This window comes from Tiliqua scincoides, chromosome 3 (genome assembly GCF_035046505.1).
Source record: "Tiliqua scincoides isolate rTilSci1 chromosome 3, rTilSci1.hap2, whole genome shotgun sequence".
In the NCBI taxonomy this organism is placed as follows: domain Eukaryota; kingdom Metazoa; phylum Chordata; class Lepidosauria; order Squamata; family Scincidae; genus Tiliqua; species Tiliqua scincoides.
The window spans coordinates 225302286-225374374 of record NC_089823.1 but is presented as its reverse complement, the minus strand read 5'-3'; the positions used below and the strand labels follow the sequence as shown (position 1 = coordinate 225374374).

The 72089-nt window shown below is 44.6% G+C and overlaps 1 protein-coding gene across 1 annotated transcript; it reads left to right on the top strand.

The window, feature by feature from the left end:
• The first annotated feature begins 24647 nt into the window (after nucleotides 1–24647).
• On the top strand, nucleotides 24648–65352 carry SLC7A14 (solute carrier family 7 member 14). Its single transcript, XM_066620230.1, has 7 exons — nucleotides 24648–24951; nucleotides 42931–43167; nucleotides 44492–44709; nucleotides 48946–49092; nucleotides 58052–58260; nucleotides 59752–60629; nucleotides 65033–65352. The coding sequence occupies exons 1-7, from the start codon at nucleotides 24648–24650 to the stop codon at nucleotides 65350–65352; spliced, it is 2313 nt and encodes a 770-aa protein (XP_066476327.1).
• Nucleotides 65353–72089: the final 6737 nt, after the last annotated feature.

The following is a 72089-nucleotide window of genomic DNA, read 5'->3' as shown; positions in this document are numbered from 1 at the left end:
AGGAGAGTGCTGTTGCCTTCATATCTTCCTTGTCAGCTTTCCAGAGGCGGCATCTTGGCCATAGTCAGAAGCAGATTGCTGGTCTAGACGGATCTTTGACTAGACCTGTCAAGAGTCTTTATGTTGCATATGATCCTAATAACTTTGTTGCTGAAATTTCTCAGTTTTTTGATTTGCAGTTCCTCCCGATATTACTGTGGTTCTCTCACTGCAGTGCATTCTGTTATCTCTAAGGGCAACTTGATCAGAGGTATCAGAATACTGGTATCTTTCAAGATGTCAACAAGTGAATCTTGAATCATGAAGTAGCATGGCAGTTTGATGCTAACTATTCACTGTCTGTAAAAGCAGGAGGAAAGGGAAATATAGTACAATTTTCTGTCTTGGCATGTACAGCAAAGTCTGTTTGCAACTGAAAATGAGTAATCACCCTGATTGTAAAAATCTGGAAAATCACAAGTGAAGCTCCACGGAATTGTATCTTCTGCCTTGCATGCACACACCAATTTAACATACTCTATAAGGAGTATATTTTGCAGATTGTGTTTTCAACATTCTATAGAAGTAAAACAGGATGTTAACCTTCAATAGCTTTGATTTAATTCTTCCAAAAGTAATACCACAACCTGGTTTTATATTGACATTCAGGATTATAGGTAGGAGTCTGCACATGACCCATAAGTAAGCTCCACTGAACACAGTGGGACTCACTTTGGAGTAAGCATGTATAGGATTGTGCTGTTCGTGGGCTTTAGCCTTGAGAGGTAAAACCCATGCTTTCTTGCTCATGGGTGATGTGGAGATTCCTACCCATACTATCTCACAGCCAGCATAACACAGGAATCTCCCTTTTCGTTGCCATCTTGATTTACACTGGTGGAGCCCCAATGGGGGCACCTCCTATTTTTTTGTTTATATGCCTGAGATCCTTAAGACACCCAGCCACCCATGTTGCATTGCTCACCTCTTTTGATCTGCCTATCACTGGATAACAGTCAGTGCCACTTTCTTTGATTTTGGCTGCTATCCTATTTCCTGGGAGTAAGCTTCATTGGACACTATGGGACTTGCTTCTGAGTAGACATGTATAGGATTGCGCTGTCTGTTTCACCTGGAGAGTCCCCCAAAGGTTGTGCTGATCTGTTTGACTTACAGCTGTTTCCCCTATTACTTTTTCCTTATCGTGTTAATCAAAAATGCTGAGGAGATTGCTGGAAAATGTCCAGAGTATTATAGCCTTCTTGGGGCAGGGGCCTGTGGTTTTTGTTACATGAAGGATCTGCGATAAGTATATGTGCACGAGGGAGTGGGCAATCTATTCAAGCTCCCTGAGAGAATGTTTGCATTTTCAAGATGAATGGGTGCTGTCCTCGGTGCTGAAGCTTTTATTTTCACACCGGTTCCAAACAGCAAAAACTGTATATCAATCTTGCATAGACTGTTTCTAATACTGGGTGTTTAGGATGAGCACACAAAGAACAGGATAGTAACTGAGAGCGCAGTCCTAACTTAGATTTGACCTGGCGCAGCCATCCCTGTGCCACCTCAGAATGTCACAAATGTGCCATAAGGTACATTTGTGACTACTCATGAACCAGCAGTGCCAGCCCAATGACCTGTGCTGGCCTACTGGCACTGCATCCAAGAGAAGCACTGGCCGGAGCAGATAGGCTTGTGGTGGGTGGTGCAGGGACTGGGAGAGGTTGGGGAGAAAACTTTTGGAGGGAGGGAAGGAGTGTTTGCGGGCAGGGGGAGGGCAGAACAGGGTGGAACAGGCCCGGCAGGGAGTAAGTTCAGCGGAGGCCTCCTCTGCCATAGTCTAACCTTCCTTCCCATGTTGGACAGCCCTATATGGGGCTTCCTGGATTTGTACCAGATCTGAGAAGCCCCATAGGGATGGTTGGGGCTTTATTTGGGATAAGGAGAAATATATCCCCTTGACCCAAGGAGATCTCAAACTGCCTCCTGAGCTGCACTGAATCCATTACAGGCCATGTGGCCCCACTTCACCTGCACAGCTTAGGATTGTACTGTGAGTGGAGTTTGCCACTGTTCATTCCCAGTTTCTGGCAGTCAAATTTTAGACTCTGATGTGGGTGTGTTTGTGCTAGAGTTTTTTCTCTGTATCGCAAGCTATTCTCCTGCTCTGCTTGACCTGGGCAAAGATCTGCCAGTCAGTCTTAGCTGAAGTGTGAACAAGGATACACAGGGGCACTTGATACTCAAGCAGCTTCCCAGAAGGACCCATCTGAGAGTGCTGTGTTCCTTCTGCACCTACTTAGTTCATTCCTGGGGCACTCCCTGATGTAGGTGAAGAGGAAGCTGTACTGTTTGATCTTATAATAAACATACGGAATTCACTGCTAGACGATGTGTTGATGGCAGCTGGCTTAGAAGGCTTTGAAAGAAGCTATAGAAATTCATAGGATCATTCTTTCAAAAGCTATTAGGCATGATAGCTATACAGAAGGTCCTTGACTTACAGAAAGCCTCAACTTAAATAATTTCAAACTTATGCAAAGAATTTCTTAAGCCATAACAGTAGCACATGGCCACCTGTCTTCTCTTCGCTCAGCTCTTTCCCTGTTCATCCCAAACCCTTTCATGAAACTGCACATGCACAGAAAGAGATCTGACTTAAAATACCTAAACTTGACTTAAGTCAGGGTGGCCAGAACAAAACCCTTACACAAATGGGGGGGGGGCCCTGTATGGAACTTCTGTGTTCAAAGGCAAATGTATGGAAGGAGCCATACTGTGGGTTTCTAACACACATTCTGGAGTTTCTGGCACAAACAGACTGGCACAGAAAGAAGACATGTAGCAGGTAGTATAATTACTGATGGCAGTTCTCATGCTGTCAACATCATGGTAGTTCTCATGATGTGCCACAAAGGGACCCTAAAGGTCAAATGCCCATAGCAACACCAGAGATGAACCAAGGGTCAAAAGTGAGGGAAATCTGGTGGTTAAACATCATGTTGGCAACCTTCAGTCTCAAAAGACTATGGTATCGTGCTCTGAAAGGTGGTTCTAGAACAGCATCTAGTGTGGCTGAAAAGGCCAATTTGGGAGTGACAATCCCTTCCACACTGGGAGCAAGTGCAGTCTGTCCCTGGTCTGTCTCCCCGGCTACGGGCCTTCCTTCTTTGCCTCTTTGCCTCAGACTGTTGGCCAAGTGTCTCTTCAAACTGTGAAAGGCCATGCTGCACAGCCTGCCTCCAAGCAGACCGCTCAGAGGCCAGGGTTTCCCACTTGTTGAGGTCCACTCCTAAGGCCTTCAGATCCCTCTTGCAGATGTATCGCAGCTGTGGTCTACCTGTAGGGCACTTTCCTTGCACGAGTTCTCCATAGAGGAGATCCTTTGGGATCCGGCCATCATCCATTCTCACAACATGACCGAGCCAATGCAGGTGTCTCTGTTTCAGCATTGCATCCATGCTAGGGATTCCAGCACGTTCCAGGACTGTGTTGTTTGGAACTTTGTCCTGCCAGGTAATGCCGAGAATGCGTCAGAGGCAGCACATGTGGAAAGCGTTCAGTTTCCTCTCCTGTTGTGAGCGAAGAGGTTAAACAAAGCAGAAGGAATTAAACAAAGGTGGTTAAACAAAGCAGAAGGAATTAAAACTTGGACCTGATACCAGAAGAGGGGTCAGAGTTAGGAAGAGGTGCTAAGGTCACAGCCAACCTAGCAGCAACAAATCAGGAAAGACAAATTGCCCCAGCAAAAAACAAGAAGCTTTAAAAGGCAGACCAGATATCAATCAACCAACCGCTGCATCAGTTGATGTGCCTGTCAAAGTAGTGGTATTGCCTAGGTAACAAGCATTGTCTAAAGGTCAGGATTGTTTCTATATTCTGGAGCAAGGCTCTCTCCAGAACTATATGACGATTGGTCTGAAACTGATATTGCACAACAGGCTTTCACTCTGAAGTTTAATGAAACTTATTTAGATATATAACCCCAAGCTCTCTGGGGAACAACATAAATATTAACAGCATTGCATTAAAGAGGAAACCAAATAGATCTCAAAGGACTTGCAATCTAAGATCTGCTTCCATTACTCCCTTTCATTGCCATGTTTCGTCAAACCTGTGTATTTAAATGCATATCAACTTCACTTCCAACAGGTATATGTCTGGGAGAGAAACCGATGTGAAATTGTCGTAATTGTAAGCATTTTAAAATAGCCTATCCTTTGGTGTCATCCTAATTTGACCCATAGATAAACAGTCTTGCCTGCTCTGAACTTTTCCCACTCTTCTACATACAAGAAAGCAACCTATGCATTCTATACCACAAGCAGTGAGTTCATCAGCCACAAAAGATACAAGCAAAAGCATAGCTCTGGAAGACTCAGCAAATGACCCACATCATATTTTGTGGCAGAAATGACCCATTTCTTTGACCAGCTTCTTAGGCCAGCTGGGATTTGTCTCTTCCTAGCCAGGCTGTTTATGGTGTGAAGAATGCCCAACCTGCCATGATGTCACCAAAAGAGTTAACTTGGAATGTGTCCATAGACACCATGCTATGTTTGGACATTCTATAATTTAGCACAGGGCTGGTGGCCAACTTGTAAGTAGGGAATAAAGCAGGAGCTGTGCAGAATTGGGGTAGTAGCTGTTATATCTTATCCACAGGTTGTCACTGCTCTAGGGACCAGAGTTGCTAGCAAGCCACAAATATATGCTCTATCAGATCCTTGATGATGGTGAAACCCTCTTACTGTCATACTACATACATACAACATACAACAAACCTTTATTAGGCATATAGTTTTACAACTAATAATAATAATAATAACTTTATTTTTACCCCGCCTTTCTCCCCGAAGGGACTCAAGGCGGCTTACAACATATTAAAAACATAATTTAAAAACAAATAAAAACATATTAACACATCATAAAAAAACAGCAGTCAGAGTAAAAAAAAAATAGGTAAAAAGAGCATAGAGCAGCAGCAAGTCATAAAAGAAACAGGCCTGTAAAAAATATTAAAAGATGTTAAAAAGATGTTAAAAGGCCGAGAACTCAGAAGGCCTGTTTACACAGAAGGGTCTTCAGGCCTTGCCGAAAGGTCTCAAGAGAGGGAGCCATTCTTAAGTCAAGGGGAAGGGAGTTCCATAGCGTTGGTGGCACTACTGAGAAGGCCCTATTTCTTGCAGCCGCCCCACGTACCTCCCTAGGCGGCGGCACTTGTAAAAAGGCCTTCTCTGATGACCTAAGAGGACGAGCCGGATTGTACGGGAGCAGGCGATCTCTAAGATACCCTGGTCCAGAGCAGTATAGGGCTTTAAAGGTCAATACCAGCACCTTGAATTGGGCCCGGAAACGAATCGGCAGCCAGTGCAGCCACTGGAGAAGCGGACTGACAGAGTCAAACCGCCTACCTCCAGTAACCACACGGGCCGCCGCATTCTGCACTAGTTGCAGTTTCCGAACCATCTTCAAGGGCAGCCCCACATAGAGCGCGTTACAGTAATCTAACCTCGATGTCACCGAGGCATGGATCACCGTGGCCAGGTCTGCACGATCCAAGTACGGCCGCAGCTGGCGCACCAGCCGAAGCTGAGCGAAGGCCCCCCTTGCCACAGCCGCCACCTGGGAATCCAGGAGCAGCTGCGAGACCAGGTGGACCCCCAAGCTGCAGACCTGCTCCTTCAGAGGGAGTGCAACCCCATTCAGAGCAAGCCAATAGTCCAGCACCTGCATCGAGGATTTCCGAACCAGGAGAGCCTCTGTCTTATCCGGATTTAATTTCAGCTTGTTAGCCCCCATCCAGATCCTCACTGCCTCCAGACAGCGCTCCAGGCCCTCAACTGCCACCCTGGAGTCTGGAGGAAAGAGATAGAGCTGGGTGTCATCAGCTCTAATATCTCCAAACAGTCATGTATGAAGGTATATGTTAAAAGAGAGATAAGGAATAAGGGTTAAAACACAACCATTTGCTTACACAGTCAGAACCAGCAGCTTAGCCCATTTCATGTTGCTCAAATGTAAAAATTTAGCAACTGGAAGGGTCACGAATTTGAATTCACTCGCCAGCAAAAGTTGTAAAGAGGTACTGTCATACTAAATAATAAACTGCCACTACCCCAGATCAGATGTGATAAAAACAATGAGAGAGGCATGGTTCTCACATGGAACTTTCTAGGTTTAGTCCTTAGCATCTCCAGGCAAAAAGTGTACCATGTGCTGGGAAAGATCCTTGGGAAAGCCACCACAAGGAAGAGCAGAAGTAAGTCCCATTGAGTCCAATGAAGCTTACTCCCAGGAAATAGGATTGCAGCCAAAATCAAAGCAAGTGGCACTGACTGTTATCCAGTGATAGGCAGATCAAAAGAGATAGGCAGATGGCACTGGACTGCATGGACCAATGGTGATGGTCTGATGCATCATAAAGCAATGTCATATGTTCACAAAGGCTACAATTCAATGAATAATGAAGTCCACTCAAGCTCTTACTTAAGTATATGTAAGTCTGTGCTGAGCTGTGGTCCTACTGAGTGCATAAAGCTGTCATTGACTTTTGTGTGTGTTCTTTGGAACACTTTCAGTGGCAGAATTACAGCCCAATCCTATCCACACTTACATGGGAGTAAGCCCCATTGACTCTGATGGGACTTACTTGTGAGTAGACTTTCAATGGCAGAATTAGCCTGGAATCAGGCACAAGTGCTTTCTGCTGGTGCATGAGGTGTCTGCCTATAATCAAGCCTATAATTTACTCATCATCAAGTGAAATATAATAAATTGAACAGAACACATGCTTCTACAATTTCCAATTATGCATCCTTATTTATATGCAGGCTACATTAGAGTACTGGCAATATTTGTGAGTGTGTTCTGTCTGCAGAACTGTTTTTATTCTAGGAAGCAATATCTTTTTACAAATTCTTAAAGAAATGACTCTCATAACATTTCTATCAAGCATTCACTACATACAGTTTCTATGATACAATGAGGTGTCTGCTGCATCCTCTTGCTTAAGCCTCAGTCAACACTGACCTATTCTATACATGTTGCAGAATGTGGTCAGAGAATCCTGAGGTGCAGGCTGGACAATGCCACTTAAGATTGCAGATGGGCTCTGTTGTAATTGATTGCCCTTCCCATGTTTAAAAAAAAAAAAAAAAAGCTTTTCTATGTGTCTTTAAAGCAAACTAGCACATGAAGAAGAAAGGTTTTGGCTCACCACCTCAAATGAATATAGGAAGCCTGCCTTATACTGAGTCAGGTTATTAGTTCATCTGTATCAGTGAATGGCAGTGACACTCAGCCATGGATCTGCTCCAGCCCTGCTTGGAGATGCCAAGGATTTAGCCTCTCTGCTGTAGCCCCACCCCTCAAGGGGCTGCCATTTTCTTTTCCCACACATGTAGACCAGTGTTTCTCACACACGTTTTCCCCCATTGTACCACTTCACATGGTACACCTATTGGAAGTATTACTGGTAGTACATAAGAACATAAGAACAGCCCCACTGGATCAGGCCATAGGCCCATCTAGTCCAGCTTCCTGTATCTCACAGTGGCCCACCAAATGCCCCAGGGAACACACCAGATCACAAGAGACCTCATCCTGGTGCCCTCCCTTGCAACTGGCATTCTGACATAACCCATTTCTAAAATCAGGAGGTTGCGCATACACATCATGGCTTGTACCCCGTAATGGATTTTTCCTCCAGAAACTTGTCCAATCCCCTTTTAAAGGCATCTAGGGTAGACGCCAGCACCACATCCTGTGGTAAGGAGTTCCACAGACTGACCACACGCTGAGTAAAGAAATATTTTCTTTTGTCTGTCCTAACCCGCCCGACACTCAATTTTAGTGAATGTCCCCTGGTTCTGGTATTATGTGAGAGTGTAAAGAGCATCTCCCTATCCACTCTGTCCATCCCCTGCATAATTTTGTATGTCTCAATCATGTCCCCCCTCAGGCGTCTCTTTTCTAGGCTGAAGAGGCCCAAACGCCGTAGCCTTTCCTCATAAGGAAGGTGCCCCAGCGCCGTAATCATCTTAGTCGCTCTCTTTTGCACCTTTTCCATTTCCACTATGTCTTTTTTGAGATGCGGCGACCAGAACTGGACACAATACTCCAGGTGTGGCCTTACCATAGATTTGTACAACGGCATTATAATACTAGCCGTTTTGTTCTCAATACCCTTCCTAATGATCCCAAGCATAGAATTGGCCTTCTTCACTGCCGCCGCGCATTGGGTCGACACTTTCATCGACCTGTCCACCACCACCCCAAGATCTCTCTCCTGATCTGTCACAGACAGCTCAGAACCCATCAGCCTATATCTAAAGTTTTGATTTTTTGCCCCAATGTGCATGACTTTACACTTACTGACATTGAAGCGCATCTGCCATTTTGTTGCCCATTCTGCCAGTCTGGAGAGATCCTTCTGGAGCTCCTCACAATCACTTCTGGTCTTCACCACTCGGAAAAGTTTGGTGTCGTCTGCAAACTTAGCCACTTCACTGCTCAACCCTGTCTCCAGGTCATTTATGAAGAGGTTGAAAAGCACCGGTCCCAGGACAGATCCTTGGGGCACACTGCTTTTCATCTCTCTCCGTTGTGAAAATTGCCCATTGACACCCACTCTCTGCTTCCTGGCCTCCAACCATTTCTCAATCCATGATGTCATTGACAGTTACTTCTGGATTGGGAGGCCAGATGCAACGTGACAAATGTCAGTAAGAGGCTTAGGGCAGACAGGAGGGCTTTTTCAAGCACATGAAAAGTACACACTGGAGCCAAAACTCATACTGCTGCTTGATGTATTGCATTGCTGCTATCATTGCCAGGGGACAGGGATCTTGGGAGTCCTGTGAGTACCACTGGACACCACTTTATGCAGCACCAGTGATATGAGTATCACTGGCTGAGAGAAACGGATGTAGACCAACCCTCTCCTGCAGTCAATGTAAGCCGGGAGGAAAAGAGATCCCTTTTGCTTCTGTTGCTTCTTCTGACTTCAGGTATGAGATCAAATGTTTAAATGTTCCCACTTTTTTAAAAAGACTACAACTTAGTATATTCGCTAATGATGCCTACACTAGACCCCTTTTCCTAGTTTTGTATGTACAGGGTATATTGATCTACCTTTAAATCTGGACACATAAAGAGCACTGAAGCATTAAAACATGCAATCCCGTATGACCTGGGACATCCCAGCCACAGATACTTTACAAAAGTGTTCTGATTATTTTATTCTAAATAATTGTTTCAGCAGAATTTACTACCATTTCACACCACCATAACTGAGAGGAGGAAAAAACACATTCGTGCTGTAAATGCTGCCGCTTCATAAATGATTACTAATTAATAAAGACCGAGGCAAAACCAAGTCATGGCTAACTGCTCAGCAACCTGCTGCTATTACATTGCATTTCACCACAATTTTCTGGCCCCTTCCATCTCCTGCTGCTGCTCACGGATGATTACTTTTGCCCATGGGCTGCATGGTTATTGGTTCAATTCACAAGCTAGGATGTTTGGGAGTTCTTGCAGTCTTTTCCTCCCTTTTCCTTTGTGCTATGGAATGTTATTGGAATAGAGTCTTACATGTTATGTACATATTTTTCCTCCTGCCATAAAACTGTTGTGCTGAAAACCCAGGCATTTATAGAAAATAAAAACAGTGAGTAGCAAATATTGCTGGAAGGGATCTAAGTGAATCACATGACTCCTATTTCCCTCTGCTTTTGTGCTCCTGTATCAATAATTTATGAGGTCTGTAATACTACAAATTAAGTCTACAGGGTAGGTTGTCAAATGGAACAGGGCTTATTACACCGTGACTCACAAGAGTTTGTTTGTTTGTTTTTAAGTTCTTTTACATTTATAAAATTACAGAACCAGGGAGGGTTTTTCCAGTCTTACCAGGAAGGTAAAGGATTGCAGAATAAAAGGGATCATGGTATTAATATATCAGAGGGGGGGACAGGGGCATGTGTTTGTGTATGTGTGGAAGGACAGTGTGGTCATATGAAAATCTTGGCAGAAATGTATGAAATGGGGATAATAGATTTGCAAAGATATTGAAGTAGATTAAGTGCCGATAGGGGATCTGGAATTCTGCTCTGAAAATTCAAATCTGCAGTTAGTACTGTATAATATAACAAAAATTAGTTTTTTAACAGTGTGTTTAATTGACATATTTTATCCTGTAGATAGGATTACAAAGCTAGAATAACATGGTGGCTAGGGATGTATCATGACTCAGGACCTGCTGGAGTTGGAACCAGAAACCTACACATCTATGAGCTACTGGGCTGTGTGATGAGCCACTAGGTTACAGTCAGCCCAAACCAGAGTGTGCCAAGTTCTTTTGCTATATTTTACAAGACCTCGGAGAAGCATCCCATCATAAGTGCTACTTTTAGTCAGATGTTTCTGCATGAGAAAGTCATGGCTCTTCCCAGTTCCTATGATATACAGTACTGTTTATTCTTAGGGCTGTCGACTTCCCCATCCTATACAGAGTGGCTTTGAGAGAGCTCTGTACCTGACCACTGGTAATATTTCTGTTGGGACTACTGCAATATCTTAAGGTGGTAGAAAAGCTTTTAAATTTTCCAGAACCAGTAACGTCTCTAGGGAGGTGCATGGGGTGCAGGCCACACTGAATGACGCGCATGGGAGTGTGTGACGCCACTACTGGCCAAAACATTTAAAATCTTGGTATTTTTGAATAATACCATCACGTTATATATCATTCGTTGTGTGATTTCATGCCGAATGTAGTGAAACAAACTGCATTGAAATATCTCTATTCTATCAAATGTTATAGCCAAAAAAATCCATTGGGGTAATGGTGCATCACCACGCCAACCAGGGCATTGCCCCACCCACTGCATGGGAAGAGGTCCATCAGGGGGGTGGCATGCTGACCTCTCACCAGATGACACAAACCCTAGTGATACCACTGTCCAGAACTCTTCATCAGGCTGGATGGTAAGAAAAACAAACCAGGGAGACAAATTTGGGCATGATGGAAAAGACTTCAGGTTGTAATAATCTTAAATTTATATGGTTTTATATGGTTTTTACCTGCTAGAGGTAGCTGGAAGACAAATTTCAGTTTCACCAAAGGCTGTTGATACAATAATAGATGTTTCCCAATCTTTCTGAAAATCCAGCAGTTTGTCAGATTTGTCTCCAGTACAAACTGAAATACTAGACAGGCAGCAAAAGTAAAGAGAAATACAGTAGTCTTTATGTCAGTAAAATTAGAGATTAATTGTAGGTGGCATGAGTAAAAGACCTGCCCCTCGCCGTGCCCCAGGGCAAAGGTCCACAATGACACCCCCCCCACACACACACACACTTAGCCAGCACAAAGGAGCCTCGCACAATGCTAGGAATGACTGGGAAAGCCTTCTGAGATTTCCCCACTTTCTTAAACAGTACTTCCGGAAAGTACTGGAAAACAGGAAGTACTACTTAAGATCGCATTGGAAGCCTCAGAAGGCTTCCCATGCAGTCTGGAGTGCTGTGCGCATGCAGCATCATGGCATCCCCCCCCCCCCGGCTGGCCACTTGGAGAAGTATCAATAAAAGTCAAATTTTGTAATATTTCCTAGTTGCTGGAGGTCAAATATTATCTTCAGTTTTGAAAACCTTCCCATGGATGGCTGCATTTGGTATAAAAGTGGACATGCCTTGCTGATTCTTTATTGAAAAAAATTGTCCTTTGCAATGCTGTACTTGTCGTAAGAGGCGACTAAACAGCCACTGGGTAGATGGGACTTGTTAGCCTGGGAAGGCAGCTCATCTGAGAGAAGGAAAACTCTGATCCCAAACCTCCACTGTCTTGTGGCTACATCCAGTTATGGAAAAGGCTTCAGGAGCCAACCTCGAGGCAAAATCTGGAGCTGGAGTCCCTGAGGCAGTTCATGGCTGAACACAGTCCCGTTCTGGCAACTCCTGTGACGCTGCTGGAGCCAACCATATTGCCTTTCCATTGGACCATTTCAGCGACGTGGAGAGGGGGGATTTGCTGCATGGGAAACAGTCTATCCTCCATATCTACTTTACCCAGGCTTTGTGCACTGGAGAGGACACTCTGTTCCAGACCCACCATTTAGAGTGCGATACCATAGTCTTCCGAGACTGAAGGATGCCAACTATCCCCTTCAAGTGTCACATCACCTTCCACGTATTCATCTAGCACCTTCTCTAATAAAAATTGAACCTCTCTTGATTTTGAGGGGCATAAGTACACCCAACAGATTGTGTTATTTTGGCTTACAGGATTTGCGTCTTTCTGTGTTTCCTTGCTTTCATCAGTTGGCCAACAAAAACACAGCAGTACAGTGATGAGGCATAATCATTCAAAGGCATAATCATTCATCAGTTATATAACTGATGGCAGACCTTGGTAACATTAATCAAACCACGCAAACACACGCACAGGCATAAGTGTTGTATTGCAAGACTGAGAGCCTTTGAGAGACAAGTGTGTTCACAGCTCAGGGGCTTTCTCTTATACATTGCACTGCATGAAATTTTAGGAAATGTTGAGAGGTTATTGAAAGGGAGAGCTTTTATTAAGGAAAGAGGGAAGCAAACCTCTTTTCTGTGTAACCAAAAATGAGCAGCCCGGGGACCCCAGCCTGCCCTTGCTGGAAACAAATAATTCTTAGCATTTTGTACTGAACAAGGATCATGATAAAAGTGCTGTTTGGGGGAAGGGATATGACTCAGGGGTGTACAAAATGTCCCAGTTTCAAGCTGCAGTTAGAGTGGGAGTAAAAGTGACCTCTGTCAGAGATTGAGAAGAGCAGCTGTTAAAAAATGAAGTGATTCTCAAACTTTTAGCACTGGGACCCATTTTTCAGAATGAGAATCTGTCCAAACCCACCAATAGTGATGTCATGACTGGAAATGACAAAATCAAGCAGGAAAATTTTTAACAATCCTAGATTGCAATCCTACCCAAGTTTACCCAGGAGCAGTCCCATTTACTATCATTGTTAAAAGCATATACATAATAGCCTGTTAAAAGTACAGATCTGTAACATTTCCCCAAATGCAGTCACATACTATGGTAGTATCAAGTCTAACATAGTATTAAAAATAAAATATTGAAATGAATGGGGACCCACCTGAAGTTGGCTTGCAATCCATCTAGTGGGTCCCAACCCACAGAGAAACGATGGAGTAGACCAGGGGTCTCCAAACCCCAGATGCAACCTGGGGGCCAGATGCAACCTGCAGCGAGTCTCTATCTGGCTGTGGCCAGTCTCTGATCCCCTGAGAGCCTTTGGCCCAGCTGACCAAACACAACTAGAAGTGTGGAGGGGGAATGGGGGTCCATTTAAGTGTGTGCTTTATTTTTGGCGCTGTGTTTGTGCTTGGCGAAATCCTGGACATTTGAGCCTATTTATTTATTCATTCATCCAAGTTCCATCTCTATGTATTTAAATTTTATATTTAATTTTTTTCCTTGCCCTCGACACAGTGCCAGATATTTGATGTGGCCCTTCAGCCAAAAAGTTTAGAGACCCCTGGAGTAGACAATAGTAGGCTGGGTTGGCCAAGGTCCAGACTCACTAAAAAACAGTTCACATCAAAATGCAAGAAGAGACCAAGAGTCCAACAAGGCCAGCATCAGGCTAGCCCATCCATAAGGCCTACAACTGAAGCAGTCACCTCAGGCAGCAGATGGGAGGTGACCATCTCTGTCTGCCTACTTACCTCTACTGCTCCTTCTTCTTCTACTCCCTGGATTGGAAAAGGGGAAGAGAAAATGTGGTGTGCTGAGCTAAAACATTGGAGAGTAGGGGGAGCAGAGGCTGGCACATCATTGGGTCGGGGAGGGGCGGCATTTGACATGCCGTCTCAGACATCAAGTGGTCTTGGGCCAGCCTTGTTCAGGCGCCAGCCCTGTTTTGCAAGATAGCCAACCAGGTACCTCTGGGAAGCTGAAGGCAGAAGCAGAAGGCAAATTCTCCACTCCCACCATTGCTCCCATGAAACTGGCATTCAGCGGCACTGTCTCTTAATCTGGAGGTAGCATATAACTATCATAACTAGTAGCCATTGATAGACCATGAATGTCTCTTAATCCCCTTTTAAAGCCATCTGGATTAGAGATCCATCACTGATTAGTGATGCATGTCTAGTGGGAGCTAATTCCATGAGTTTATAATGTACTGTTCTAGTGTTGAAAGAGACAGAGAAAAACTCTCTGGACATTTTCTCCACAGCGTGCATAATTTTGTAAATCTCAATCAATCATCAACCTCTTTTTTTCTAAATTGAAAAGCTCCAAATGTTATAGGCTTTCCTCATAAGGAAGATGCTCCAGCCTGCTGGTCTTTTTGACTGCCCTTTTCTTTTTGATTAAGAACATAAGGACATGAACCGCCCCATTGGATCAGGCCATAGGCCCATCTAGTCCAGTTTCCTGTATCTCACAGCGGCCCACCAAATGCCCCAGGGAGCACACCAGATCACAAGAGACCTCATCCTGGTGCCCTCCCTTGCATCTGGCATTCTGACATAGCCCACCTCCAAAATCAGGAGGTTGCGCACGCACATCATGGCTTGTACCCCGTAATGGATTTTCCTCCAGAAACTTGTCCAATCCCAAAAAAAGTCTTGGTGCTCCCATTATGTTAAAGAGAGATCACCTTGAATTTTCTGTCTTCATCTCAGCACCCTTATAATGGTGTCATTTGCTCTATGCCAGGGGTGCCCAAATCCCGGCCCTGGGGCCTCTTGCGGCCCTCAAGGCCTCTCAATGCGGCCCTCAGGGAGCCCCTAGTCTAAAATGAGCCTCGTGATTGCCTCATGATAAAATGATTGCCCCCTTCTGTACCTTTTCCAGCCCTATAATATCCTTTTTGAAACAAGGTGACCAGAACTGTGAACACTGTTCCGAGTGTGGTCACAGGTACGTATACAGGTTGAGTCTCATTATTCTTGTGGGTTCCGTTCCAAGCACTTAGGTGGATGGCAAAAAACGCACTATAGCAAATCAATTTAAAAAACAAAGTTTCTTTGCTCTGGTTATTTAAAAACAACCTTGCTGACCCTTGCGATGTAAGATCAGAGTCATTAAGAAGACAATCCATCCCTCAGTCTCCTCCAAACACTTCACTCAGCCCCTCCCTTCACCAATGCAAACCTTTCTTTCACTGCTCAGGGGGAAGAGAGGGGTCGCCTGGAGAGAGAAGGATTGATGGATTGTCAACCAGCTGTGAGCTCTCTCTCTCTCTCTCTCTGTCTCTCTCTCCCTCTCTCATTAAGGAGGCTATTGTTAAAGGACTGTCCAGTTTTTTAAACTGATTTTAAAGGGATGCATTTTTCCCCTTCTCCAGGGAACAGCACATTCCTTCTCATTTGCAGGGGCCATTCCTGTCGAGTCAAGTCCGTGTATAAATAGGCTGGACCTGTATTCACCCCAGGCTTTGAATATAGTGGGTTTCTTGTAAGGAGCTAAGAAAAATGTAACTTAGAATGTCAAACTCAAACTACATGATAAATGGATGATTGTCCTACAGAGAAGACATTCCATGTTGTCTCCAGACTCTGGTAGCTGAAGTCTCATGTAATGTTATTTGTACACATATTGAGTTACCTATGGGTTGTCCTGACTCTCCCTGCATTAGGAAAGCTAATCAAATAGAAAAAGTAGAAATTGCATTCAAAAGGTAGGATCTGATCTCTGATCAAAAGCAGGAGAAACTCATCGATGGAATTACCTCATTAATAAGAATTAATACAATTCCCAAGGCTATGGTGGTGGCAAAAAGGAGAATGCAGTGGTGGGTACAGCCTGTGAGCTGTATGTTCTTGCCAAACACACCTTAGAGAAGCAGGCTGTGTAAAGGCTGTTTTAATCCTGAAGTCATGAAGCCCCCAGGTTTCCCCTGGCCAGTGACAGAGAGAGGAGCAGCTATCCCTCAGAGCACAAGAGACAAATCTTTAATGCTGTGATTATTTTCTCCCTGCCGTGTAATTCCCCTTTGCAAGACCATGACGTGTCTCAGTTCAGGGATGGGTCTTTAGCAGTGACCAGCCTCCGCTGTGCCTTAACACAAGACCATCTGCTCCCATCTAGCCGAGGGTCAGCTGTCAGCATTGCAATAGATTAAAATAGCCCTACATCCCTGACATGGTTTTTCTCTCTTTTCCTCCCCAGCCTTTTGCATGAGTAGATCCTTTCATTCTGTTTATTACTTGTTCTTCCTTTCTGTAGATACTCTCTGGCACACCTTCCTCCCCCATGAATGATGATGGGAAGACAGCGTTTGTTTAAAAGTCAGGCTTTTCACATTACAGGGCACACTTCTCTTATTCGGAGGGGGGAAAACTAGTGATGGTGGCTGCCATGACATTTCAACATTTCCCTGTATTTGAGAGACATTATTTCCTATGGGATAATGTGATTGGAACTGATGGTGAGCTCAGTCCTTCCAAAACTTTCCTGCACTGATACAGCTGCACCAGCACAGCTATAGCTGCATCCCGGGGGCGGGGGGTGGGGGGAGATTAGAAGGCAGAATGTCTCCTTGGATAAGAAGACATTCATCCCCTTGCCCTGGAGTAAGCTCCAGCCTGTGCAGTTAACATAAGAACATAAGAAGAGCCCTGCTGGATCACTCCAAAAGGCCCATCTAGTCCAGCTTCCTGTATCCCACAGTGACCCACCAAATGCCCCAGGGAGCACACAAGACAATAAGTCCTGTGATGGACTTTTTCTTCCAGAAATTTATCCAATCCCCTTTTAAAGGCATTTAGGCCAGATGCCATCACCACATTCTGTGACAAGGAGTTCCACAAACTAACTACATGCTGAGTAAAGAAATATTTTCTTTTGGCTGTCCTAACTCTCTCAATTTTAAGGGATGTCCCATGGTTCTGGTGTTGTGTGAGAGGGAAAAGAGCATCTCTCTATTCACTCTATCCTTCCCATGTATAATTTTGTATGTCTCAATCATGTCCCCACTTAGGCAGACTTTTTTCCAGACTGAAGGTACCCCAGGCCAGTAGTCGCTCTCTTTTGCACCTTTTCTATTTCCACTACGTCCTTCTTATCCCCACTTCCCCTGGGGGCTGGGGATAAGAATAGGCCCTCAGTTTGGCTGTACTTGTCGTAAAAGGCGACTAAACAGCCACCGGGTAGATGGGGCTCGTCAGCCTGGGAAGGCAACTCATCTGAGAGAAGGAAAACTCTGATCCCAAACCTCCACTGCCTTGTGGCTACATCCAGTTATGGAAAAGGCTTCAGGAGTCAACCTCGAGGCAAAATCCGGAGCTGGAGTCCCTGAGGCAGTTCATGGCTGAACACAGTCACATTCTGGCAACTCCTGGAACCAACCGTATTGGCCTCTGCCTTTCCATTGGATCATTTCAGTGACGTGGAGAGGGGGGATTTGCTGCATGGGTAACAGCCTATCCTCCATACCTACTTTACCCAGGCTTTGCGCACTGGAGAGGACACTCTGTTCCAGAACCACCATTCAGAGCGTGACACCATAGTCTTCCGAGACTGAAGGATGCCAACTCACGTCCTTTTTGAGATGTGGCGACCAGAACTGGGCGCAATAGTCCAGCTGTGTCCTTACCATTGATTTGTAAACTGCATTATAATATTAGCCGTTTTATTCTCAGTACCTTTTCTGATTATCCCAAGCATAGAATTGGCCTTCTTCACTGCTGCCACACATTTCATCAAGCTGTCCACCAGCACCCAAGATCCCTCTCCTGTCTCAGACAGCTCAGATCCCATTAGCCTCTATGTGAAGTTTTGAATTTTTGCCCCAATGTGCATTACTTTACACTTACTTATAGTGGGTCAGCTTGGACCTGCGCCAGCTATGTAGCTAGCACAAGTCCATAGTGATGCATGTTGGCGGATTAGGCCACAGAAGGGGGATAGTATACAGCATGCGCTGGCACCACTGATTCTGTCCCCCTCCTGGACTCGATCAGCCCACCCCCTCTCCCAATACACTTCCTCCCTGCCCTCTGCATATTCCCTGCACTGCATAGTGGATCTTACCTGCTCCAACAGGCATCCACCACTGTGCCAGGGCCAGCAGCAAGGTGTCAGTCTTCCCACTGGTGCTGTGTACAGGTGCACTGCCATAGTGTGCTTTACTGCAGTCTTTGCTGACAGAGTTGTATTGTGCCAGTAGTAAGGTTTGCTTTACGACACATTTGTGACAGTCTGTGCTGGTGGAGTGCATGCTCTACCGGTACAGAGGCTGTATAGGGTTGGGCCAGTAATGAGGTTTGCTATTATGAGATTGCAAACCTATAAACACTTATGTGACACTTTTAACATTTGTGTTTAAAAAAAACCTCTAAAAGCACAAGCGCCTGTAAGCTTCACATTTGCAAAATCCCACCGTCTTTTGTCTTCTTTCCCGGATTTTGCATAATGTCACTATGTGTAAGTGTGTGTACAGCTCTCCAGTTGCAGAGAAAAGGGCACCTCATCAGTCACTCTGTAGCTTGGACATCTTCACAAAGCTGAAATGACTTCGAGAAAGTTCGTAAAGAAAACCTTGATCAGGTCCTTGCACCCTATAACCAACCTGCTTTTCAGCAGGCTGAACAAAAGCTGTGGGTGGAAAGAAGGTAGGGAGCAGGAATCAGCCAGGCAGCCCCTGGTTTGCAGGCTGAACTCTTTAATATGTTCCAGGCTAAGTCCCATGAATCCTACAGAACCAGTGACTTCTAGAATTAGAGCAAGAAGTCGTTTAAGTGCAGCCGTCGCAACAAACTGAAACTCCCAAGGCTATGAATAATGCAGAAAATGTCTCCATTGCTTGCAAGATGATTTGTGCCTGTAAACATCCAGCTCTACATACCTGCAATATGATTGCTGTTTTAGTTAATTTTCTCTAATGAAGAATGGTGTTGTAGTACAAACAGCACTTGGTAATAATGAGCATGCCATCCTGGCAGTAGGCGGTAAATTTTTGATTAACGGCAGGGAGAATGGAAAATCCATTAGAATTCAGAACATGATGGTGCTCCTTTGAGGGCCAGACAATCCAGTTGCCTCCAGCTACTGGATTTTCCATTGATACACTGTGGTGTGGATAGAAAGAACAATGGACTGCATCCCACCTAAGCCTTTAGACCAGTGGTTCCCAAACTTTTTATCCTGGCGGTTCCATTGATCTACTGGGCCATTGTCTGTGACTCCCCTTTAGGGGCTACAATCCTATACATTGTATAGAGTGGCAGGTTTTTCAGGAGAATTCCACAGCTCCCCTGGCTGGTTTCCATGGCTTCCCTCACAATTTGGGAAACACAGCCTCAGATTTGTTCAGTGTATGTTTGGATGTGTGTAGGGGGCTGATCATAAGAACTAAAGGCCCCTGCTGAATCAGACAAATGAGCCACCATAAAGATTCAAAGGTTGTGTGACTGTGTACCCTATAGATGTAAACAGCCATCCTGCTTCCCTCATTAGCCAAGTGGATGCCTAGTAAGCCCCTAAGCAGGGCATATTCTCTGTATCATATTTTCAATGACCTACTGCTCTGAGTATGAACATCCATTTAGCTATCAGAACTACTAGCCGATAAACCTGACCCCACCCTAAATTTATCTAATCCCCTTATTAGAGCTTTGAAGTCATGCCAGGTGCTCCCAACCTCCCTGTGTTCAAGGGTCCTGTTTTCAGGGATCTTCTTGTTGGCAACCTTCAGTCTCGAAAGACTATGATATCACGCTCTGAATGTTCTGGAACAGCATCTAGTGTGGCTGAAAAGGCCGATTCGGGAGTGACAATCCCTTCCACACTGGGAGCAAGTGCATTCTGTCCCTGGTCTGTCTCCCAGGCTATGGGCCTTCGTTCTTTGCCTCTTAGCCTCAGACTGTTGGCCAAGTGTCTCTTCAAACTGGGAAAGGCCATGCTGCACAGCCTGCCTCCAAGCGGGCCGTCGTATATTACTGAGTGTGCATAAGGTCCTGCATCTATGATCCAGTACCTCAGTACCTGGGATTCTGTGTAAATATATGCTTGGTTGTACATGTATACACTTGGTGCAGATGTGACCCTAAAACTGTGGAGGTCAGGGAGGAAGTCCATGGGCTCCTTCCATGTCTTTGAATTAACACCTGAATCTTTTGAGGTTGCCACATTTCCCAAAAGCTTCCCCTGAATAGCCCTTCCCCTCAGCCCTTGTGTGGGTGTATCTACACTACAGATATAAACTGATTTGACAGCCATTCTCTCTTCCAGGAACCTTGGGGAGAAGGCTATAGCCCCCCCCCCCTTACAGATCCAAACAGTGCCCTCACCAATAAAAATTCCCAGAATTCTTTGAAGGATGCCATGATAGTTGCACTGGTATACCACCCATATACATTAACCCCTGCTAATTGGGTAAGAGGCACTTTTTCAAGTGGGTGCTCCTTTTTTTTTAGCAGGGGGAGAGTAACTGGCCCATCTCACCCCAGCAGTGTCTGTTTTAGTGGCTGTCTGCTGGTATTCTTTTTGCATCTTTTTAGATTGTGAGCCCCTTTGGGACAGGGAGCCATTTAGTTATTTGATTTTTCTCTGTAAACCGCTTTGTGAACTTTTAGTTGAAAAGCGGTATATAAATACTGTTAATAATAATAATTAATAATATACATTCCTAGTATCCTCTGTGTCCCCAGTCCCCATTCATTTTAATTGTGCTTGTGCAGGAGAGCCAACAGGGCCATTTAGCTGTTGAAGGCTGGCAAATCTATTCTGGCCTATTCCTTCTTTTGGACCTCTTCTCAATGTACCTTAATGCTCCTGCCACAGCTGAATGGCACTAATGTGCAACTGGAGTTTTTTTCCCACAGTCTTCCACAGAGGTTACCAGCATCTGTAGCCTAGGAGGCAATGAAGGAAAAGTTCTGCTCCTGTAGTGAACTCCAAAGAACTCATTGTTCTGTTCCTTGTGTCCAGTGGCATAGCCAGAGGGGTGCAAAGCACTAAGTTTTGCAGGGAACCTCACCACAGTGTGCAAGTGGCTCTGCTTCAGAGCCATTCCAGCAGGGGGAGCTCCAGAGGGGCTGCTTGCATGTAGCGATGAGGCTCCCTGCAAAACTTACTGTTTTGCACCCACTCTGGCTACACCAATGCTTGTGTCCTGTCGTGTGCTGTCCTGTCCAGGCAGCTGTCACACTTTCCATGAGCCCTGGCTGCAGCAGTCGAGAAGAGCTGGCCATCTGAAATTGGGGACCCTGTTTGAAAAGAAGTCCACAAAACAGAAAGGAGCTAACCTTTCTCAAGGAAAAAAAAAATCAGCTGTGGTGGGGTTCTGTCACTCAATTTTTCATAAAAACCCTTGCCAAGGAATTTGTGGCATTTGCTGGGTTTATCAGGCAACAAGAAAATTAGTGAAGCAGATAAGACATGTAGCCTTTGTGCCTTGGGGGCATTCTGTGGCTTCCAGTGTTCCTTGACTTCACACTGGGATGCTTCCAAGCTGAAACAGTCAGAGGCAATTTAATTATAAACCACTCAGTTAAAACCCATCCAGATGTCTTAAGCATCACCGTTGAAGTTATGAAACGGGGTGTTTAAGTACCCTTTGAAGAAACAAAAGATCTTTCAGATCTTCTTTATGTGACAAAGGAGTGTTTGGAGGGGGATCCAAGGAAGTACCCACTGGGCTGTCCCCTAGTGTCACCATTGCGACTGTTTCCCAATGTCCACAGGGTTCCAGATGTAGGGAAAGGGGGCACATAAGGTTGTTTTGATGCATTCTGCCAAAGAGGTGGACATCAGAGGTACAGTTAGCAGACACAATGCTGCAGAGTGACCAAATGTCCCCATCATTTCTGTCTGCTAATGGAGCTATGTTGTGCTGCCACTTTCAAGATACTGACCTTAGTAGCCACCTAGCATTGATTTCTGAAAAAAATTAGGACCCCACAAGGGTTGAACACCTAGGAAAGAAATGTGCATCCTGATTTGAGATCAATAGCATTTTTTTTTAAAAAATCCCTTAACGATAGCAGAGTAAACTTGAAGTTATTTCCAGGTTAGTATTGCTCAGGGTAAGTAAAGTCTAGATTTCAGTCAATCCAAAACAATTCTTAGCCCCATCTTTTCGCTACATCAGTCAAGTCACTGTATTTAATAAAAAATACGCAGTAAGGTACAAAGGAGAACAACTTCATACTTGGCTACAGAAATGCAGAGAGGATTGTTTCTTCTTCAGGAGGTTGGAAAGATATTGTTACATACTCTCCCTTCTCTAAACAGTGCAAAGTTCTGGTTCACAGAACCAGTGCAAAGTTCCATTTACTGGTAAATTTCCTTTGTAGAAGAGCTTGCAAACTTTTTAGTAGCCCCTTATGCCCAAGTGTACAGTCAGAGTAGGCAGAAAAGCAACAGGGTCTAACAGCAAGCACATAGACCAGGGGTGTCCAAACTTTTTGACAGGAGGGCCACGTCATCTCTCTGACACTATGTTGGAGGCCTGAAAAAAAAGAATTAATTTACATTTAAAATTTGAATAAATTTACATAAATTTACACAAATGAATATGTTAGAGATGGAACTTATATGAATGAATTAAAGTCTTGCAATAGCTCAAGGCCTTGTACAAAGCAAGGCTGGCCTTACCTTTGCTACTGCTACTGTATATGTGAAACAGCAAGCAGTGGAGTCCCATCCACCGGGTAGATGGGACTCGTCAGCCTGGGAAGGCAGCTCATCTGAGAGAAGGAAAACTCTGATCCCAAACCTCCACTGTCTTGTGGCTACATCCAGTTAAGGAAAAGGCTTCAGGAGTCAACCTCGAGGCAAAATCAGGAGCCGGAGTCCCTGAGGCAGTTCATGGCTGAACACAGTCACGTTCTGGCAACTCCTGCGACGCCGCTGGAACCAACTGTATTGGCTTCTGCCTTTCCATTGGACCATTTCAGTGACGTGGAGAGGGGGGGATTTGCTACATTAACAGCCTATCCTCCATACCTACTTTACCCAGGCTTCGCGCACTGGAGAGGACACTGTTCCAGAACCACCATTCAGAGCGCGATACCAGAGTCTTCTGAGACTAAAGGATGCCAACATGAAGCAGTGGAGGGAGCCCTCAGCCTTCAGCTCACATGAGAGGCCAAACAGTCACCCACATGCTGAGAGCAGTTGTGTCAGGCCGGCACAGGCTCCAGCATGTCTCCAGAGGACCAGAGGCTCATTGGAGACTGGGGGCTCCCCGCAGGCCGGATTGGGGCCCCCAAGGGCTGCAAATGGCCCCCTGGCTGAGGTTTGGGCACCCCAGACATAGACATGGAATCATTTCACACATTCACCTGCTTGGCCTCAAGTACAGTGTGCTAGAACATGTGATTTATTTTGTCATTGCACAATTAGTCCACTCTGGTTATTGTCAGAATGCCTGCCTTGAGTAAGGAGGCAGGAATAGTTTAGAGACAGACAATCACTTTTGAGATTGTCACCACCAAGGGCACATAAGAAGTCTATAGCATGAGAATTAATATCAGATGTTACCAACACATTGAAAGGGCTCTGTCCTTCCAATATGATCAACCAGTTTGTTTACCCTTAAGTATTTTTGAAGAACTCCCTCACACATTTCAGTATAGATGGGAGTTACAGCCAGAGAAATTGATTCCTAGTAGGATATTAACCTTTAGCCAGGTTTGGCTGCAGGTTTGAGGAGGCTCTGTTCAAAGTACTCTCCGTTAGTGGTCCCTTTTGGGCAGCTGCAGTGGAGCCTTGGCAGACTTACCAGGCAGCAGTGGTCCTCAATGCTGGCAGTGTTGGAACTGCCATGTTAATTCCCTCATAACACCTATGATATAGCATTGCTCTGGAGCACTGCTGTGTCAAGAACATTGTGCAGGAATTAAAATGGTGGCTGCAGCAGAAAGGAGAAACATTTTGACAGGAATCTACTATGGTTGGCAGGAGGTCTGGTCTAGAGGGTAGAGCCTCCATTTGCCCGAAGATAACATCCGCAGGTCGCCAGTTCGAGACCACCGGCACCGTGAATGGTGAGACCTTGAAGCAGCTGACAAGCTGAGCCAAGTTATTCCACCTGCTCTTTGGTGTGAGCGAAGAAGCGTCTTGGCTGCCCTCCATGTGAGAGGTGAAGGAGCTGCTTGTCAGCTTGTGTGGGAGGAAACTGGAGGCCAGAATGTGATACCAGATCAGAAAGATCCATCTGAAATGCTGTGGTTCTTGAAAGATAGAACCTTTCAATTGTAAAAATCCCTGCCTTTTAGATTTAGAACAGCCTGCCTTTGTAAACCACCATGAATAAAGTCTGAGGAGAAATCTGACAACCAAGAAAGGCGGTATATAAATACCTGTATTATTATTATTATTATTATTATTATTATTATTATTATTATTATTATTATTATTATTATTGGCTCTACTGTGACCTGAGTGTGCTGTATTTTGATGTTCTTTCTGTATTTTTACATTCACCCAGTTATCTTTTTTTCTCTTTCACAGAACCTCATAAGAGAAATCTGAACCCTCCAATGTTCTAAATTTCCACCATGTTCACAAAGATGTGGCTCCGAGCTGTCTTGAACCTTCTCTGAAGTGGATTGTGTATCTCTACCAAAGTTAATGCTGTGAAGCTTCATTACTAGAACTGACTGAACTCATCTGTTTAATTGGCTTGTGTTTCCATACCATCACAATGAGTGGTGTCCTCTCGTATTTGGACCCCCGGCGGATCCAGTGGGGCGCCACATGGTATGCCATGCATTCTAGAATCCTTCGCACCAAGCCTGTGGAATCCATGCTAGAGGGGACAAGTACCACCACATCCCACGGGACCAAGCTGGCTCAGGTGCTCACCACTGTGGATCTGGTTTCACTGGGTGTTGGAAGTTGTGTTGGCACTGGAATGTATGTGGTCTCTGGCCTAGTTGCTAAGGAGATGGCTGGACCAGGGGTCATAGTTTCCTTCATCATTGCTGCTGTAGCTTCCATTTTGTCTGGTGAGTCTTTCTAAAACATATAATTGCATTTATCCTTTACTACCAAAATAATGAGAACTGGTTCTGCGTCCCATTAAACGTCTGAGGTAACTAAATAGCTTCTTTGGGACTGGCCTCTGTAAATGAAGTAGCAAACGTGGAGTGCATTGGGATGGTTCCCAGATTGCTCTGCATTGTTTAAAGAGCCTGCACGTAGGAAAGAGCTATCTTGCTCTTTTCTCTACCAGCCTCTATAAACAATGGGAAATGTGAAGTTTGCCGGATCCCAGCGTGCTTAGCACTGTCTGCTTTGATTATGGAGCCAGAGGAAGGAGCCAGTTGTGAGCGGGATCACTGTGTTCCGATCTTCAGAGTGCAGTGGTCTCACCCCCTGCCTCCTTCTCACATTGCCCCTTCCTCCACCAGGTTCCTTTAAAGAGTCTGGTAGAAGAAGGCGCAAGTGAGGGAGCCGGATAGCTGGAGGAAAGGTTCACCACGGGTTACAAGCCATGGTAGGTATGTGCAAGCTCCTGGTTTTAGAGGTAGGCTGCCTCTGATTGCCAGAGGCAGGGGAGGGCACCAGGACGCAGGCTGTGACTGTTGTCTTGTGTGCTCCTTGAAGCATTTGGTGGGCCGCTGTGAGATACAGGAAGCTGGACTAGATGGGCCTTTGGCCTAATCCAGTGGGGCTGCTCTTATGTTCCTACGTTCCATTCCTCCGAGAGTAGCAATCTCACTCCTTCCTCTGCGTGGGCTCTTTACATGATGTAAAAAATACAAGAGTGTGCTGCGCATTGCTCCCAGTGTACGCCACATTTTTGTTTGCTTAAATTGCCCACAGGGAGGAAGAGGCAGGTAAGGAGGTCAGCTCCATCCATGGTTGCAGAATGTGGGAATGTGCTAGGCTCCCTCCATTCCATTCACTGCCCAATGTGAACAGGCTCATTTGCTTCATTGATGAACCGGCCTTGGGATTATCTAGGCTATTAAGGTGTTGTATTTGTACCATCCTTTGAAGACACCATGAGAAGCAATAAATATCTCCTGACTGGCACGATAAATTTCTTAATGTCTTACCAGCTTCGGAATCTGTGGGATATTTATAAACTGTCACAGTAAATTAATTTAATTGTTCTAGCAGTGCAAACTGTGTTTACCTGGGTAAATGAACACTTTTTCTCCCCTGACACTGATAAGAATTTGAAGAGAGACAGAAAGTTTGCAGGATGCTTCAGATCTATCAGCAACTGTTTGCCATGCTAGCTAAGGGCCCAATCCTAAGCGGGCCTAGCTCCGGCGCTGGATGTCGCAAACATGACGTAAGGCATAACTGTAGCACCTGGAAAGGAGGGCTATTGATGCTGGACCTCAGTGCTGCATGGACAGCCAGCCTTCACTCCTCCAGCACCCACCAGCAGTGAGTATTTTTGGGGTGGAGGGGAGGCAGGGAGTGGGCAGAATTGGGTGGAGGAAGGGCAAAGGGAAGATTGGGCCTGGGATGAGGGCTAAGAGAATAGCAGGTTCTGCCGCCATATCCTAACCTCCTTCCTGGTCCAGGCAGCCTGACATGAGCCTCCTCGTAATTGCACCCTCTCAAAAGCGGGGGCAGAACTGAGAAGACCTATTGCTGCTGGCTGCTGCCTACCTGGAGTAAGGGAGTAAACACTCCCTTACCCCAAGGAGACCTCCAGTGGTATCCTGGCACTCACAGGATCCAGTGGTCACCTGGGTGCTGGGAGGCTTAGGATTGGCCACCTGGGAGTCCAAATGCTGGAATAAATGGACCTTCAGTCCTGTCTACCAGGATTTTTCTGATTAAGTATCAGGTGACTATTTTGGAAACCACTATTTGGTTTTTAGAGGCTCTTAATGAATAGGAAAAAGCAAACAAGTGTAAAACAGAAGCCACTGAATGCTGGTTTCATTGATTTAATCTAGCCAAGGGTATGAATTGGACTGTGCTTTCCACGTGAGTCCATTCACTTCTGGCATTTGTCCTTTCCAGTTCAATGAGAGCAAGCAGACACAATGTTCCTCGCTGAAAGGAGCCGTTGTGTTGTGGTGCTGGGACTGTTACTGATGTCTTGAATTTGATGTAGATGTTGTTTAAGACAACTCACATACAGTAGATATCAGAAAATGAACCTTAATAATGACATACGAATCCAAATAAGAAGCAATATTCCAGCTAAGTTTTGGTTTAAGACCTTTTTCTAAGACACTAAGCACTAGTGTGTCAAATGGAAATCAAATGTGTTTACCATTTTCTATTTCTTCTTACGAGATTGGAATTCTGATGAAGATCTTGTTGAGATGTGCAGTATTGTTTCACCTGTATCAGCAGGAGGGCAGCAAGCCAAGATAGGTAGTGGTAGGGGGAAATTCTTTTCTATTCCTTTGTAATGCACCCAGAGTGCTATTCTTAGGTCTTACTTCCTTCTCCTCCCCCCTCCCCTTTAAGAGAAGATTTGTAGGTAGCCAAACTAGGGTCCACTTCCATCCTTTCCTACACAGTTGTATTTTCCTTAAGTAAAACTACCTTCGACTTTTGAAACTACCTACTCTCATGCAAACTTTGATATCTGGGCTTCTCTGCACAATATGTCTTTTGATGTTTTATCTCTGCAAGGAGGTCTAATGGTGCAAACAAAAGCAGCACAGTAAAATAACCATCCGTTTTACTCACTTTGTTAGACCAGGAATGGTAGGAGGCAGGCAGTACTGGATCCCCATAGCAATTTTATTCAGTTGAGGGGGGTGGGCTTATTTCAGCAGATTAAAATTCTGCTTTTTAAGAATTTTAAAAAGTCCATTGAAAAACCTGGGCTTTGATCCATTTGTTCTATGTAGTACCCCCTCCCAAAGTCCTGGTGTCAACATTAGCTTTAAAGTGCCAGAATCTGGAGTGAATCCAACCCAGATTCTAATTATTATGGAATTTCTTCAAGGGTTGCCAGGACAGATCAGGAGAGAGATCTTGGGGTGGTGGTGGACAGGTCGATGAAAGTGTCAACTCAATGTGCGGAAGCAGTAAAGAAGGTCAATTCTATGTTTAGGATCATTAGAAAAGGTATTGAGAACAAAATGGCTGATATTATAATGCTGTTGTACAAATCGATGGTAAGGCCACACCTGGAGTATTGTGTCCAGTTCTGGTTGCCGCATCTCAAAAAAGACATAGTGGAAATGGAAAAGGTGCACTCGATTGAAAAGATCCATTCTAATTTTCTATACAAGATCTTAGGTGTACCGCATTGCGTTCCCTTCGCGGCACTTTGCCTGGAGACAGGCCAATATAGGCTGGAGTTTCTAGCTTGGTCCAGTTTCTTAAAATACTGGGCCAAAGTGTGCTTCAGGGCTGACCAAAACCCATTGTTAAAGGGGTTATTGACTGACTGGCTGTTGTCTCCTTGCTTAGCTCTATTCAATAAGAAAATTAGACAAATGGGTCTCGAGGAAGATCTACAAGGAGCTGCTACACTTGAGGTTTCTATCAGGCTCTTGACAACAAGACTAACTGACATAGAAAGGCAAGAGATTTTGGCTGCAGCACAAAAAAAAATGTTCGCCCCTAAATTTCCATCTTAACAATACTTTTGGTAAACAACCAAAGTACCTGACCTTCTTAGAGTGCCCCTTTGCAAGGAGGGCTTTTACATTAGCCCGATGCAACGTGTTGCCTTCTAATGACCTACTTGGTAGGTTTAGAAATGCCCCGAAAGAAGAACGATTTTGCAATTGTGGCCTCAGAGAGGTAGACTCTCTTCCACACATTGTTCTGCGTTGTGCTTTTAATCAAGTGCTCAGAGACCAGCATCTCCCCTCGTTGTCAGGAAACAAAAAAGCTCTCTCTGAGATCATCTCTTTACAACTTTTGCTGGCGGGTGAATTTGAATTCGTGACCCTTCCAGTTGCTAAATTTTTACATTTGAGCAACATGAAATGGGCTAAGCTGCTGGTTCTAAGCAACTTGGAGTAACTGTGTAAGCAAATTGTTGTGTTTTAATCCTTATTTCTTATCTCTCTTTTAACATATACCTTCATACATGACTGTTTGGAGATATTAGTTGTAAAACTATATGCCTAATAAAGGTTTGTTGTATGTTGTATGTTGTTTGGAAAAGGTGCAAAAGAGAGCGGCTAAGATGATTACTGCGCTGGGGCACCTTCCTTATGAGGAAAGGCTACGGCATTTGGGCCTCTTCAGCCTAGAAAAGAGGCACCTGAGGGGGGACATGATTGAGACATACAAAATTATGCAGGGGATGGACAGAGTAGATAGAGAGTTGCTCTTTACACTCTCACATAACACCAGAACCAGGGGACATCTGCTAAAATTGACTGTTGGGATAGTTAGAACAGACAAAAGAAAATATTTCTTTACTCAGCTTGTGGTTGGTCTGTGGAACTCTTTGCCACAGGATGTGGTGATGGTGTCTGGCCTGGATGCATTTAAAAGAGGATTGGACAAGTTTCTGGAGGAAAAATCCATTACGGGTTACAAGCCATGATGTGCATGTACAACCTCCTGATTTTAGAAATGGGCTATGTCAGTATGCCAGATGCAAGGGAGGGCACCAGGATGAGGTCTCTTGTTATCTGGTGTGCTCCCTGGGGCATTTGGAGGGTCACTGTGTGATACAGGAAGCTGGACTAGATGGGCCTATGGCCTGATCCAGTGGGGCTGTTCTTATGGTCAACCCAGGCAACATTGAAGAATTTTTTTCCTAGCCTAATTCTGCATTTCCATTTGTACAAGACTGGTTTTAAAGCAAATCCATTCTGTTAGTACTGTACTAAACTTGTGTTTTCCTATAGCCAAGAACTATATAATGTCAGTAGCCCTTTCTTCTGCCTAATCAATTGGCTGCTTGGTATGTGCAGACAATACTCCTGAGAGGGTGTGCACATAACCTTGCAGAACATTGACTTACAGAACTCCACTCTGTCACCAGTGATCATCACTAAGGAAGGCCCTTTCCCCATTTTCTCTCAGAGACTCAGCGTGGCATAGTGGATAGAGAGTGGCTGGGACAGATGGTTGCCAATGACCACAAAAGACCAACCTGGCTGCTCTATTTAGGTCAGTTCCCAGAAAAGTAAGAGATGAGGCCATTTTTCTCCCATAGCCTGTGTTTTATTTTAGCTCTACAGTTAAGGTGAAAAGCTCAACCTGACCAGTGAAACTTTGCACCCTTAAAGTGAACCTAGCCACCTCTGGGGCCACCGAAAAGTGCTGGGCTATATCCATGAGGCTGCCAGAAACTAGTATGCTTCACTCTGAGCCTACCAGAAACAGCTAAGCCCTCCCAGGGCCCGTGCAGGTAACACTACTTGGACAGGAGAGATAGTCATGAGTTCACTAGGCAGCCTTGGTTGCTGAGCCTAGCTTGGTTGCTGAGAAAACCAGTGGTGGGGGCGAGCAGGTCATGGCACTGCCCCCACAAGCCTGGTGCCTGGAGCATTTGCCCCATTGCCCCCCCTGGCTATGCTACTGCATGATACAATAATAGCAGGCTGTCTGTGCTGCTCAGAATTTTGGTGAGGCAGTTCTTTGGCAAGGAAAATGGTTGCATGCACTACTGCTATGTGGCAGCATCTCAGCATTTAGACCATTTTCTACATTGCTTTCATTTTTTTAAAATGCTGGTCCTTGTTGCCTTTGGGGTAAGTCTTATATACTGCTCAGCAGTGCAAGGTGCTCACAAACATGAAAGCAGGAATTAAGGAGATATTAATGTTTGGATTTTGTTTTGTTTAAAGTGCTATCTAATTTTTATTTGCCTGTGCTGAAGATGTTGTTTCCCTTACCCTTTCAGGCTAGGAGAAAGAAAAGATAGAAAATAGTAAGACCCCAGATGGTGGGATCCTTGTGGCATTGAAAGCAGGCTTTCTGCCTGGAAGATCAGATTGCTTATCTGAGACCAGGTGAAGGTGGAGAGATCCCAAAACAACAATGAAGCAGCATACTTTTTGGCCTGTTTCTCGCCCCCGCCCCCCAGTCAGAGAGAGCAAGTTTAGCATTTTTCTTAGTTCCTGATGTCAGCACTTTCAAACATTTTCATCGGGTGTGGGTAGTAACCTAACCCACACTTACAATCTCCTACTGTTTTTCTTATTAACCCGGGGATTACACCACTACAGGAAGAAAAAAATTCTTCATTGATCTGGTTTTAGTTCCAGATTAGGCTTGCTTCAACATAGAACTATGATTGGTTCCATAAATTCCACCAAATATAGTTTCAGCTTCCTGTAGGAGAGCCCACTGCTTTGAAAGAGTAGAGGCTGCACTTTCTTGAGGGGTGACAATTAGATAGCCTCCAATATGTGAGAAACCACAGCACATTCAGCACCCAGAAAACTGGATAAGTGGAAAGGAGACTTTCATATATGTGTGTTCATCACTCCATTGCTGCAACCTCAAGTGATAAGTAACTTGCCTGTCTGAAATGGCCATTAGATGTCGAATCACCACATACAGTATTGTTCACATGAATATATTTCAGGTGATCAAAGGAGATTCACTGAATGGTGAATTAGTGGTAGGTGAACATGCATTCTAAATCTGTTCTGAGACCGGAATTGTCAAATAAATGTCTAATTGCAATCCTGTGCATGACTACACAGAAGTCAGCCCCATTTAGTCCAGTGGGGCTTGCTCCCTAAATGTAGGATTGCCATTGGAAAAAGCTACATGTGAATAATCATCATCAGACGTGACAAATTTATTTTTTCACCTGCCTTTCTTCCATGGTGGACCTCAAGGTGATATATGGTGTCACTCAACTGGATATTGACCTGACTTATACTTGCTTAACTCCAGCAAGGGGGTTATATCATGTACCCCCAGACTGCGGCCTTGGCAAATTGCCAAGATACACATTTGAAAAAGCTTTGGAAACTGGCCCCCAAACTCAAGGGTGGCACAAATGTTCTAATTATTCTTAAGTGGTTTTTTAAAACATATTTTTAAAGAGGTAGGTCTCAAGGTACCATACCTAAGGTACATACTCTTCTCTCCAACATGTTTTTGTTCTGTTGGAGAGATGGAGGAGACCTGGTTTGGCAGGGGCCTTAGTGTAATATTGAAAATTCACTTCAGGGGTGGTTCACCATTTTTTCCAGCAGAAAAACATACCAACCAAGCTCTTCTCTTGAGGTTATAGCCTTTCTTGCACTAGAAAATGGTGTGTTCACTCTCTCTAAATGTTAGCATTTGACGTACTTAAAACAGCTAGGTAAAACCTCATCAAAATTTGTGATTAAAAGGTAAAAATTCACATATCTAAGCCTCTCAGGTGTAAAGCTGCCTTGGTTTCTTTCGGTCTAGAGAAAATGTCTAGATGTCTTTTTTCCCTAGACATCAGGTGATTATTGTAGAAAAGCGTCCAAGCAGAGTATCTTTCTATCCAGATAATTATGGCCAATACAGAGGCCAATATAACCATAATTGGCCAATTATGGCCAATAAACAGAGGCCAATCTATTGAGCAGCCTAATCCTAACCTGCACTGGTGCAGCTGGCCCAATGGCCTACGCTGTACCTGGCACAGGTTAGGAGCAGGTTGGAGGTCTCCTTGGAGTAAGGGGATAACACTCCAGCCTACCTAAAGGACACTACTCTGATCTGCACCAGCTAAGTCACAGGTGCAAATCCAAGCAGCCCCATGAAGGACTCTTAGGGCCAGGACAGGGGTTAGGAAATGGCAGAGCCAGACTTGATATGGGAGAGGGATCCATTCCTGGACCTCCTGCCGATATTGAATTTTGTGGATAATTAAATCGGGGGGGGGGGGGGCACTCTGGCAACCGGAAATGCCTCTCTGAGGCGTCCAGGAGGTCTAGACCCAGGCTTGGCACTCCCATTGACTCAAATCTGTGGGTGCCGAACCCACAGGAAAGGAGGTCCTAAAATGGAATTTAGCTTGTGTGTAGCGTGACTTTTTCAAGTTTTCTGCTGCTATTGCGCTAGTCAGCTGCCCTGTCACGCATTTCACCTTTTCTTCTCATTGGAGAAGGATTGTAAGCAAGCTTATGGTCATTAAATAATAAAACAAAAAATACACACCAGTGACGAGCAGCAAACAGGAAATCGGCAAATCAGCAACAGCACAACTATGACCACTGCAGAGAACTTAACCCAGGATACAAAGAGGCACTAATATAAAAGTCGAAGACTTGCTAAGTCAGAAATGCTTTCATTTTCTACACTGGTTTTGCATTGGTAAAGAGTGAGCAGTTCTAAACTCCAGGCGCCAGGAATATAATTTTAGTGAATTGTCTGTTGTCTTGTGTGTTCTCTGAAGCATTTGGTGGGCCACTGTGAGATACAGGAAGCTGAACTAGATGGACCTTTGGCCTGATCCAGCAAGGCTCATGTTCTTATGGGATGAGATTAGACAGCCTTTGGGGATTCTCAAAGGATGCTTTCATGATTTTTTAAATACATCCAGGCGCATAAGAAAATAAATACAACCAACAACCTACTAACTTAGAACACTGACTTAGAGACACAAAGTGCTGTTGAATCAGAATACAATGCCTTTTAGTCACCAGAGGTCCAAAAAAGTGACTAATCTGGTTTTAGCCAGAGAGCAAAATAAACTTCCATGTAGTAATAGCTGGCATGCAGAATTGGAAGCTCCATGTAAATTGCTGCTGACAAACACACCTGGTCAACACATGGTTTCAGGTATAGCAAGCATGAATCAGGTAGTATTTTTAGTCAATCAAAAGCACTTTGGCTGCAGTCCAAACATAACAATGGGTGTGATAAAGAAAGGGAAACTGATGCCTTAGAAGTATTCAGAAGGGATCTCTGGGATGTATGGTCTGCAGTAGAGTCACTATAGAATCTATACAGTCACAGGGCAAGTCAGCACAGCACCTGATCCCATGACCTTGGTACTTTTCTTTTCAGATATGGTTTTGGTGCAAACAAGCAATGTGACTGCCCAATAGGAAAGAGTAATATACAGTGCAGCAGATATTGAATCTCTACTGCAGGGGTTATGTTTTATCATTTTAAGATTATAGCGAGTTTGCTGTGTTGACTGTTCCTTTTTGTCTTTCATCTTGATTTGCTTTCATATCCCTGAAGAAAAACATTTTCCTAAGCATCAAGAGATATTTTTCTAGTCTCCTTCAGCCATTCACTCCTTTTTGATCATTCCCGCATTTTGTTATTTATAACAGCAATACATTCTTGGAAAGCAAAAGTGAGGCCCAACTACAAAATCACAAAGTACATGTAACAAAATCCTTTGTTTCACCTTCTGCCTAACCTTCGAGCAGCGGCTCTCATAAACATCTGGGATATAAACAGCACTTGGAATCTGTTCTCATGTTACCATCGTCGAGAACCAGTTGTCCTCTTTTGTTGTCAGATGAGAAATGAGACTTGCAGCCAAAAAATCTGAATGTGAGGAACAAACTAGACATGATGGGGCAGCCCTGTGTACTTTTTTGTATGCCTGACTGGTTTACATATAAAGCAGAGGTTGAGATTTGATTTTTTGTGAAAAGGAGCAGAGGGCCAGGGGTGAGGGGAGCAAACCATCCCACCTTTTGTTTTATCATACTACACTCCATTGCCTAAAGCACTTCTCTCCCAAGACAGCTGGAGAGGAAATTGCTGGAAGCAATGGACTGAAGATAAGGGAGAAAGAGGGCTTCACTCCCTTGGGCGGGGGGGGGGGGGGAGAGAAACTGCCAAAGCTCCATTTTCAACCAGCTGTTTCATGGATCGATTTGATTGCTGTTTGTTCATTTTTACAACCCATCCTCCACCATCATGCCAAAATTTAACCAATCTGTGTACTCCACTTCATTTATATTTTGAAAATATCCATCTCACTCACTCCCTCCTCTCCCGTCCCCCTCCCTCCCTCCTGGTCTATAGATCTGTGATAGCCCTCAAGAGAAGTTTCAGAAACTTCCTTGAATATTCAGCGTTCCTTAAATAGGGGTGGATGGGCTCTATAACCCTTTTATATGTGGCAATGTAGGAAAAAGCAGACAGGAAGAAGTAATGCAAAGAACAAAATCTATTCCAGCATGCAAAAAGTACCAGCTTTATTTCACAATAGGCAAGGAAGGAGACTGGTGAAAGGACCAGTGGAGGGGTGGTTTCATTCTCTCTCACTTCCTCAGATCCTTGGTGTTGATTTAGAAAGAAGTCTCCTTGGTTGGCCTTACTGTGTTCCTTTATTGACTGAGATAAAAGTAGTTGGTTAGTTGGCATCCTTCAGTCTCGGAAGACTATGGTATTGCGCTCTGAATGGTGGTTCTGGAACAGAGTGTCCTCTCCAGTGTGCAAAGCCTGGGTAAAGTAGGTATGGAGGATAGGCTGTTACCCATGCAGCAAATCCCCCCTCTCCACGTCGCTGAAATGGTCCAATGGAAAGGCAGAGGCCAATACGGTTGGTTCCAGCGGCGTCGCAGGAGTTGCCAGAATGTGACTGTGTTCAGCCATGAACTGCCTCATGGACTCCGGCTCCGGATTTTGCCTCGAGGTTGACTCCTGAAGCCTTTTCCATAACTGGATGTAGTCACAAGGCAGTGGAGATTTGGGATCAGAGTTTTCCTTCTCTCAGATGAGTTGCCTTCCCAGGCTGACGAGTCCCATCTACCCGGTGGCTGTTTAGTCGCCTCTTACGACAAGTACAGCCAAACTGAGGGCCTGTTCTTATCTCCAGCCCCCAGGGGTTAAGTAGTTGTTGACCACACCTGATTAGTAATTGACCACACCTGATTGCATGGGTCACACCTGATTGCATGGGGAAAAGGGTGGTTGCTGAGCAGTAGTGTAGCTACAGGTAGGAGTGATGCAGTAAGTATTGCAGGTGTCATAACACGCCATGTAAGCAGCCCCTCCCATTCACTGTCAGAGCCATTCTAGGCATCCACCATGCCCAGAATGACTCTGACAGCAATTGGGAGGTGCTGTTTTCACTGCGCATCATGACTCCTGCAATACTTACCCCACTGCCACCCCCGTGTAGCTACCCCCTGTCGCTACTCTACTGTTGCTGAGAGCCAGCATGGTATTATGGGAGACACTGCTCTCTCATCCATCAGATCCATCTTGAACAAGGTGCTACCTGTAGCCAACTTCATAGGGTTCTTGCAAGGCTATAAAATGATGGAAGGAGATATATTGGCATTTCCTAAAGTAGGTTAGGAAAGCAATCCACACAAGCAATAACTTCTGGATTGCTGGTTCATGCCCAAAGCAGGTATCTAGTATACCACTTGTGCAAGGAATCAAAGAATGAGGGCTATCCAAAAGCTATAAACAAGGCCTTTCCATGCTTCCTTTAAATAGCTAATCTGGTATAAGTTTCAAACTATGCAGCTGTGTTTATTTATTCCTGAATAACATTGACAAGTGGATTACCATATCAGTGAAGTTATTGTTGTACTATACTATAGCAGGAAAATTTTTAATTGCTGCGGTTGATCTGTTTCAAACCAGCTGGTTCATGGGTCTGTTTGCCTATTGTACACAGTTTTCTAGAACCAAAAAGGGAAACTCCCCACCCAACAAACCCCTTCTACATTCCAAACTGAGCAAATCCAATCCCTGATTCAAAAAAATATCGCAGTGCCACGTTAGGTCCTCGTGTTGGCAGCTCTGATCATTGAAAAGAACCAAAAGTCTGAGGTTTGCCATCTTTGTGAACGCGTAACAGGCTGTACAATTCGCTGTATTCCTCTCACGTACACAAATTGACTTGGGTGCAAAAATAATTGGATTGCTGGCAGTTCCGTCTGGCCTCAAGGTATCAGGGACGCATTAGATCTGTCTTGTTTTAAATAGAAAAAGGTAAGCACACATGAGAGTTCTGTTTTGCAAAAAGGCAACAATTTTAATAATGGCTTGGATACATTTCACAAAACATTAGATTGTCCTCATCTGTGAAATTGCCTTCATTTCTCCAGTCCAGCACCATCTTGGCATACCTTTAAAAAAAAAAAAAAAAAGTACAGTAATTGATTCTGATGAGTAGCTAAATGCTCAAGGCTGCAATCCTAACCACACTTTCCTGAGAGTAAGCCCCATTGAACAAAATAGGACTTACTTCTGAGTAGACCTGGTTAGGATTGTGTCCTATGAGCCTAAAGGGCTAGTGGCTTAGGCTAGCAGACCTAAAGGGCTAGTGGCTGGTAGGAGGGTGACCCGTATCAGGATAAAGGGTGGGGAAACCCCAAAGGAGCCCAGGGAGGAGAGCTTTGATCCCACTCTCCTTTTTAAACCGCGCAGATCTGAGAGCCCAATCCTATGCATGTCTAGTCAAAAGGGCTTACTCCCAGATAAGTGGGGCTAGGACTGCAACCTGAATCCCTTTGCCAACAGCTGCATCAACCCAAATGAGGTCTAGCTAGTGTAGAACAGAGTGGTACAACTGGTTCTTATGATCTGGAGTCTGTGCCTCTGTTAACACAATGGTTGGAAACCTTCAGTCTCGAAAGACTATGGTATAACCTACAACACCCGGTATTCCCAAGCGGTCTCCCATCCAAGTACTAACCAGGTCTTACTCTGCTTAGCTTCCGAGATCAGACAAGATCAGGCATGTGTAGGGTAACAGTTGCTGCAGCCCAGGTTACATTAGCTTTTTTTTGTAGTATTTTCACAGTGCCAGCTCATTTCAGTTTGTAGTCCACTAAGACACCTAGACCATTTTCACACATGCTGCTGCCAAACCAGCTCTCCCATCATCTTGTACATATGCTTATCATTCTTTTGTACCTACCGTTTGTGCAGGACTTTACATATGTAGTTCGGTTTCCATAGTGGTTTGAGAGTCAGCCAGACCTGGAAGATCCAGGTTCAAATCCCCACTCAGCCATGAAGCTTCCTAGGTGACCTTGGCCCAGTCACTATTTCTCAGCCTCACCTATCTCTCAGGTTTGTTGTGAAGGGAAGGGAAAAGAAGAGAGAGGGAACCATGTACACTGCTCTGAGCTTGGAGGAAGGATGGTATAAAAATGTGAAAAAATAACACAATATGTCTCTGCTAAACTTCATCTTGAACCTATATCATTTGTTCTTACTCAACCTGGAAATGATGTCATGGCTGGAAGTGACATCATCAAGCAGGAAAATTTTTAGCACCCCCCCCCATACAACCAAATCAAATCAATTAGGTAAATTAAAAGTTTACAATAAGTTTAAAAAATTATTTAAAATAAAGAAGAACCCTCCTAACCCTCACAAGCAGTTGCTGATCTTTTAAAAAAAAAAAATTCCCCAATCATCCTAAAGGCTGCAATCCTATCCACACTTACCCAGGAGTAAACCCAATTGACTATCATTGTTAAAAGTATATACATATTAGCCTGTTAAAAGTACAGGTCTGTCACATTTCTCCAAATGCTATTACATTCTAATGGTATGCATCATTATGCATGGTACGCATGGTAGCATCAAGTCTAATATATTAAAAATAAAATACACATTGAAATGAATGGGGTCCCAATTGACTCGCAACCCACCTAGTGGGTCCCAACCCACAGTTTGAGAAACACTACCATAGACATTATGGAAATGCTTTGTATAAAAGCTATTATGGAAGCTCAGTCCACCTTGTTATATTAATCATCTGGTCCTCTTGTTATATAAAGACCTCAATCAGCTGGTCGTTGTGGTTATAGACCTCAAGACCAGTCTTTTGTTAAACCCGAACAGCCTATTGGCTTAGCTGGCTGCTAACGTCAATATGATTTTTCAAGGCAAAACATGGAACAGAATACCTGCCTTCATCCAGGCATCTGTTTCATAAATCTTTCAGGCATGCACTTATCAGCCAGCGTCTTGCGTGTGCAGCTTGCATGCATTTTTAATCAGCTTTGAATAATGACTTTATATGCAAGATGATGATTGGAGGGTGAATTGTTGCGGTTGGTTGTTTTTTTTGTATTGTGGTTTTTGTTGTCCTTCTTTCTTGTTCCTGGGCTGCACGACAGGAAAAGAAAAAGTCCCACATGTCCCTTTAAAAGCTTTTCTGAACCTGGTACATTTGAAAGAGCATGAAATATGTATATCATCCAATGAAATATGTATTTCATGAGACTTCCAATAAAGAGAGTATCAACAGCCTGCTTCTCTGTGTGGAGTTTTAAGTACATTTGGTGGCTTTATTATAAAACAGGGTAACATAAACTGGCTGCAGCGGAATCACCTTCTTGAGATATCAAACTGCTTGCAAATTTATTAGTGGTGTTTAAAAAAAAAATGCCTCCCTGATATGCCATTTTGTTATGTGCAGAGCGGTTTGTTTAAAAAAAATACAAGGAAGTGTTCAATACACGTGTGTGAGATGCGCAGTCTCAGGCTCAAGCTGCACATAATACATCACTAGTCGTCTTTCTTTAAAAAGGAGAAAAAAGCCAGTTCCAAGGAGGAGTTAACGCTTTCTTCCATAGTATGATCATAGTACGGAGTTGCACCTCCTGAAACTGAGGGACACTTCTATTGGCACCTGCAGTAAGTGGCAAGATGTGTGTCAGAACAATGGCATGGGAGGGAAGGTTATTCCCTTCCCTATGTTGGGTTTTGATCCACATAGGGGGACCCTGCAGCTGCTAGCTTTTTAAATAACAAGGTGACACTATAATGATGCATTTATTGCAGGGGTTCTTAAACTTCTTAGAAGTAAAACTAAGGTAAATAAGTCTTTGCGGGGGGGAGGGGCAAACGCAGCAACGTGATAGGGGGTGAAGGGTTTTTTTAAACTCATGGGGAGCTGCTGCAAGCTCCAGGAGTTGGGGAAGCCTCACACAGCCCTCTGTAGGGCTCTCCGGGTCTTAGAATAGTGAAAAAGCTATCGCAAACCACTTCCTGGTTTTTCTCTGTATTCTAAGATTTGGAGAGCCCTGCAGAGGATTGGACAGGGCTCCCCCTAACTCCTGGACCTTGTAGCAGTCACTCTGTAAGTCAACCTCCGCTTCACCCCCGTTAGTGACACGATCGTGGGGATCGCATCACTACCTTCCCCTGCCCCTTAAGGGGCCAGGGACTGAGGCACTCAGGCAAGAGAATCGTGGCGCCCCGATTTGAGAACCTCAGATTTATCATCATGTGTAGTTTTATTCTGAAACGTTACAGTCCAGGAAAAGCTTTTCCACTTGATTGTGTTGAATGTGTAAACTAACTCTTGGACAATGCATTGCCATGAAAGTGTGAGGAGCAGAGTAAAAGTAGCAAGGCCTACAGTTGCATTGGCTCTCAACAAAGTTTAAACCTGAGCATCTTTCAGAAACATTAGGAGAATTGGGTTGGCAGTGGGGAAAGGCTGATGCTCATTGCACAGGGATTTTAGCTTAACATCTGTCATGCTTTAGCCAGACACCAAGTTTGTTTCATAACATCTTGCTAAGCCACTCTCAACAGGAGGGATATGGCTGGCTAGCTAGCTATACTTCTGATGCACAGTTAGGTTCTGAATTAAAACTTGAATGTAGCTTATGCAGGGACACATGCAGGGATATTATCCCTCACCTCAACAAAGCTGATTGGAAAGGGACAAGACTGAAGTAATGAAGCATACAGAAATGCAATGGACAAGCAATTCTGTGAGTGGGTTCTTTAGCTACCCAGGAGCCTTGAACAATTTCACTTATTTCTTATGACACGCTAGAAGTTGGACGCTGGGATGCCTTAGCATACAGTTCAGGAATTAACGGGGCTCAAAGCTCCAGTGTATCATTCACAAAAGCCAACCAGGTACAAGATCCAATTTGTATGTCTGAGTAGAGTGGAACTGGCTAGGAATTATTCCACCGTACCTATTTCTAAAACCCTCAAATGGAACAGCATGGGCTGGTGCATACTCTTCAATTATTACAGGGTAGACAGCTGGGGCGGGTATTGCTGCCATTGATCTAAGTCAGGGGTGCTCACACTTTTTTGGCTCGAGAGCTACTTTGAAACCCAGCAAGGCCCGGAGATCTACCAGAGTTTTTTTTTACAATGTTCGCGCCATCATAACATATAACATTTATGTGTACAATGTATGTTGGTGTACCTTGAGCCCCACTGAGTATAACAGGACTTACTCCTGAGTAGACATGCCTAGGATTAGGCTGTGAGGCTGCAATCCTAGCCACACTTACCTGGGAGTAAGCCCCATTGAGTACAATGGGCCTTACTCCCGGCGTTTCCTCCCAGAGGCACCTGAAAGGGGGGGGGGTCGGCACTCCACGATCTACTCATTTTGCCTCGCGGTCTACCGGTAGATCGCGATCCACCTATTGAGCACCCCTGATCTAAGTGATGTTAATAACAGTCTGTCTATCAGAGTTGAGGAAGAGGAACAGCCCAGAATCAGAAACAAACCCGCTGCTATCCACACAGAGCGGGGCTGGCTGCTCATGAAGGATTTCATCTGTGCTTTTAACATGTCTTTTTTCCTGTTATAATTGGTGGTGGATTGCTAAAAGCCAAAGGTAATAACAACTTCAAGAAGAATCTAGTATAACATGAGATTATCTAAGGCAACTGTTACCCTGCACATGTCTGATCTCGGAAGCTAAGCAGGGTCAGGCCTGGTTAGTACTTGGATGGGAGACAGCCTGGGAATACTGGGTGCCATAGTCTTAAGGTATATGATTTATACCATATGGTAGACTTATGGTATAAGACTATGGACATATACCATAGTCTTTCGGGACTGAAGGTTGCCAACCAATTTTCAACCACTGTGCCATGGCACATCGGTGTGCTGTGGATGGTCTGCAGGTGTGCCGTGGGAGTCTGGGGAGGGTCATTTACTAGTAGGGCAATTGAAGGATGTGAGCCCCCTACCAGCAGCATGGTATGCCTTGACCATTTTAGTGCCTTATCAGTGTGCCATGAGATGAGAAAAGTTAAAAATTGCTGATCTAAGGTCTTCGGGGACCAATTTTATCCAACTTTCCAACGCCAATGCAGCTGTGCCCATGAGGTGTGTGCACTGCATCCTGATGTGGGGGGGGCAGTCATGGAGACCTTCACAAGGTAAGGGCACATTTGTTCCCTCACTTCAGGGCTGCATTGCAGCTGCATCAGTGCTGAAAAGTTGGATAGGATTGGCCCCTCAGTTTTACAACCTGAAATGCTTTTCCTGGACCTTATTATAGGTAAAACTAACCTCTAAATATTATTATTATTTTTATTATTAACAGTATTTTTGTGTGTTGGCAACCTTCAGTCTCGAGAGACTATGGTATCACGCTCTGAATGGTGGTTCTGGAACAGCATCTAGTGTGGCTGAAAAGGCCGATTCGGGAGTGACAATCCCTTCCGCACTGGGAGCAAGTGCAGTCTGTCCCTGGTCTGTCTCCCTGGCTATGGGCCTTCCTTCTTTGCCTCAGACTGTTGGCCAAGTGTCTCTTCAAACTGGGAAAGGCCATGCTGCACAGCCTGCCTCCAAACGGGCCGCTCAGAGGCCAGGGTTTCCCACCTGTTGAGGTCCCCTCCTAAAGCCTTCAGATCCCTCTTGCAGATGTCCTTGTATCGCAGCTGTGGTCTACCTTATATACCGCTTTTCAGTGGAAAGGTCACAAAGTAGTTTGCAGAGAAAATCAAACAAACAACTACTGGTTCCCTGTCCCAAAAGCGCTCACAATCTAAAAGGATGCAAAAGAACACCAGCAAACAGCCGCTAGAAAAGACATTGCTGGGGTAAGGAGGGCCAATTACTCTCCCCCACTAAATAAAAGAAGAGCATCCACTTAAAAAGTGCCTCTTACCCAGTTAGCAGGGGCTATGAATACTATGAAACCTCTTCACTTATTCCAGTGGCTGCCCCTCCAGAATCCATCCTCGGGGCTTGAAAAATTTAAAACATGGCCCTTGAAAATGCAAAGGCAATTTTTAATGGTAGGCTTTGATGTTTTGATTTCATCCCTCAACAAAGCGTGGTTATGTCTCCAGCTTATAACTGGATTTATTTTTCAATTCACCCACATGTCCTTATGGCTGCATATATTTTTGTGTGTGTGTGTTTTATTCAGGGGTCTGCTATGCTGAGTTTGGCGTGCGGGTGCCCAAGACCACTGGCTCCGCCTACACTTACAGCTATGTCACTGTGGGAGAGTTCGTGGCATTTTTCATTGGATGGAACCTCATTCTGGAATACCTGATCGGCACAGCGGCAGGCGCCAGTGCTCTAAGTAGCATGTTTGACTCCCTGGCCAATCACACGATTAGTCACTGGATGATTGACAGCATTGGAACTTTAAATGGGCTGGGTAAGAATTAGTCTGGATATTGTACAACAGAATGATCTGTGTCTGTCAGATTATGGAAGGCAATTGAAGTTGTGACTGGAAATCCAAGCAAACCCAGGCAGCTCCCATTTCAAGCACTGCATGCATTATTTCAACACACTCACCCATCCAGTCCACACAATACTTTCGCCTGTGCTGGTCCTCAACTGATCCATGTGCCTGACACTGAGCAGTGAAGGATGAGCAGAGATTATATACCAGCAGTTTCATGGCTAGGTTTTTGCAATGACTTTGGCAGGGGAAAGCACCTGCCTTTCCAGTCAACATTTCCTTCACATGAGTTTGTACACCAGCTTGCCATAAATCTTCTAATGCACTAATCCTAAACATAATTGCACTAATCCAGAGATCTGTGTGTAAACTGCCGCTCCTGTGATGCACACGTGGAGTTCCTGCATGTAGAGAATTCCTCACACATTTCAATTCAGAGAACCAAAGCACATAGGAAGGCTTGTGCAAGTTGACTCTGTGCATTGGAATTAATGAGAAAGTTGCAGGGGAACTCCATGTTTACACTGGCCCAGAACAAGTCTCTGAACTGAGGTGATCTGAGCCAGCAAACCAATTTTAAAAGCAACCTGATTTCTGTCCTGTGTGTTCCTATGCGCGTAGATGGTTTAAAAGGGGAGATTAGACATTAATGGAGGAGGTCTATCAATGGTTGTTAGTCATAATGACTATAAGCTATGTCCAGTTTCAGAGGCACTATTCCTCTGACTACCATTTAACTGAAGCAACAATAGGAGAGGTATATTTTTCCTGCTAATGGGGAAAAGACACCTGAGGCATCTGGTTGACCATTACAGGAAACAGGATACCGGACTAGGTGGACTTTTGGTCTGATCCAGCAGAGCTCATATAATGCTCTTCTCAGGATCAGAAACACCACTGGTTTTGAAAAGACTCAGAGCCCAGCCCTGAGGTCCACGACGCAGCTCTGCGCTGCGGACCTCAGTCACAAACATGCCGTAAGACACGTTTGCAGGGCTAGCAAACCCACCGGAGCTAGCCCAGCTCTGGCTGGCACTGGGCTAGCGCGCAGCGATTGTCCAGGTTCCACAGCTCAGCAGTCTCCCGGACTGTCGGGATGCGGAATGGGAGGGAGGGGCATGGCCAGGGCGTGGGGGAGGCATTCTGGGGAGGGGGAAGGCATGGCCGAGGGCAGGGGGAAGACATGTCAGGGGGATGGAGCGAGGCGGATCCGCAGAGCCGAGCTCCGCAGGATCCAAGGCGCTCATGCAGGGCTGCATGGGTTAAAAAGTCACAGAGAGTTTTCTTTTTGCAGGTAAAGGAGAACAGTCATACCCAGATCTCCTGGCTTTGGTCATTGCTGTCATTGTAACCATCATCGTTGCTTTGGGGGTGAAGAACTCTGTAGGCTTCAACAACATCCTTAATGTAATTAACCTGGCTGTGTGGATCTTTATGATGATTGCCGGACTCTTCTATGTAAATGGAGAAAACTGGGCAGAGGGACAGTTCCTGCCTTTTGGATGGTCAGGGGTGAGTGTCTTGTGGATAAACTATCATGCCAGTGTACATCTGAAAGTGTGACAGCTAGAAGACCAAATGCAAAGGTTTCACACTGTATGTGTTCCTAATTTTCCCTTGGTGAAACCCAGAGCAGGTATGAAACCCAGAACAGGCATTCATTCAATCATAGATCTTTTCTTCTACCTGCTTTGCCTCCTCTTGTTATAACAAAAATCATATTAATCTATTAACGGCCCAGTGCTATTCAAAGGATAGGACTGCAGTAGCTGCCTCTAAAGTGCCATAAAGCCATTTGCAACAGCTCAAGTTTCCCGCATACCAGCAGGAAGGCTGGAGCATTCCCACATGCACTGGCAGACATTGGGAGGTCTGCTGGAGCGGGTAATCCAGTGCAGAGGGTTGGAGGGAGCTGGGGAAGGGGTTGAACAAGACAGGAGTGGTGGAATGAGGAAGGGGGTGGGTGGAATGGGGCAGGGTGGGGAGGGGCAGATTGTGGCTAGGAGGGGGTGGGTTTGGCGGTGGCAGTACATATGGAATCCTGACTCCCTTCCCAGGTATGATCCACTTGGCTCAGATCAATGCAGTACTAGCGATGTTGCTGGCACAGGTCTGAGCGGATTCGTTGCAGCTACTGGGACAAGGTGGGAAATGTCTCCATAACCTGAGGAGACCTCCAGCAGCCAAAAATCCCCTGTGGGATGCAACAGAAGCCGCAGTGCTGCTGCTGCATTGTTGCATGGAGATCTCGATAGGATTGGGCTGATAATATTTTATTGTACTACTAGCAGCCCAAACTAGCAGCCCAAACCATCACCAACTTTCCAGTGCCGATATAACCTTACCAATGGGGCACACACTGTGTTATGTGATGGGCAGCCAGTCATAGAGGCCTCCTCAAGGTAAGGGAATGTTTGTTCCCTTATCTCAGGGCTGTACTGTGGCTTCATCAGTGCTGGAAAGTTGGTTAGGATTGGGCTGTAGATCTGATACATTAAAAAAAAATCCTCATATGAATCTGCTTCTCTCTAGTTAAACTTTTTCTAACAGTTGCTAAGCCTTGCTGAGCTATAATTAAACTTTCAGAAACCCTCCATCCCCTAGCAAATTCTGCCTCTGGACTTCTTAGCACTGAGTCTTGAACATCCCCAGTTACCTATTCTTCAGTTGAAGCTTCCTCTCATTTGCTGGCCCAATCCAAATAAATACCACCCCCCAAAGTATTCACCAGAGTTTCATTTGAATAAACAAAACACTCTCCAGCTGGCAAGATTAAAAGTGTCCAAAATAGAATTGCCCAATGGAGTGGAGTTAACAAAGCATAAACACAATTATCGGACTCTCTGAAGAGTTGATGACTTAACAAGCTAATTACAACCGATCCCATAAGCAGCCTATCATAAAATGAGCAGCACCGAAAGGCAGATAAGTGGTTTGCCGAGAAAGAAAATGACACAGGGGAAAAGTGTGTCATTAATGGGTGCACATCTTATGCACACTTACTTGTGAGTAAGCACCATTGAACACAGTAAGATTTATTACTGAGTAAATATGCTTAGTGGTTAAGGGGCTGAACTACAAATCATGACCGCCCTGGTTTGACGGTCATCTCTGCCAGAAACTCATTAGATGATCTTAGTTAAGCCACTCCTTCTGAGCTAACAGCTACTTCCCTCGCCTTGTTGTATGGGGAGAATATTGCTCATTTACCTTTACAGCATCGTTTTAAGGATTACAGTTACGTGACAGTATGAATAAAGTGCTTTGAACCCTCAGAAGTGCTAAACACATACCAAGAATGATGATCTTGTCTATATTTGGCATGCCATACATATTAACGCCACCTAAGAAGCATGGCTGCAAGAAATGAGTCGAGGCACTTTCAATAAATGCACTGCCCCCAAAGCTAGACACTTGCATAGGTAACATTTTCAGGCACTTGGGACTAAATGTCATTGAATTCAGTAGTCTAGTTTGGTATCATGCATGTGCCTGCCCATTTGTAAACACTTTTACAGCCACCTTTGTTCCATCCTGGAACTCAATCCAGTGGTTCCCAAGTAGTCATCTGACCAGACCGCTTCAGTAAGGTGACCATGTCTTATGCCCTTAGGCTATAGTGGAGGATAGATAGAAAATCACTAGGCAACTTTGGGCCAGTTACTGCCTCTCATCTTAATTCATGGGATGGTTGTGGGGATAAAATCATGGCACGGAAAATAAACATGCAGGCTGCCTCAAGCTCATTAAAGGTTATATAGATGTAGACACGCTACTGAGTGTGTTTAGAATTACCCATGAGCATTGAAGGCAATGAAGACCGCATAGAAGGCAAGACTTAGGGCACAATCCTAACCAGGTCTACTCAGAAGTAAGTCCTATTTTGTTCAATGGGGTTTACTTTCAGGAAAGTGTGGTTAGGATTGCAGCCTTACTCTTTCAGAGTTGAGAGGGGGGTCTGGCATATCCCTAAGGAGCTCAGGTCACACTCCCCTGACCCCCCTGAAAGCATGAAATCTCATTAATTTCAGTGGGAGAGATTTAAGCACATGTGTAAACATTCCCATTGAACTCTCCTAGGATGTGTTGCAAAACTGGATCCCATCACAAGCACTGGGCGTAATCCTTCCGGGATATATTCAGTTTCACAACACGCACTAGGCCTTAATAGCAAGACAGCCAAGATTCAGTATAATTTCTCTTTCAAAGTGGTACGGAGAGAAGTAGAGATTGCAGTGATATTTGCTTTGGCTTCATGTCTCTAAGAAAAATGGTCTCATGTGTTTGTTTTGTACACTTCCAAATGCTGCTGGGTTGCTGCTTATTTTATACATGTTAGCTGAAAGCTTAACTGGGAATTTGGACAGATTTGGATTCTGCCTTGCCAGGACCTGCTTTTATCCCAGGATGAGCAAAGACTGCAAATATCCACAATGGGCTAGACCAGAAGCTAACTGGTTGGATTTATATGGCGTATCTCTCAAAAATGTGGTGCTGACAATGCAGCAGGAGAGAGGGATTGTCTTGGTATCCACAAGTGCCTGGCTGGTCATCCGCATAAAATTCACATTGCTAGATAAAAAGCAAAGAGAAGAAAGTGGCCTTATGGAAAGCATCCATGCATTTAATATTAGGAAGACTCCATTTGTTTTAAAGGAATATTTAATTTGAGACTTCCTTGCACAAAGGAAACCCTCTTCTCTGCCATCCTTCATAAACCCAATCATCTCATCTCAATTTTATGGGAGACCGCCTGGGAATACTGGGTGCTGTAGGCTTATACCATAGTCTTTCAAGACTGAAGGTTGCCAACCAACCATTTCTCCTCCCCCCCTTTCTGTGCCCTCTCCTGCCTCTAGACCCAGCCCTTCCCTTTCTGCTTTTCCTGCTTCTTTCCTGGAAGAAAAAAAGGAAATCTCCATTCCCCCTTCCACCCCCATGATGATATATTTTAACATGTTTCCTGTTGCCAGGACAAGACTCAGTTCTGTTGCTTGTAACTGTCTTTCATCCCCTGGAAAACTCTTTCAGAAGGTTCTCAAAGTTCTGACCCCTGTGCTTCAGCAAAAGGCTTAACTGCCTTTTGCTGTGAAGGCCAAGCTAGATGTGATCCAGGAGATCTATGACAACCAGATCTTTTTTTAATTGATTGACCGCAGCTACAGGCAGGTGATGGGGAGAGATTTGGATCAGGACTGTGGTACAGAGAGGGGGGTTAACCTTTCCCTCACTCCATGCCGCTATCCCTGATGCAAGCATTAGCATTAGGTTCAGCAGAGGCAAATGCAGTCTTTCTGGTCATGCTCAACAAGAGTATCCAAAAGAGGAGGAAGGGGCGCAGCAGCCAGATGGAGAAGCTGCCACCACCATGGCCTCCTCCTCCTCCTCTGGGAGAACTCAAGTCATGTCATGACATTGTGTGACATCACTATATTTCATGACATCACTACATCACTGCCTTGGGTACCATGGCCCCTGGTGATGCCACTACATTATATGAAACTAAATTATACCAGAGGCCCAACTATTGGTTTTTCACATGCTCTGTCACTGAGTTATGGCCCCATCTCTTCCCCTGTCTCTTCTGAAAGCATTTTATATATTTCAGAGCACTTAATCTAGGTCTCCTATCCTCTAGACTGGACACATTCAACTCCTTCAGCTTTTTCTTATCCAATTTGTCATCTAGATTATTGCCAGCTCTCGATGTTTCATCCATTGTCTAATTTGAGTCCTTTGATCATGCAGGTGCTACAAGGTGCAGCCACCTGTTTCTATGCCTTCATCGGGTTTGACATCATCGCCACCACTGGAGAAGAAGCAAAGAGTCCCAACACCTCCATCCCTTACGCCATCACTGCCTCGCTGGTCACATGCCTGACAGCTTATGTGTCCGTAAGTACTGAAGACTGCAAATTGTGGCCAGTATAAATCTGTATTCAGCTCCTGGACTCAGTTAAAAAGTGAGATAGTGTCAACCAAGAACTCCACAGTGGCCATGACAGTCATTATGGGATTGAGCTAGGACCAAGGAGAGTTGGATCAAATTTCCACTCAGCCATGACTCTTTTTAGGCAAATAACTCTTTCTCACCCCAGCCTGTCTGCATTGGGGCGGGTGGGGGGGGGGGGAGGAACTATATACAACAAATGTACAGCATATCCCTCTGAGCTACACATTATCAGAAGTGCTCAGGAATATGCAGGAATGAACCTACACACGTACCCCAAATAAGAGTGTTAAAGGACCTTTGACCTCTAATTGTAGTACACTTGGGAGAAGTTAGAGAGTTTAAATCACAGTACACAGCTTATTAAGGATTATTTTACTATAATAGTAAATAGCTCAAAATAAATGCAGTACGAAAGATAAAAGAATTGAGATTTATTGAGAGATCTGAGAGAGAGAGAACATATGAACAAAGGAGAGGCAAATAAATGAGCAAACATACTGTAACAAGCTTACTTCGAGCCCAATTCTATGCATGTCTACTCAGAAATGTCATTATAGTCAATGGGGCTTATTCCCAGGTTAGTGTGGATAACCTAACCTATCCCATCTGCAAGAGGGATCTGAAGGACTTAGGAGTGGACCTCAACAAGTTGGAAACCCTGGCCTCTGAGCGGCCCGCTTGGAGGCAGGCTGTGCAGCATGGTCTTTCCCAGTTTGAAGAGACACTTGGCCAACAGTCTGAGGCTAAGAGGCAAAGAAGGAAGGCCCATAGCCAGGGAGACAGACCAGGGACAGACTGCACTTGCTCCCAGTGTGGAAGGGATTGTCACTCCCAAATCGGCCTTTTCAGCCACACTAGACGCTGTTCCAGAACCACCTTTCAGAGCGCGATACCATAGTCTTTCGAGACTGAAGGTTGCCAACATATAAGTGTGGATAGGATTGTTGCCTGAGCGTATTCTGTAACCCTAAAATGATCTAAAAGAGTCCTGATGCTAGGAATGAAGAGAGAGAGAGAGAGAGGTGCTTGGTTTCTGTAGAGGAAGGAGAAAGATTACCAGACTGGTCAGAGACTACACTGAGTGGAGACGCTAGTGCAGGGGTGCTCAATAGGTGGATCGCGATCTACTGGTAGATCGTGAGGCAAAATGAGTAGATCGTGGAGTGCCGACCCCCCCTTTCAGGTGCCTCTGGGAGGAAATGCCGGGAGTAAGGCCCATTGTACTCAATGGGGCTTACTCCCAGGTAAGTGTGGCTAGGATTGCAGCCTCACAGCCTAATCCTAGGCATGTCTACTCAGGAGTAAGTCCTGTTATACTCAGTGGGGCTCAAGGTACACCAACATACATTGTACACATAAATGTTATATGTTATGATGGCGCGAACATTGTAAAAAAAAACTCTGGTAGATCTCCGGGCCTTGCTGTGGCTCTTGAGCCAAAAAAGTGTGAGCACCCCTGCACTAGTGTGTTAGGTTGTTAGGAGGTTTACCCCGGAGGACATGGCATTTTAGAAAAAACATGTGCTAGGGCAAAAGAGAGAACATCTTGGATAAGCTTGCTGTGCAAAGAAACAGAGAGTGTGGCCAAGGCGTGGGGAATGCCTTTAAATGAGTTTAAAGTGGAAATGAGCAGGGAGGAGTCTCAAATGCTTTGCTGTTCATCCACAGTGGAAGAGCTTGCTCTCTACCACAAGGGCTTATCAATGATATCTCATTGGCTGTGAGGGCGCAAATATGAGTTTTGCGCCTGATTAGACACAAGCAGTTTGCATGGTCAGATGCCACCTCTGTGATGTCTAGAGAGGCTGGAGTTGATTCTCCAGGTACTCACATATGTTGAAAGAACAGAATGGGGAAACTACTAAAAATTTAACAGGAGAAGGCTGGGAGTCAGGGGTGGGGGGGTGGGGGAGAAACTGTATAGTCCAGCCATTTTCAACCATTGTGCCATCTGGAGGTGTGCCGCAGGTGTTTGGGGAAGGATCATGTGTTGGTAGGGCCACTGGGGGATGTGAGCCTCTGCTGTCAGTTTGGTACGCCTTGTCAATTGTCAAAAAATTGATAGTGTACAGAAGGGAAGAAGATAATTTGGAGGGGCCAATAGCCACATGGTTTCCCCATGCCAGTCTGCTGAGACAAGTTGCATTGTTCAGGCTGAGATAGCCAAGTAAAACTCTGGATCACTCACCAGGACTATCCAGGAGGGAGGGAAGGAGAGAGAGAGAGAGAGGACCAGCCAAGCACGTTCATGCTCAAATTATAACTTTGTATGATTTCCGTTTTATTCCAGTTTTATGGTGATTTCAGCTTTATAGTGGCTTTATCTCAGCCTTAACTCAGCTTTGTCTCAGCTGGATAAAGAGCAATGTACTTCACGAGCAGGTCAGCTTGGTTTCAGATAAGGAGAGAGGGGAGGAGGTTTGCAGGTGGTTTTATAGCTCAGTGTCTAGGCTTGATGGTGTCTAGGCTTGACGCTTCAGGGAAGATGAGGAGGAAGCAGGGGAAAGGGGATGCAGGGAAACTGAAGAAGGCAAACTACCTTCCAGGTCTGCTGGGAGTGATGTCTTTTGACTGTGGGGTGCTGTAATGCTCTCCAAGATGGAATTCACAATTGTGGTTCTAGCCAGTGTAGTGATTTCTGTTCTGAGGCAGCCTAGAGCTTTTTCAGGTTCCTTGATACAGGCACAAGGTGGTACAGCTGGAAGGGGGGGGGGATTCAGGATGGACACACATGGGAGAGGTGGCAATTATAGGGCAGGGAGGCTTGGAACAGTGAATTCTGATAGGTCAGAGCAAGTAAAAAGTGGGAGGACAAAGGGGAGGTTTTGAGTCATCATCCTTGGAGCCAATAGGAGCTTGTTTCTAGTTTCCTTTTGTCCCTCAAAGATTTGATTGTTTACAACCACTTCCTTGGGGTTGGTACAAGCCAATTTCCTTGAGATAACCGGATAACTGTGTGGGGTCTGAAGACTGTTTTGAGTCAGGACAAGTTAAGGAGTCAAAGTCTATATGGCTGAGGTCTATAGCCTCTCAAAGGGGAGCTTGATTGTTGCGCACTTTCTGCTGGCAAGGAAGCCACTGGATTAGTTTAAGTTTTGTTTTTTAAAATTATTTTTTTTTATTAACACACACAGACATACAAACATATAACATACATTTAAGAGTGCTAAATACCATATACCATTACTAATTAATCATACTATATCTCCTAATCTATTTACTCATCTATTTCTACCTCTTATTGATTTATCCATGTATTTATATAATATACAATAAATTCTCCCTAATGCCCTATACTATATTTTCTAAATATTCACTTTCTACCAAGCGTAAACTAACTTCAATTGCTCATTAATATTAAAACAAAGTAATCTAATTACCAAAATTATCACCTCAGCTATTTCAACTCCAATCTAATTCTCCAATCTAATTATGCTTTTTTTCTTTGACATAATAACCACATATAAAACAATTCTTCCACACGTTTACATTTCCAGCTATATTTTTTAATACATTCTAATTCATATTTATCAATTTCATATGTATTCTTTTTTTTTTTCTTCAAATAAATTTGGACCATTGTTATTAGCTGAATAAATCCTCTAATTTTCTTTAACCCTCAGATTATCCCTCAGGGTTCTTTTTCTTTCTTACTTTCCATTTTTTCTCCTGTAATATCTTTAATAATTTATCTCTATAACAGAATCTGATAAAGCCACACTTTCTTATATAAGGTGTGTTCATTCTTCCAGTTAACTGGGATATATTTTCTCCTTCTTGTTCCAACAAATTTTGTGATTTGTGCACTCCTGTTACTCTGTCCATCTTATCTTTCTTGATCTCCATCAGTGCCTCTTCTTCGTCCTGTTGATCATCCTGTTGATTTTTCTCCTTGTTCGCTTTTTCACTCCCTTGTTTTATCTTCTGCTTGTTTCTTCACATCTTTCAATTGTTCCTTATAGACATCTATCTGTTGGGGGAAAGCCTCCAGACTGGCTTGAATCTGCGAGAACCAATTCAGCTGTTGTTGCTCCATAACAAGCAATCTCTCTGTATTAATCAAGATTTTCTGTATCCACATTTCTGGAACAGAGTCCATTTTGCAATTTCTCTCTAGTCTACTAGATGTCCACAACATGTTATTCTCCTCACTTCCACCACATCATTACTACTCTGCCATCTGCATTCCTTACATACCTCTTGCAGATAACAGTCCAGTGCGGTTAACGGAGAGAAAAACAAAATGAAAAAAAACAGTCTCACTGTCTGTGGTGCAGAGAAAACAAAGCTCTTTCAAATCTAATGAGAATTATATTTATATCCAATTATGTCCAAGAATAATTCTAGATTTTAGTTCACATCCAAGTTATAGTTGTAATTATAATCCACCACCAATTTATTCCACGACAGAGAAAAATAGCACTTTCAACCTCCTTAAAAAGTCTCTCGTTAACGCCTCCAGTATATCCAGGGCTTTTAGCCAAATCAGTCAATCAGAGCTGGGGACAATATTAACACTTGCTTATCTTAAATTTCCAGCTTAAACTTTACACTTCACGCTTTTTTCCCCCCTCCATATGGCATCTCAGCACAGAGCCAGCAGCTTGATTGCAGATCACTGCACCTCCCCCAATACTGTCACAAACGGTTAGATTCCTCTGAGACTAAAGCCCCCACCTGCCCCCACCCAGGCCAGGCTTTCAGTTTCCCAGATACCTGCACCAATGAAGATCTTGTCTCTCCTAACAAAGATCTTCAGGTCCTCCTCAGACCTGCAGTATTTGGGGGAAAACAAACTGTCTCCCAGGAGCTCCTGGGGACATGTCTGTTTGTCCACTGTTGGCTCCTACTCTCTGGATTAGTTTAAGTTGATGGGAGATTCTGGAAATGGGAGGTCATTGTTCTTCTGTGGGCCTAAATGGCTCTTGTTTGGCAGGATGTCCACATGATTATGCCATGCCCTGCACTTTTGAATAATGCAATTATGTTTATCAGGCACTCTGGGTGTGATCTGGAAGATACAGCTACTTTGGGGAAATTAGCACACTGGCTCCTATTCAAGCTTTACTCAGAATAATGAAAAAGGGGAGTAATATTGGAAGCAAGAGAGAAAAAAGCACTTTGAATTTGGCTCACAGGACTGGCCTTGACCAAAGTTTCAGACATATGACGAGAGTTTCCCCAAGTGAGGTAAAAATAATACTCAGTGTCAACTCAGCCATAAAATTACCAACTTGCCTTTGGCAGTTACTGGGAACATAAGAACATAAGGAGAACCCTGCTAGATCAGGCCAGAGGCCCATCTAGTCTGGCTTCCTTTATCTCACAGTGGCCCACCAGAAGCCTCAAGAAGCACACATAACAACAAGGTACCTGTATCCTGGTGCTACTCCCTTGTATCTGGCCTTCTGAGATTGCCTACTACTAAAAGTGCTAAGCTGCACATACCTATCATGGCTTGTAACCTGGGATGGACTCTTCCTCCAGAAATTTGTCCAGTCCCCTTTTAAAGATGCCATCACTGAATCCTGCGGCAAGTTCCACAGACTAACTGCCCGCTAAGTAAAGAAATACTTTCTTTTGTCTGTTCTAATTCTCCCAGCACTCAATTTTAGCAGATGTTCCCTGGTTCTGGTGTTACATGAGAGGAAAAAGAGCATCTCTCTATCCACTTTATCCATCCCCTGCATAATTTTGTGTGTCTCAATCATGTCGCCCTTCAGGCGCCTTTTTTCTAGAATGATGAGCTCTAAATGCTGTAGCCTTTCCTCACAAGGGAGGTGCTCCAGCCCAGTAATCACTTTGGTTGCTCTTTTTTGCACCTTTTCCATTTCCACTATGTCCTTTTTGAGATGTGGCGATCTGTACTGGACACAGTATTCCAGGTGTGACCTTACCATTGATTTATACCAGGGGTGTCCAAAGTTTTTGGCAGGAGGGTCGCATTGTCTCTCTGACAATGTGTCTGGGGCCGGGGGGGGGGAAGAATTAGTTTACATTTCAAATTTGAACAAATTTATATAAGTTTACATAAATGAATATATTAAAGATGAACTTTTATGAATGAATGAAGGTCTTGCAATAGCTCAAGGCCTATAAAAGGCCTTGCACAAAGCAAGGCTGGCCTTTCCTTTGCTGCCGCTACTGCATTACAGACATGAAACAGCAAGCAGTGGAGGGAGCCCTCATCCCACAGCTCACATAAGAGGTCAAACAGTTGCCCTCACACTGAGAGCAGTTGCGTCGGGCCAATGTGTGCTCCAACAAATCTCCGGAGGGCCAGAGGCTCATTGGAGACTGGGGGCTCCCTGAGGGCCACACTGAGAGGCCTTGAGGGCTGCAAGTGGCTCCAGGGCTGGGGTTTGGGCACCCCTGATTTATACAATGGCATTACTAGTCATTTTATTCTCTAATGTCATTTTATTTTCTAATGATCCCAAGCATAGAATTGGCCTTCTTCACTGCACAGTGGGTTGACACTTTCATTGAGCTGTCCACCAGCACCCCAAGATCCCTCTCCTGATCCATCACAGACAGCCAACCCATTAGACTTCCACAGGCTAATTACACACTAAGAAATTTATCTAGCTCTCAGCCTCTGTTCATCTGAAATATGGGGAAAGCAATGCCACTACCTTACAGAGGTGTTTTTCAGGCTGTGGAAATTGTGTCAATGCAGTGTTTTAAACACCACAAAAGCTATACAAATATAAATTCTGCCAGGAATTCCTTAATAATGGGGGAAAAAATTGAGTGGCATTTTGTTTTTAAAATCTCTGCCCAAACAGATATTTTATAAGGTTTTATTTTCATCATTTTTACATGATGCTAGAAATGTATGTTCAGGCTTTTAGTATTTCCCTAACCAGGCAAATAGCAGCTTTGGAGAGCAGCAGTTTTCAAAAAGTGCAGGAGAAAAGAGTTAAAGAAAGCTTCTCCTAGTGCAGTGGTCCCAGTCTGAATCCTCCACGACTGCTTTTTGCAAAAATATAACAAGAAAATCCAATAATGGAGCTTCATCTAATCTAGTTTGGCTCTCAGATCGGCACTGTTTGCAGTCTGAGCATGGCTGGAGACTATGGTGTAAGCAATGTGGCGTAATTTCCAGACCACATTCACTGCAGGTAGTAAAAAATGCCATTTCAGCACTTTGGAACCCAAATACTCTTGTTTATGAGGCGCTTCAATTCAGTTGATGCTGGTCAGTGCATCTAGCAGGGACTGAGACAGTCTGCAACATTGATCAAATGATACACACAGTGTTTCTTGTTTGTTGTTTATCGTATGTTTTCTGTGTCCATTCTTCGTCCACATTCTCTCACGCACACGCATATACATTACTGACACACAACACACATACTACACCCGGCCCCTTTTGCATACCACTCCCACACACATCATTCACGCACTCTGTCTAACAGTTAACTACTGTTATGACAGTGCTGCCCCCTCACTTCTCTGCACCCTGCCCCATCTGCAGCCCCCTCTATCCCTTGGCTTTGAGCAGTTTTTCAATAGTTAGAATACTAATCAACATTCCACACCAGCTCAGCAGCTGAGCCAATGGCTAGAAAGAGAAACTCCTTTCAGTCCAATGAAGCCAGAGTCTTAACTCCTAACTGGGTTCAAGTGAGGCAGTCTGCATTTACAGGATTTGTGTTGCTGTTGTTGTTGTTGTTGTTTTGTGCATTTAACAGATTTGGGGCCCAATCCTATGGGCCTGCTGCACCGCTGGAACTTGTGTTCTGCATGCTTTATGGCAATTGGCAAAGATGGCACGCCATTCCGCTCAGCTGGACTGCCAGCACAAGTGGTGAGCAGCCAGGAACCAGCAGCATCTAAAGAAGGCTGCTGGCAGATTGGCCCAGGGAACTGGCTGGAGCAGGAGCTGGACTGAACAGGAAAAGAAAGGGGAGGGATGGAGTGCAGACCAGGGCAGGGAGGGGAGAATCAGAAGCAGCAGTGCTACCAATGTCCAATCCCCCCTCCCAACCTCAATCTGCCTTCCTGGATCCACTTGGACTTGCGCCAGCAAAATCGTTGACAAAGGTCTAGATAGACCCATCACTGTCTACTTAGCCCTGAGCAAGGGAACAAATGTTCCTTTGCCCACAGGAGACCTCTGGGACTGCCTTCTCCCCACAGGATGCAGTGTGCACTCCAGTGGCACAGCTGCATCGGGGGGGGGGGAGTTGGATAGGATGGGCAGCAGCAGTGCAACTCGGGACATTACCCCTTGGGTCCACCACCTCTGCACAATTATACCCTCCCCCCCAAAATAAAGCAGCTGCTTACCTTTCTACTCACATGATTTTTCAGTTGAAGAAGTACAGGACTTCTGGTTTGGTTTAAAATGACCACACAAATGAAGGAGCTCCTTTCGGACAGAAAGTTGAACCATGCAGGTTGTTTCCGTGGCAGGCTGGAGGGAAGGGATGGCGGCAGCAGATTCTTGGTGAAGAGCATGGCCCTTCTGCAGTCTGCTGCTGATGCAACCCACATCATCTCACCTAATGGATGGGCTGCCCCTGGATCTAGAAGCTAACTGGACAAAACAACATTTTTTTCTGCGCATGTCCATATATTCTGTGCTTTAATGTTATATTCCATTTAACTTGAAAGGCAAGGTAAACCATCTTTTAAATAAATCAGATAAATATGCTCATGCTAAAGTGCCCTAATGATGATTCCAAGCTGGCTTTCCCTTTGGAAACAGATGCAGTTGCCCTGTCTCAAGTCAGATGGATGGTCCATCTGGCCCAGCTTTGTCGACTTCTGTAGCATAGGCCTTCCCATCTCCAGAAATCTGTGATGAAAACATCCCATAGGCCAGCATGTTCATACCACAGCCGGTACCACTCCACTTCTAACCAGAGGTTGCCTTCTCCCTCCCTGCAATAGGTGAGCATTATCTTAACTCTGATGGTACCATACAATGAGATTGATACAGAATCCCCCTTGATGGAGATGTTTGCGACCCATGGATTCTACACTGCTAAATTCATTGTCGCCATTGGATCTGTCGCTGGGCTGACCGTGAGCTTGTTGGGCTCCCTCTTCCCCATGCCTCGTGTGATTTATGCTATGGCTGGTGATGGGCTTCTCTTCAGGTATGTTCATGTCCTTATTTCAGCATTTATATCTTGCCTTCTGGCTCTAACAAGGGTCCCCAAGATCACTTGCAAAATAAATAAAAATATAATCAACCCACAAATACACAAAAATCATGTTAAACTATTAAAAAAAAAAAAAAACAGTAACCAGAAATTCAAACCAAGCATCATGAAACTGGGCTACAATAAATGTTACTTGGGGGGCATGGGTCTTTTTAAAAAAAAAAAAACCAACAGCAGCAGTTAGGCTCTCTGTTGATCAGATCCAGATCAAAATGATGGCACTGGAGAAGGGGAAGGTTAGCCCTTTCATCCCAGCCTCTATATACAGATCACTAAACACATGGAGGGATAATCTGAATAGGACTATCATGGTTCTGTGCACAGCAGTGGTGTAGCTACTGTGCTCCCACCATAGCTACGCCATTAGTGCAGAGAGAGCTGATTTTTGGCAAAGGAGACCTGACTTCAAATTTCTGTTTCAGAGTAGAGAGAATGCATGAAGATGGGGAGTGCTCTTTGAGCTCCAAATTACTACTCACTCCCTCCTGCCAGAGGTGCCTGAGGCAACATGACATTTGTTGCCCTGCTGTACGTTTTGTTAGCAGCAACTGTTACCCTACACATCCCTGATCTTGGAAGCTAAGCAGAGTCAGGCCTGGTTAGTACTTGGATGGGAGACCACCTGGGAATACCGGATGCTGTAGGCTTATACCATAGTCTTTCAAGACTGAAGGTTGCCAACCATTGTACATTTTGTTCCATTTGGGAGGTGAAGGAATTGTGTGTTCTCCTCAAAGAATTTCTCTTGCAACTACTTCCCCCTCCCCTTAAGTGAATGGAGTTAGGGAAAGGGGCTACAGCTGGGGGAGGTAAAGAAACACACCTTTCCCTGTGTGGTCCCACAGTTGTAAGGTGGTGGGGCAATGGTGCCCCCACTTGAGGCACTGGTTGCACTGGTTTTTCAGAGCATTCCAGTGCAACGTTCCCTCTAAGCTACATGGCCATGCAGCTCTAAACCAAGCCCCACAGAGCTCAGCAGAACTCGGCAACATCAATGACATCACCACAATGGTGTCATACAGCAACAGTCATGCACCAGGGAGGGAAATTAGAGGGAAAACTGTGCCAGCGCCTTTTGAAATCTGACACCCCAGGCAACTGCCTATATTGTTTATTGGGTTGAATAACTCTATCAAACCATAATAGGGAGTGAGAGCACAATCCTAACTTGCGCTGGAAACAGGCAGGCCATCGGGCCTGCGCTGCATCCAGCGCTAGTTTGGGGCCAAAAGTGGCACAGCCCGAGGCAAGGGAAAATGGTTCCCCTTACCCCATGTCACACTGCAGTGGCCTCAATAGGTCTACTCGGATCTGTGCCACCTGGTGAGGTGGCGCAAATCCGAGCGACGTGGGGCTGCCCTGGGCCGCCCAGGAATGGGGTCAGAATCTGGCATAACTGTTACCTCTAATTCTTCCATGCTCTAGATTTTTATCTCATGTAAGTTCTTACACCGAGACTCCTGTCGTGGCTTGCACAGTCTCCGGATTCCTCGCAGCTCTACTCTCCCTGCTGGTCAGCCTGCGGGACCTGATCGAGATGATGTCCATCGGCACACTGCTTGCCTACACTTTGGTCTCCGTCTGTGTCCTGCTTCTCCGATACCAGCCAGAGAGCGACATCGATGGCTTCGTCAAATTCCTTTCTGAAGAACATACCAAGAAGAAGGAAGGTATTATAGCCGATTGCGAGAAGGAAGTTTGCTCTCCAGTGAGTGAAGGAGAAGAGTTTTCAGGCCCACCCACCAACACATGTGGAGCAAAGAACCTTCCATCCTTAGGAGACAATGAAATGCTTATTGGGAAATCGGACAAGTCCGCGTACAACGTTAACCATCCCAACTATGGCACAGTAGACATGACTTCAGGGATAGAGGCGGATGAGTCTGAAAACATCTACCTCATCAAGCTGAAAAAGCTGATAGGACCACGCTACTACACAATGAGGATCCACCTTGGACTCCCTGGGAAAATGGATCGACCCACTGCAGCCACTGGCCACACTGTCACCACTTGTGTGCTCTTGCTGTTTGTCTTGATGTTCATCTTCTGCTCCTTCATCATTTTTGGGGTGGATTACCTCTATGACCAAAGTTGGTGGGCAATTCTTCTGGTGGTTCTGATGGTCCTGCTGATTGTTGTGTTGGTGTTTGTCATCCTTCAACAGCCAGAAAATCCCAAAAAGCTGCCCTACATGGCTCCTTGCCTGCCTTTTGTTCCTGCCTTTGCCATGCTGGTGAACATCTATCTCATGCTCAAACTTTCACGGATCACATGGATCCGGTTTGCTGTCTGGTGTTTTGTGGGTAAGTCTGAAATAGCATGTCTGAAAATAGCATGTGTGTGATAGATCTACTGAAGAGAAGGGCTAGAGTTCTTTAGAGTGCTTAATTTGAATCAACCCTCATTTATCGACCAGCCTGTGAATCAACAGAAACCTCATCTTTGAATAAGCATCCCTGATTGGCATTTTAAAAACCCTGTGTTTTGCAGTGGGGCTTGTAAAATAGTAATTGATCCATTTCACAAGATAGTGGTTGTCCTTGGCCATCCTTGACAGGTTTTCCTAATGAAGAGGTAGACCTCCAAGTTCTTGAAATATTCTTTCAGGGACTCTTTGACTAAAAGCTTTTGGGGATACCTTTTTGTTTGTTGTTTCTCTGCTTGTCAAACATGTGCTTGAAAATAATAGGGGCTGTTTGTCCCACTGATGTCCCACCTCCCCACTGATCTCCTAGGCCAGGGGTCTCCAAACCCAGGGCTGGGGGCCAGATGCGGCCTGCGGCAAGCCTGTATCCGGCCCGTGGCCAACCTCTTGTCCCCTGAAAGCCTCTGGCCCACTCAACCGAACATGACCAGAATTGTGCTCTGATTGTGTCTGGAGGGTGTTCTGAGGGCCAGAGAAGTTGAATGAATGAGCCCATTCATTGATTTATTCATTTATCTAAGTTCCATCTCTAATTTATTTATTTAAATTTTATATAATTTTTCCGGCCCTCAAATCCATAGCAGATATTTGATGCGGCCCTCTGGCCAAAATGTTTGGAGACCCCGGTCCTAGGCCCTAGGATACAGCTTTGGAAATGAAGTGTGACTCTTAAAACTCTATTTTCAGGGATTGTACTGTGAGACTGACCAAGGGGAGTAGTGCCTAACAGGTAGTGCTCCTGCACTCCTTCCTGTTTCCCACTTTCCTTTTTCATTGGGTCAGCAGCTGAATTGAGGGAGATCTGGCAGATTTTATTTGCTGGTAGATTCTATCTACCACTTCAGGCTCCAGAGATCAAGCAGAGGGATATGTAGGAAAAGTCCCTGCCCAGGACAGCACGGAACTCCAAAGATTGTTATTAAAAATCAAAATCATACTAGCATCTGGGGGAGTAATAAGTTATGACAACCCACTGAATTACCCATGAACATGGACTAGGCAAGCAAGGAGTCAAAATGTAACTAGTTTGTTGAAAATCCAAAAGAGAATTAAACCAAATTGGGGTAGAGGGAAGGAAGGAGAAAAAATATAAGCAGGCTGATGGGCAATGTCTGAACTTGGCTGGATGGACACCAAGAAAACCCTTGACCAAATTAGGTACAGTAACTTGTAATGCCCAGCAGATGGAGCTGGGATGCTACTCAGAAAAAAGCAAATAAACCCCCTACCCCAGAGCCACAGGTAGGGTTTGGAATAGAGAAGGGCAAACAAGGCAAAATAAATAATTACCTGACACTTCTAGCTAGGATTAGAGTCCCTATCACTACCTACTTATATTGTCCAAGGAATCCTGGGTCCTGCATTTATTGGAGATTACTCCAATAATCTGCATTTTCTGCAAACCAAAATCTGATTTCACAGGAGACCTGGAAGACAACACACAGAGCACCCCTGTGCCGGGAATAACCTAGGTTTGATGATGTCATCAAATTACCTGATTGGAGAAGTGGAACTCACTGGTTCACTCCATCCCACCGTTTTAGCCAGACAGACAGCTCTGGCCACCCAATCACTGAAGTTTAGCTTCTCCAGACTGAGAAGAAGGATTTGAACACACACACAGAGGAGACATAGGCAAAAAAATACTGGAAAAACCTGGGTGCTCACTGAAGCAAGCTCTCTTACAAAGCAGAGAGCTTTTAAGAAAGACCTTTTTCAACAGCCTTAAGGCACAACTGACTTTAAGTCATTTCTGCGCAACATTGCATATACGCAATAGGCAGTGGCATAGCTCAGGAGTTGCAGTGGGTAGCAGTTGCACCAGACATCAAGCTTTAGGGGAGTAACAAGCTGAGCTTGACACTAGTGACCAAAATTGTGAAAACCTCGATATATATGAACAATACCATCATGTTATATATCATTGGAAAGATAATTTAATGCAGAATGCAGTGAAAAAAACTATATTGAAATATCTGTATTCTAACAAAAGTTATGACCACTTAACCAGAAAATGAAAACACAACTGCCTTATGGAACAAAAACATTTAGCAGAGGAAGAATAACCATCCCTCTTCACCTCAACACAGTGACTCGAACTGATCAGAGACACACTTTTTATTTACAGGTCCAGCCTTGTTATACACAGATTTTTTATACATGGGTTTGACTCAACATGAATGGCCATTGCAAATGAGAAGGAATGTGCTGATCCCTGGAGAAGGGGAAAAATGCATCCCTTTAAAATCATTTTAAAAAAACTGAACAGTCCTTTAACAATAGCCTCCTTAATGAAAGAGAGAGGGCAGCTGGCTAATAATCTATCAATCTCCAGGCGACCACTCCCTTCCCCCTGAGCATGTGAAAGAAAGGTGATCACTTTGCATTGGTGAAGGGAGGGGCTGAGTGAAGAACCTTTCTAAGCGCATGGAGCATGACTGATGGGATTGTCTTCTTAATGACTCTTACATCACAAAGGTCAGCTAGGCTGTTTTTAAATAACTAGAGCAAGGGAACTTTGTTTTTTAAACGGATTTGCTTTAGTGCGTTTTTTACCATCCAGGTGAGTTCTGGGAACGGAACCTATGCAAATAATGAGGCTCAACCTGTATTTTTGTTTTTGTGGGGGGGGGGCGGCTACAAATCTTCTTTGACTCTAGGTAGCAGATAGTTGCCTTAGCTATTCCACTGACGGGGGGAGGAAGCAGAACAAGTGGGTGACGAGCTGCAGGGGGTAGGAGGTGGGTTCCTCCCAATTTTTACTTTTTAAAAGCCCCGGTGTGACATAACTTCTGGTTGTGACATCACTTCCAGGGTAACATTTTGAGCTTGGCAATGGGCTACATGATCAATAGCTACACCACTGGCGACAGGGATCAAATATGTACACCTGTGGGCTGGGCGGAAATGGGTTAACCTGAGCCATTACCCAGCCTGCCAGAAACCTCTTCATGCGTCCTTTTATAGAGGTTTCTGTGTGGTTGGAACCAAGGAAGCACATGACCTTCACTGAGATTCAGAAGGGAGGATTGATTTGAGCATGTGACATGAATCACGGAGTTCCTTGGGCAGCCAGACATCTTGGGCCAGCTGTTTTCATAATCTACTAGTTTGAGTACCGGTTTGTATCTGAGACTGTAGTACTGCTGAAGCTAAGCAAGTATGGACTTGCTAGTATTCAGTCCCTTGTGTTTACTGGGTGTCCACAATAACAGTAAACTGTAGTAAAAGGCACTGTTGTGTAGTGGTTCAAGTGTCAGACCCAGATGGCGGGAACCTCTGCTACAAAGCTTACAGCGCAATCCTGTGCATGTTTACTCAGAAGTAAATCCCATTGTATTCAGTGGGGCATATTCCCAGGAAAGTCTGTATGGGAGGCCTAGTCTATTTGACAAAGCTGTTGTGAGGATAAAGAGGAAAGAAAGCCTTGTATGCTATTTTGAGCTGTTCAGAGGAAGGACAAGATAAAAAATAAACATTATCCCTAGGCATAATACATATTTTCCTCTTAATTTACATGTATTCCTGCTATGCCCTATTTTGATGCTCCCATCTTTCTTAGAATTTCGGGAGGGGGGGGCTGCAAATTTGCTATTGTATCCTTTTTCTTTCTTGTTATTTACTAATCAATGATATAAATGGTTTTGTTACTAAATCCTGTGTTGACAGTGTTTGAATGAAAACCTAAGAAAGAAAACAAAAATTTTCTGTAAATGTAGTTACAGCAGTGGCATAGCTAGAGGGGGTGCAAAGCACTAAGTTTTGCATGGAGCCTCACCACGGTGTGCAAGTGGCTCCTCCCTTTCAGTGCCATTCTGGGCTGCAAGAGCAAAATGGAGCAAAATGCAAGAGTTGCCTCTGTTCTGCTCTCACAGCCCAGAATGGCTCCAGGAGGGGCTGCATGCATGCCACAGTGAGGCTCCCTGCAAAACTTAGTGCTTTGCACCCCCTCTAGCTATGCCACTGAGTTACAGCACCCTAGATTAAAAAAATAAATAGATGTGTTTCTTGTTTTGTGCAGATAAAAAATCCAATAAACAAAACGTAATTTTCAGTAGAAGGAGGAACAGTACATTCAGGATGGCTTTAGAACAAGTTTACAATGTACATATGCTCGGTATGGTGAATTACAGATAATCAACTACTCCAGGCAGCATTTATAGACTCTATTTATAGGTTCATGTGGGTTTGAACTGTTGCATTTTAGATTATCTAGAATGCAACAGCAACTCATCCGACAGTAAGAGATATTTACCAGTCAAACTCTCTTGTCTCCCGCAGGGCTGCTGATTTATTTTGGCTACGGCATATGGAACAGCACGCTGGAGATCACCGCTCGGGAGGAGGCCCTGCACCAGAGCATGTACCAGCGCTACGACACGGATGTAGATCCCTTCTCGGTCGACGATGGATTTTCTTATGCCGAGGGTGACAACTACCAGGACTGGGATCCTGCCGATGACAAAGGTTTCTCGTACCAGCAGATGTCAGAAGCAAAAGAAAGCAGTCGGACAAGTAGCAAATCAAAATGCAAAGGCAAACACAAACAGAACTCGGACACGCTGATTTCAAATGACGAGTTAGACTACTCACCAGAGTAGGTGCAAGGAAACACAGCTGCTCCACAATTTGTCACTAAGCTAACCCTTGGGCTAGGATCTGAAGGCTTCTTTTGGCTGTCATCTCAAATCCTGTCCTTTCTATAAAGGTTCTGTTTCCAGAAATCATATCACTCCCTTGCCTGCATGCTCACTTTCTGCTGTTCAGGATGGTTCTGTCAAGGGCTTTTTCCTGAATCAACAGAATTGTCACATTAAAGAAAACAAATCAAAAAGTTCCTAAGGATGCGTCACAGCCCCACTTCACTGAATGTTGCCAGGAACTCACCCTTTAGATGGGCTCTAGATTGGTTGATAGAGTGATTCCAGGCCTAGAAACCCGTTGCACGAGGCACTTCCAGCTGCAGTGACTGTACAGTTTTCATGGCAAATACACCCAACAAAATGGGTGCCTGATAAGCAAAGGTTCTGTTGGCAGGGCAATAGGTATATATATGTTCTCTGTGCTCTCCCATAGAGAATGCTCAGTTGTGGCCATACTGGTGTGAAGCACATTTTGGGTGATTTGGCAAATACAAGATCAGGGTTGACTTTTTAAGGAAGTAAATAGTTAGGTCTATGAAAGCCGGAGCCGTAACATTTTTCCCAGGCATATCATGGGGGTAAACAAGAGGTTCAGCTGTGATGATAGTACAGACCAGCATGTAGATTCACCTCTATGAAACTTCTTCACTTTGCAAAGTATGTTTGCCCCTTGGTGCATTTGACCAATCCTTTCATCTTGGTTTCTCACATCTTCTTGTTTTCCACATGCAGTCTAATTCGTTCATTCATTCATTCATTCATTCATTCATTCATTCATTCATTCAATGATCTTGATTTGTTTCCTGGTAAGTTTCGGATTGGCATCACGTGACTTGACCACATTATTATATCAACCAATTGGAATGTGAACCTTGGTACATTCTTATTGGCTATTTTCATTGATACATTCAGCCCCATTTTGTTTGCTAAATGGGAATGGGGGACACTGGTTAGCCAAGTCATTGAGAATTTCATATCCGGTTATGTGATTGAGGACAATTTAGCAAATGTGACCTGTCCATTGATAAGTTGGCTCAACTTATAATGATTTCAGTAACATGGCACTAAAAGCTGAGCTACAGAACCAGGGGAATCACATGGTACAACCTTTGCTATGCTACCTCTTCCTCACTAGCCCCCAAGAAATAAAAGTCCAAACACCCAAGACAATCAAATATGCCTTTGCATCTTCAAATTCAGAACACATTCTTCTAAGATGAAGCTAATCTCTCCTTTTAAAAAAGCATTGGTATCTTGCAAGATACAAAAATAGAGCATTTCTTGGATTTGGTTCCTAGTACAAATAACACTCGCCCTCTCCATAAACAATAATATATTTATTTATAACATGATCCACAGCCAAGTGTGCATATGGTTCTGTACAAACACTGCAGAAGCAGGAATAAAAATGACCTCTCTGGAGCTGGAACCCTATGGAGCGCTCAGAAGTGACCATAGGACCACGATGAGGAGAGATGTTGGCCCTTGGCTGATATTCAGATGAAACAAAAACCAGAAGGAATTTCTCAGAAAAAAAAATTTCCTACGGAATGAAAAAGGGCTTTGGGATTGGTGCCATTTGCTATATTCTTCTGCAAAGCTTTTCTTTAGCTGCAGCAGCCTTCCAGCTCCTGTTACCCCACTCCACTTTCATCCATACTAGTCATTTATCAAGGTCTGCTCTCTCGTCTCATCTTGGTCCAGGTCTTCAAAGGGCCAAAATACATGTGTATGTATTTAGTTGGGACCTGAAGTTTTCTTAAACATAAACAGCAGCCAGGGGGCTTTATTAGGACTGGAACTGTGGTGCATGGAGAGGGGCTATTCAACCCTTTCCTCTCATGTCATAGTCTTGGCAAAAATCAGACACTTCACCTACAGAGTTGCTATTAGCTTCAGGAAGGAAGCTTCCATTCAGTCAGAAGCCCTGCCCACCTGGATGCTCCTTGAGATGTAAAAATCAGACCTATCCACCTTTGCTTTATGTGTGAATGGAGAAGACAAACAAACAAATTCATGTGCTGAATCACAATAAGAGTGACAGGACCATTCCGTCCTGGACAAATGTGTCCCAATCAAATGCATCTCAGATAGCCAGGGATTCCAATGACTAGGACACATATGACCAGATTGCAAATACCCTACTGGCAACATGAAGCCCTGAGAACTTGGCCTTAGAGCAGACATATGGCCCACAGAACTTCTCGGCGTGGCCCATGGGTTCAGGAGGGCCAAACCCACCCCCTCTGAACGCAACTGGAGCTGTGATCTGGTAGCATCTGGAGGGTGTTCTGAGGGCCAGAGAGGCCATGTGCAGCCTCCCCAGCCCTCCGAATGACATTCTGAGGCCTCAGAATACCTTAAAATGTCACATCCGATATTACCAAATAACCAGCATTTTAGAGCCTTCCAAGGGCTCAGAACACCCTCTGGACGTGACTGGACCACAGCTGTGATTGCATTCAGAGGGGACGGCCCTGGAACTCTACCGGCCCTCAGCAAGGGCCGTGAATTATATGTGACTCCTGGGGTGCAATGAGTTTGACACCCCTGCCTTAGAGCAATGGTTCTCAAACTTTTTCTACTGGTGGCTCCCTTGACCTACTGGACCACTGGCCAAGGCTCCCCATTAGGTTTACAATCCTATACATGTGGCAGGTTTTTTGCAAGAATTCCACTGCTACCCTGGCTGGTTTCTGCAGCTCCCTGGCAAGCCACAGCTCACAATTTGGGAACTGCTGCCTTAGAGAATGGAAGATGCTGTTAAAATTGGGGGGGGGGGTGTAGCTCTGTAGTAGAACTGTGTGGGAGAGGTTCCATATTCAGTCTCTCTTGTCTTCTAGGGGGATACAAAAAATTCCTGCCTGATATGCTGAAGAGCTACTGTCAGTATATGTTGACAATACTGGTCTAGGTGGACACATAGGCTGGTTCTGTATAAAGTGGATTCCTAAAGCACCTTTTTGGGTGGGGTTATGAGAAAGATTTAAACCTCTTATAATAGTGAAAGATTATTCTAGAAGCAGCATTAAAAAAAATCAAATTCCAATTGTTGATGATGGTCACGCTTGACCTCTGCCATTTTAAATCATACTTGGGGAGCCCACTTCTACTGGGCGTTGACAGCGGTGGATCTCTTGATCTGATCTAACTGCCAGTGCGGTACTTATATAAGTGCTTCTGATATAAGTGCCAGTGTAATACTACAAAAGGCATCCTGCTGTCATGTACTGTGGCACCACTCGGGGCCACATTATGACTTTCATGGCCCCAAGGCACTTTTTGCCTTCACAGGCCCCTCCCACCAATAATAACATCAATATTAAAAATGATTTTGATATACCTTTAAATACTTCAACATTGTTTTCTGTTTTAGGCAAAACTTCATCGATTTTCATGGGCCCTAAAAGTTTTTTTCTTCTTCTAATTTTAAAGTGTTGGGAGAAATTAAAAGAAATTAAAACATTTTCATGGGCCGTATCACGGGCACTAGTCATAGTGCCTAATGTGGAAGTTGGCCCTGGGACCATTGACATAAACAGCCAGAGGCCCTGCACGTGTACTAATGATTCATGCAGGCCGTGCTGGAGCAGGTAAGGTGGCAGCAGGGGCAGGTCATGGGTGGATCAGGAGAGGATTGGGATGGGGAATGGCCAGGCAGGGGCAGTTTGGGGACAGAAGGGGTGGATCTTGGTAGCAGCAGCACACACTGAGATTCTATTCTCCTTTCCTGGCCTAGACCCGCCAGACTCAGCAGCTAAATAGCTGACACAGGTCTGCGGAGACCCATTGGTGACCAGGCGGCCTTTCGGGAGATGACTTTAACATATTTTTACCTAGCTTTCCTGTGCTGACTAGTCAAACCGCCCCCCACATCGCCACTACCATAGGAAGCAGCACCTTCTCCATTGGCACCACTACATCATGTAAACTGGAGAGGGACAGGATTACGGCCTAAGGCTTGATCCTAAAACCTCCAAATGCAATTTGGCTTGCAGAATGAAGATTGCAACACTTTCCCTTTTCCCCCTATTTGCGTGTGTCTTCTTGTTTTAAACTGTTACTATCTTAATCTAAGCGAGTGCCTTCAGATACAATAAAATGAGGGTCACACCTTAAGCATGGAAACGAATGAGCCAAATGTTACAACGGGGACCAATTTTAACTCAACGATGAGGTGTGTTTTTGTGTGTGATCCTCAGCCCTGCTTAGCATCAGCTAGCAATCAGCTGCTGTAGCGAATCTGTGAAAGAAAAGGCCCCAGACATAAACAAACGATGTGGCAATGACGGATACAAGGGTAGGTACCGTAGTTCTGCTTCACAATTATCATTGTTATTAATGTGAAATGCAGATGTTTCTTATATCAGTGAGGAGACGTGAAAATGCAAACCTTGATTTCTGTTTTGAGAAAATCACACTTATATAACTAGAAAACAGTCTTCCCCCCCCCCAAAAAAAATAAATTTTCTGCTCAATCATGTCAGCATTGCACAAATCCAATTCAGTGAATTAAGATCCTAGTAAAACTTTTAGAGTCTAATTTTCCTACCTGAGATTTAGCTTGGCAGCATCAACTATTGCCACTTTCAACCCTCAGGCAGCCTCTGAGGTTTTCTACAAAAGCCGATATTTCAACATGAAAGCCAGGAGGCTATATCGCCTGGCAAATCAGGAGGCCTTTTTCGATGCAACTTTTTCTTAATCTTGGTGTAGTTAAATTTTACTCAAAATCCAAGAAATGTCACTGAATTCTACATCTTAGCAAAAATTGATTTCTACTCCATTATGGACTACTAAAGATTGTAAACCCAGCTATACTCCGTGAGCATAGAGAGAGGCTATTTTAGGACTGGTGCTGCTACAGTGCCCCCTTCTAACCTTGCTGAAGCTGAACATGGCTAGGTCTAGAACTAGTTGGGGCTTGGATCTGTGACCACTTGAGAATTCCTGCTATACTGCCTTGGGTTCCATGATGGAAGGAAGGTGGGATATAAAGGTGGTGAATAAATAACATGGGTTAGAAAGCCCAAGGCATTTGTGACCTGGGATAGAAAAGACAAACAACACACAATCATACTCCTCCCCATGCCAATTAACACAGGAGGGGGGATTCTCCCATGCAATACCCATTGAAACGAAGAACAAGATCATGCTGGAAGGAGCCACCTTCATTTGAAACAGCATCATTTCTTTTTGTTGTTGTTGTTGAAGATATGGCTATTAAATTCAACTCATTTATTATTAAATTCAAATCATGCTCCTTTCTGATCCTGTGAAAAGGCTGAAATGTGCCCTTTTGGTGGCTGATCAACATCTTCAGTTTAAAGAAATAACAGCATCCACCCAAAAGGCAGTTACAACATTTCTGCCTGTGGGAGGGGGTATATGAGACTGAAAAAGCTTTTGAATTGATATGGCACAGAGTGTTGTGGGATCATTGTTCAGACGTAGGACATTGAAAAACCAGTTTGAGTGTCTCCTTGGAAAGAAGTTAAAGTCTCAAGCATACATTTTCATGCACAGGTTGTCATGTCCTGAGCAAAAGTGGATTGGTATGTTTTTTACTAGTTGTATGCTAGAGAGAGGCTTGGCTTGACTGGGATAGCCCAAACTACAGTCTTTGAATCTTGTCCTGCTTTGCAGATGTTAAAGACACAAGAGGTCCACCCTCTTTGGGTCAAACTAGAGGAAACACTAGTGATTTGGACCCATGTGCTTGATTTTCAAACATAACAGCCATGGCGATGCAATCTGAATAGCTTCATTGGGAGTTTTTCTCCTGGGGTTAATAACATCTGTGAAGGATCCAATCCAGATTTGGACTATAGCAAGGTCAAAGCATTAAAGCCCTCTCCCCTTGGCAGTGGTACTAATCCAGATTGTCCCCACATGTGCCATTTATGTATACGATTGGTATGTTATCTAGTTTGGCCCAAAGACCAGCGCATTCAGCCAACGTGAACAGTTGTGTCTTGATCACCCTGTGCTACTCTTTCTGGAAGAAACTATGATAATTTATTGCTGATAAATACCTCAACAAATTTTGGTGGTTTAGTACCATTTCACACATATAGGTTGATCACATGACGACTGATGACCTGCGTGTGTGACTAAGCCATGGCAGGTCAAATAGCACAATTAGAACCTTCCCATTGCCTCACACCATCTCACCTACAATACTTTCCAATGGTGTGGGCTCACACATGTTGCAACTGAGCAATCTAGTGATCAAAAATCAAGTGCTGTGCACATGTAGGTGCAAACCGACCTTAGAGAGTTTAATGAAGTGATGGGCAACCTAGACTAGTAAGTAGGTAGCACGTGGCCCTCCATCTCAGCAGGCAAAAGTATTGAAATCAGACATGGACGCTAGCTATGACCCCACGAACGCCATGGATGATCTGGCAATGCTGTGAGTGTGATAAGGTAAACAAAATGTCTCAGAGGTCACACATGGAACCCCTAATGGGTCACATGCTGCAGGTTGCCCAGCACTGGCTGTCAAGAATTTCAACTATACTTCTTTGCTTCATCCAGAGATACTGCGCATACAGGTTTCCACATACCCCATCAAAAGAAGGGGCCCTTAATGCATGCACCCTTTTGCACAGTCCAAGATGTCTCCTCTATGAACTTGAATGGAAGGCTCTGTATGCTCTTTGTGTGCTTTGTAACCCTTGTTCCTGCAGTGG

Bases quoted from the DNA above. Each gene is read 5' to 3' on its own strand.
- SLC7A14 (XM_066620230.1), top strand. From the start codon at position 24,648: ATGAGTGGTGTCCTCTCGTATTTGGACCCCCGGCGGATCCAGTGGGGC. The intron at 44,710-48,945 runs GTGAGTGTCTTG...TTGATCATGCAG, and splicing joins TGCCTTTTGGATGGTCAGGG to GTGCTACAAGGTGCAGCCAC. The intron at 60,630-65,032 runs GTAAGTCTGAAA...TGTCTCCCGCAG, and splicing joins TGCTGTCTGGTGTTTTGTGG to GGCTGCTGATTTATTTTGGC.